Source organism: Phaseolus vulgaris, chromosome 4 (assembly GCF_051622355.1).
Source record: "Phaseolus vulgaris cultivar YP4 chromosome 4, ASM5162235v1, whole genome shotgun sequence".
NCBI classification, from domain to species: Eukaryota; Viridiplantae; Streptophyta; class Magnoliopsida; order Fabales; family Fabaceae; genus Phaseolus; species Phaseolus vulgaris.
This window is the reverse complement of record NC_143501.1, coordinates 5,653,747-5,725,835: the sequence shown is the minus strand read 5'-3', so window position 1 is coordinate 5,725,835 and position 72,089 is coordinate 5,653,747. Positions and strand designations below refer to the sequence as shown.

The following is a 72,089-nucleotide window of genomic DNA, read 5'->3' as shown; positions in this document are numbered from 1 at the left end:
TTTTATTATTTAAAAAATGTTTATGTAAAATTAGTATTATTATGATGAAATTTTACAAAGTAGTCAATAGATATATAATCTATCAAGTTTATATTTTTTGGAAAAAAAATTAAAATTAAAAAAATTAAAGTATTTGTGATCGATTTAGTGACGAAATCAAAATTTTAAAATCAATCATTAAATCAGTATTTGTTGGTAGTCATTATTTTAATCACTGATTTTGGTTATTCAGTCACTAAATTCAATTGCATATTCAATTACATATTTTAGTTATAGATTCAATTACAAATTCAATTCAAATTTTAGTCACATATTTAAGTTACAGATTTTAGTTACAAATTCAGTTATTATTTTTAGTAACTGATATTAATATTGACAAATTTGGTCACTAAATTCAATCAGTAAATCAATTACCATAAAAAAATATTGATTGATGCTATTTAGTTACTAAATCGGTTATTATTTTAATTAGTGAGGACTATTTTTTTATCACTATTCATAATTTTTGTTGTAATAAATCCAAATATTTTTTTTTAACGAGTAACTTATAACATTTTGGTTTATTAGTTCGTTTAGTTGTTTTCAAAAATACGTTCAGACAATTTTAATTAAATCAAGTTTTTTTTTAATTTAATCTGAGATAAGTAATTCATGTTTTTTAATTATCATTTATTAATAATCATTTTCTAAAATCACTTTACTTTTGAGGTTAAACAAATTCACTCTATATCATATGCTATTTTATACAAATTGAACTTAAAAACATATTTAAATATTATAAGTTTGAGTTTTAGGTTATGATAAATATATAGAGATTTTTCATTAAACATTCAATAAAAAAATTATTTATATATATATTTTGTTTGATCCACTATTAAACGCTAAACGACATTGTTTTTTATTGGTAGAAACCACAAATGAATACCAATTTTGTGTTTTTTTCCAAAATTTGGAACCAGATAGGAACCTAGGAGAGCATCAAATTTATATTATTTTCATTTTTTTTCTATCTCACACTTATATATTAAAAAATATACTAGCGTTGAAACTAATAATGTGTATAATAAAAATTACAACAATAATTAAATTTTATCTGAACAAAATAAAATAACATAATAAAATACAGAAACAAAGCAGTGTCTATGTTTAGTTCATATTAAAATAATCAGTTTTCTTAATGTTTTTCTGAATTTGGATAACTACCACCTTCATGTAATTTTTCCTAGTCTGTTTTTGCCTTTTATTTTGTGTACCAAATTGAATTATTCTATTATGCATGAAAGCGATTATTTGTTTAATGCAGAACAAAATTGTACTGCTAAACAATTTTTTATGAGATATGCAGTGATGATTATGTCTTATATATGATTAAATTAATTGAAATTTGAAAGCAACCCCATAAAATGGTCCCCTGTTTCCTCTTTCAAAGTTTTGCAACTAAGTTAAAAATTTGAATACTCCATGATTTATGTAGATGACAATTCTATATTAATTTGTTTTCCAGCTATGCAAAGTTTATAAATTTTTCTAATTTACTTATCTCAATAATTAGGAATGACAACAAACAGAACAGGTAGATAATAATTATAAAAAAAAATTCAGAAATAAAAAATAACTGATTACATTTTATATATATATATATATATATATATATATATTTATATTAAAAAATTAAATACCAACTAATTAATAGCTAATTTGATATTAATTTAAAAAATAATTTGTAATTTTTATTAATAAAAAAAAATATCAATATTTTTTTTCTCTAAATTAATATATGATTTAGTCCACATTTAATAATTAGTTATTTTTTGTTTTTAAGATTAATTTTTATTTAGTGATTTTTTTATACAGCATATAAAAAAATCATTGATATTTAGAATACTTTAAAAAAACTAATATAATCATTATCACATAATTCCTTTCCATATTTATTATAATTTAAAAAAATATATATTTTGAATACTTCCTAACACAAGTTAGCTTTAAACATACTTATAACAAGTGAACTTATAAATGTATATTCATTTTTTACCTAATAAATGTATATTAGTTAATTATTAATGTATCACATTAATAAATCTTTTATAGCACATGACTTTACCCAAACCCTTAATTATTGAAAAAGAAATAGATTCTCTTATCTATTAATTTGGCAGGAATGGTATTATTCAATATTAACATCTTTAAAACCCTTTATATTAATGTCCTAGCAATTTTTTAAAAACAGATAACATGCATAAATATATTTCTTAATTCACTGACATATCAAATTAAGTCTATTCAATGTAGATAAAATCATGCAACTTTGTCACTGTATCAAACATTTGTCTTAACTTTACTTTCATCTATGGAGGCAGCACATGTTCATGCAATGGGTTGGTTGGAATTGTAATTTGTTATGATAGTTTATTTTCATTTTCACTAATTTGTTGGTCAACACCCTTGGCTTTGAATAAATGGGTTTTGTTTATTTGAGGATGATAACTTCATGTAATAGACATATTTTGTCTTCATACTAGGCCACAAGAACATGCCATGATATATGAAGACAAGTAGTTGCAGAAAATGGTAGAATCAAATTCTTCTTCTTCTAAGGTTTTCAAAAATCTTGAGACAAACTTAAGTTTCACAGTAGTGTACAAGAACATAGAGAATCTGCATAGCAAGGAAGAACTATAAGGATGGCAAGGCCACATGTAATGGTTGTACCTTACCCAGAACAAGGGCATGTGATTCCTCTAATGGAGCTTTCACTGCTCTTGGTCAAACAAGGTATAAAAATAACATTTGTGAACACCAAAGAAAACCATGATAGGATCAAGAGTGCACTTCCATGTGGGGATGGTTTATTATCTCAAATGTCTCTAGTGTGGATTTCTGATGGATTGGAATCCTCAGAAGAGAGGAAAAAGCCAGGAAAATCATCTGGGGCAGTGTTGAAGGTTATGCCAGAGAAAGTTGAGGAGCTAATTGAATGCATCAATGGATCAGAGAGTGAGAGGATCACATGTGTGCTTGCTGATCAGAGCATTGGATGGGCACTTGATATTGCAGAGAAGAAGGGAATCAGAAGAGCAGCTTTCTGTCCTGCATCAGCAGCACAGTTGGTGTTGGGATTGAGCATACCAAAGTTGATTGATAATGGGATCATAGACAAAGATGGTGAGTTCATACTTCTCTGATTCTTTGCTTTATTGTTTATTTTTCTTCTTTCTGAATGATATTGATCACACAAATCAAGTTATTCAACATAAAGAGTTTCATGAGTAATCAAGTAGTATCATGTCATGCCATATTGAAAAGATATTATTCCTCACAGCTAATCTACTCACACCCATATAACTCACATGCATTAACAATGTTACTTAAATGTAACACTCCTTTATTTATGAAGAAATTTCCAAGATTTGTGAACTTCATAAATTGATGTTATATTAGCTACAATTAGCATGGTTTAGCAGAAAACTTTTCTCATAAAATGAAACCACAATCAAGATATGTTATATTCATTAGTATTCATGTCTTACTGAACAATTAAATCATTCAGGAACTCCATTGGAAAAACAGGTGATTCAACTATCCCCTGCAATGCCAAGTGTAAGTACAGAAAAGCTTGTATGGGTTTGTGTGGGGAATAAGACTACTCAGAGGCATATTTTCCAACTCTTGGTAAACAACATAAAGTCCACACAGAAAACTGAGTGGCTGCTTTGCAATTCAGCTCATGAACTTGAGTCTGCAGCATTTTCTATGGCTCCAGAGATCATACCTATAGGGCCACTTCTGTCATGCCATCAGCTTGGTCACTCTGTGGGCAATTTCTGGACACAAGACCTTACTTGTTTGAAATGGCTAGATCAACAATCACCAAACTCAGTCATATATGTTGCATTTGGAAGCTCTATAAAATTTAGTCCTTCCCAGTTCCAAGAACTGTGTTTGGCTCTTGAACTTTCCAATAGGCCTTTCCTTTGGGTTGTGCAACCAGAAGAGTCAAAAACTGAATACCCAGAAGGATTTGTAGAAAGGGTGGTGGACCGTGGAAGAATGGTGGGTTGGTCACCACAGAAGAAAATTCTGAGCCATCCTTCAGTTGCTTGCTTCATAAGCCACTGTGGTTGGAACTCCACACTGGAAAGTGTCAGCAATGGGATCCCAGTCTTGTGTTGGCCTTACTTTGCTGATCAGTTCCTGAACAAGAGCTATTTTTGTGATGTTTGGAAGGTAGGAGTGGGGCTTGAACCAAATGGGAGTGGCATGATCACACAAGGTGAAATCACAAGCAAAATTCAGCAAATTTTGAATGATGAACAATTGAAAGCAAGGGCTAGAGATTTCAAGGAGAAGGTTCAAATTTGCATTGGACAAGGTGGTATGTCAAACAAAAATCTAGATAGCTTCATCAGCTGGATAAAAACTTAAAACGAGTTAAAAGTAAAAAGCATTTTCCAAATTTAATTAACCATGGTTTCAGAATCCTTTTCTTTTCCCTTATGTGTGCTTCTGTCTGTGTTCAGTTGTGTTACAATAATAAAATCCCAGAAGACATGAATCATCATGTAGATGCCATAATTTGTAACCATGAACTCATCAACTATATGAGTAAGTCCACTATAGTCTACACCATCATATGTTATGGATACTGAAATTTATGCACCTACTGAAAAGTTGCCAAGTAGCATCGATTTGAACACCATAAGATTCTGATGTTTATTGTTCTGCCACTCTTGCAGCATTGGCTTGCATATAAATTTCAGTATTTGCTTGTTTAAGAAGGCAACTTTTTTCTCTTATAATTTCTAAAATGTGTTCAGGATCCAACCTTTTTTGTTCTGCAATATGCCTATTGATTTTCTTAAAGCTTTAACCACACTTAAGATTGAAATATGTTTTGTTCAAGATGGACCAATTTGATGGGTCTAAGATCAAGCCCTTGTGCTAATTTGTCCAAAATTGACTAAGGATCTATTTGATAAGATTCTCATAAGTATTTCTAGAAAAAAAGATGAAATAATTTTGTTCATAAATCAATACCCTGTTTGGTAGGAGCAGAAGGCCCATCAAAGACAATATCTCCCCTTGCTGATTTCATCTTGAAAATCTTATGGCAAATTCTTCCTGCATCATACCTAAACTCTATCATTTTTCAAAAAAATTAAAATTACCCTTTATTCTATATTTAAAAATCTGAAATTCAAAAAATACAATTTAAAAATCAAAATCTCATTCTGAAAAAGTAATTCTGAAATGCAAAAAATACATTTCGGAAAAGAAGATCTGAAACACAAAATTTGAAAGTGCATTATGAAAAAAAAAATTATGAAATTCATAAATGTGTTCTATAAATACCAATCCATAAATATATTATGGAAAAGGGATTCTAGAAGTTTTTTTTTTATCTGCACCTCCTTTTATTTAAGGTCATTTACCTCATTTAGAATTTCTTTAGAAGGGGTACTTCCATCATTCCACTGGCACATTGGGTGCATATTTAAATTGACATGGTGCAGGAAGAATTTTCAAAATCTTATTCTTGGATTGATCCAACATTTGGGCTCGGATGACTCCAAACACGGATGACTCTTTCTTCCTGCACCTCCATATCTTCTTCTACTACCTCCATACCCAACATGAAAATACATTTTTTTCCTTTTTTTGTCACCCCATAGAGTAGTTTCCAGATTATGTAGTCCGGAAACTCATTTAAAAAAAGATTTCCAAATTACATAATCCGGAAGCTAAATAAGACTTTTGGATTATGTAATCCAGAAAGTAATCATGTAATTGAAAAAAGGCTACCGGATTATGTAATCCAGAAGGTAATTACAAATTTAAAAAATGACTTCCGGATTACGTAATCCCGAATACTTATAGAGGAGCATTTTTGGAAATTTGAAAATTTATGGAGGTGAGAGAAGAAGGTATGGAAGTGCAGGAAAAAACAGTCAACACGGATAAGGTCTTGAGCCCATACTAAAACAGAATCCTCTCTGATTATTTGGCCACTGAGTCTGAGAGCCATACATGTTTCACAGGCTAAATAGAAATCTCTTAAAAAAGCATTATATGACCAAGCATCCAAACTTGGACAAACTAATATTTGGTCATTTTGGTTATGCAAAACTCTTAGTTTGCTTCTTAAATTGTCACAACCTTTGTGCTCTCCAAACATCTTTGTCTTGTTTTGCACAAATATCATTCTTCAAAGATGTTACACACAGAGTCTCACATACACCTGCCCAAATTCTTGGAATTTTGTTCATGTATCTGTTTGATAACTCCTTACCAAATAGTTTTGAGGTGAAATTTGAGAAAAGAGAATCCTATTTAACCCTCATTGGTGAGACTGTGTTTGACAGAGAGAGCAAAAGTTAAAACTGAGCAAAGACAACAACACAGCACAGAAAGAGAATTACGAGAAGTGATGCAGATTGAAAAGAAACATGAGTATATGAACTAAGCTATCACTCTGTGGTGTGTGTTTCACTTTTTGTTGTGAGGGATGGTGAGGTCCATTCCCCTTCCATGCTGTAGGTTCTGTTTCTAGAGTGGTACAGGTTTGAAGAGTTTTTGGTCTGGCAGGGACCACCAAGTGTTTGTTCCTTTGCTTCCTCAGTGTTTCAATCTCTTTCTTTTCTACCATTTTTTCACACTGCAATGTAGATGCAAAAGCATGGTTTGAGATGAGCAGTGACCACTGCTCTCTCACCACATCCCCACCCCTCATAATAACTTCTAACAACTTCTCTACATTCACTGCCCTTTCATAATCAATCAATGTCCCCTTTTGTCACATTCTGCTCAAAATCATTGCAATCAAACACAAATCAAATTTCTTAAATCAAGAAAAAGAATCAAGATAGATTATCATATGTGGCAGATAATTGTTTAGACATCAAGTTTATACTCAATTTGTCAAGTTTCATTCATGCTTAACATGATACTCTTTAATATAAAAAGTAAAAGAGAAAGCAGAAGAAAGAATTATCAAAACAAAACTGATTTTTCTTCTTAGAAAACTCCATTTTTATCCCTGAAAAATCAATTTTGTTTTTCAGATTAGAAAAGTAAGTATGGTGTTAAGAAATGACTAAGTTGTTCCACTTCTGATAAACCAGTATGGTCATTTTCATTTTGTAGAAATTAATGAGTGATTCTAAATCTCTAAAAGGATCAAAAGAATGATTTATTTAATTCTTTCCCTTCATTCTATCTGCTGTTCTTTTTCTTTGTTCATCCTAAAAGAACATCAGCATGTGACCTTACCTCATCTTCAACTGTTTCAACAATAATCTCTGTGACTGGTTTAAGATCCCAAGATTTTTGCATCAATGATAGCCTTCATGTTCTTCTGTGTTTTATTAATCCAATGGCACTAGTGTGGTGTGATTTAAATATTACTTGTTTGTCTAAATTCTTTGGTAGCAGTTTAGTCTACCACCTTATTCAATGTGTGAAGATTCATGAACAGTCATAGAATAAACATAAATGGAACAAGGTACAAGGCAAAAAAAAATATCAGTACAACACAAATTTATTGACATGATTTGATTTATGACATCTATTAATTGTTATTCACAATCTCCATCAATGCTAAGTTACTTATTTTTAGTTTTGGAGTTTGATTTTAGTATGATAAAGAAGAAGACATACAAAAATTGGATTAATTATTTGAGATTCCACATCGATTAAAGTTGATGAGAATTATTTTATTGTGTATAAGCGGATGCAAATTTCATCCCATGAACTGGTTTTATGTGGTTGAATAAGACTTAAAGTCCACTTTGTAATATTGTATCAGAGTCATTTCGAGCTTATCGTAGCGAGTATTTGTTGGACTTATCGTGTCAGCCGCTATCGGACCGTTATCGGACCACCCATATCTCGAGTGTGTTTTGGAGATCCAACATCGAGAAACTCATCCCATGAACCGGTTTTATGAGATTGAGTTAGGTTTAAACTTTATAATATTTAATTTGTAAAATTCTACACATTGAGAAATCTTCTTCATTAATTTTAGTTTTCTCTTTCTTTTTCAGAAGAAAACATGGACCATTACCACTCTCCATCTTCCAACAGAGGCAAGCTAGCATTGTCACCATTTTTTTCCAGTATGAACCATAACCGGACCACTTTCATTTGTAACATGTGAATGCCTTCAAAAACGAAACTTCTACAAATGCATAGTGACAAACTTTACAATTATATGAATACGTCAAAAGATTAGGGCCCTCAAAGGATAATAATATATGTATAGATCAAAATTTAATGCACTTTTACTGGAGTTTTGCTTAGAAAATTAATTTGTGTACAAATCAAAAATTCTATGGTTTTTGTTTTAAATTAACTTATGTATAAATTAATTTTATCTTCTCAATGAAGTTTTTCTTCTTCTTAATTTTAAATTCTTAGTAAGGAAGGAAATTGTCACACTTTCCATGATATTTTGTTACACACATGTATGATTTATTGGTGAAGTCAATTAAACTGATGGAAAGAAATAGAAAGTTAAAACTCGAAAACTTTCTTCCTATTAATGGACATAATTTTTTATCATATATATGATAAAAAATTATTGAGAAGAAAAATTCTCTATAAAAGTGACCAATTAAATTTTCTAACATCTAATGATCAACAAAATTATTACCAATATATAGTTAGAAGAAATTAAAACATAATAACACATACATCTATCAATCTTATCCTTCCAATCAAACATTAATTTCTTTTTTATTTATGAGTTAAATATATATTTTGTCTTAATACCTTCACGTGATATTGATTTTCATTCTTCGTCCATATATTTTATATCTCTGGTACACTTGTGATAAGGAAACATTGAAATGAATCCTTATCAGTTTATTTTCTACGTGACAAACAAATTAGTATGTTGTTAAAATATTTCATGTTAACTCGTCACTAATATAAATATTATAATACAATAAATTTTAAAAATTTGTTTATTTATATAAAAAAATAAAAAATAACATTGAGAAAAGATATATTTCAATAAATTTTTATTATAAGTATCAATAAATGCTTAAATTTGGACTAGAAAAAAAAAACAAATTTTATATATAAAAAAATATTTAATTTAACTCTTTATTTTATTTATTTAATAACGAGTGATCTTCCTACACTAATTAATTAGTAATAAGGTAACCTTAATTGATGAAAAAAAAAAATAAAGCAAAAGACATATTCCCTTGTGGTCTTACTCTCTTTAAGGCACTATGCCCTTCTTCTCCCATCTCTTTGGATCCCCACTGAGTTATCTCTAGTGTTTATCCTCCAAAAATACATTGATAAAGAGAACAAAATGTGCTCTTTTTTTGTCATTGTTCCAACACATAGGACAAAAGAAATTCCTTTGAGGGATAAACAATATTGGAGAAAGCAGCACCACATATTATTTAATAGCTTTCCTATACCAAACAGTGTGCATGTCAGTGAACCAAACAACAATGGCAACAAAATGAAGATGCACACACATATACATACAAAAGGGACAAAGTAGATTGTGAAAAATAGATAACCCACATGATGTTTTCAAACCATTTTTGGTTTAATTAGTTTTTGATTTTGAGCCAGATTTGTTAGTGAGCTGGGAAATTTTACACACACAGAAACAAGTAACCACCCTTCAATCTTGGCTTTTGCACATGGCTTCGTTCACTCCATCACTCAACATCTCAACCTCATCACAACCACACCATCTTCATATACATGCAAAACTTATTAATGTTTTTGGATTCACTCACACATATTCCTTTAAATACACTCTTAAATCTAATTATTTATGTTGGGTTTTTCAAGAAAAAAAATGTGAAAAATAAGTCATTAATAAATTCATAATAAATAGTTCATGGGCCTTTTCTAGTAATATTTGGATGATTAAAAACTTTCAAAAGAAAACCATAACTATTGTAATCTTTTTTTGTTCAGCATCCATATTTGTTATTTTCTTAATATAAACATTGATTCCCATTTTACAAAGATTGTAAATTATGTCAAGCATCATATTAGTTTATGTTTTTTATTTTTAATGTTTTAACACTACAACTAAATTTTTTATTTTTAAATTAATTTATATAACTGTTAGATAGTTTCTAAATTGTTATCTAAATCAGAATTTTTTACCAAATTTAGAATCTAAATAATTGTTAATTAAAATTTAGTAGTTAATTAAATATCAATTTAAAAATTATTTAATAATAATAGAAATTAATTTAAGAAAAAAATTCTAAAATAATTTTTAATTTAATTATTATTATAATTAATTATTTTGGTATAAAAATTAGTTTTTTTTATAGGGTAAGCAATGAAATGTTTTATACCATAAATAAACATTTTAGGTCTAGGATTTGTTTAAAACAAAACAAATGAAACATAAAGAAACTTGAAAATTACACTAAAATCACAATTTGTAGGTTTAAAAGAAGAAAGCAATTAATGAATTTGAATAAAACAAGAAAAAGTGGGGTGATGTAAGCACAGAAAAGTGTGTGAAACAACTGTCCCCACAAAGCTGTGAATGGTTTTATAGTGAAGTGCATCATAAATTAGAAAGAGTATAATGAAGATTATAGGTAGGTAACAGTGTGGAATGATGTAATAAAGTTTTGTTGATTACATGAAGTGATGAATAAGGGTGTGTGTGACAGTGTAGGTGTCAATGTCACTCAGATATTTATCTGAAAAAATGAAGAGTGAGAATGATGAGGGCATGCCACCCCATAATTCCTTGCAGAATGATGCAGCTACACATATAGCTCCCTGCAGTGACTGTCTCTGTGAGTGTGAATGTGTCTGTTTTGCTTGCTATCTGCCTTTTCTCTGAGAGAGACTCACATCACTGTGACTCTGTTGCTGCCATGCAATACCCCATCCTCTTAAATGAACATTACCACAGCTACACACTTAATAATAATAACAATACTCAAAAAAGTATATGCAAAAGAATAATATAAGTGCTCTCTTTTCTGTCACTTGCTTACCAACATAACAAAAATATATGTCAAAAACTATGGATTCTCTCACACTGAATTTTTGTAAGAGTTTGAATATAGTTTTACCCTAAACAGTTCAGAATTTTACATTTTATCTGCAATGAACTTTTTCTTCTGATTCCAATATTTTTTTCTGTTTTGTATTGTTTTACAAAACATATAAATTGGTGTGACATTTCATGAATCCCAGAAACATATTTTAACAATATTTTCAAATTCAAAACTTAAATATACTCATTTTAATAGTATTTTTCCAGTTAGAATTAATGTTTAACTTGATTTATAAGCAAACAATCCTGACTCTTAAACATGAGAAAGATCCTGGTGGTTTATTTTACCTTTCTATGCAAAATTATCAGAAAAAGTTAACCCTAATTAAAGAACAGCATTGAAAGTACTAGACAACTACATTTTAGTTTTATGGACTTTTTACAGTGTAATAACCACTGGCTACCAAGTTGAACTTTTGTAAGGATGAGTCATCTAAATCGAACAGTGTAAGCATCAAATTCAAGCTCCATGTGTTTCTGGCAAAAGAAAACAAAAAAAAAAAAACAGTATTATGAAGAGAAAAGAAGTTTACTTAAAAATGAGTACACTGTACTTAACTCTAATCAATGTTTTAATCAAAGAAAAAGTGCTTAAAATTCCCATTTGACACAAAACACTCCTTTCTTTAACTGCTTGTAAAATATGCAATAAACAGCTATTGGTGTTTATAGGTCAAAATGACTGAACCATGACTGTCATCAATCAAAAAAAAATCTATAATTTATAACTGCAACTATGCTGTTTACAATGAGGGAAGATTGAAGAAAACCATCCAATGTTACTGCTAGAGAAACAACAAAAAAATAGAATAAGAATGGTTACATTACATGCATTGGATTTCCTTTACAAAATCTGAAATTCCCAACCTTTTTCCTTCTCCATTTCCCCATTCAAATTTCCCTTCTACCATAGTCCCTACCCAAATCTAGTGAAAATAAAAAAAAATCATGAACCCCAGAACCCCAAAAGGCCAAAGATCCTTTCTTTTTCTTTTTCATCGATGAAAGGACAAAACAAAAACATTTAAAAGAACCCCAAAAGAATAAAGAGAGTGAAAGTGAAGCTACTATAGCAGCAGAGCATGTTCATCATTCTGGGTGCTGCTGCTGCTGCTCCCATAGAACTCAATGAGCTTCTGAAGGACCACCACGCGTGTCCGCAGCAAGACGATGTACTCTGCGGTCTCCTTGAAGAGCTGGTCGGGTTTCACAGCCTCTTCTTCAGTGTTGGTTGTTGCAGGAATGAGGTTCTTCAAAGCCTCAAGCTTTTGTGACAGTTTTTGAGACTTTTTGTGGCAGTTTTCATGGTTGGAGGAGGGTTTGAAGGGGTGAATTGTGGTGATGGGATTTTGGCCATGTGGGTGTCTTCTCCTTCTTGTTGTTCTTGTTCTCTTTGTGGCTCTTTTGAGAGAGAGTTTGTAACTGTGCCTTGTGGTTGTGGTCATGGCCACACAGAAGAAGAAAGAAAGTGTTTTTATTTTTTGTTACAGTTTGGGTGATGATCAGAGAAGAGGGGGTTCTGGGTTTAAGTACTGAGGCTTAAAGAGATTGCCACTTGATGGTGTTGGTTACTACAGAAATGCCACTGGTTTTTTTTTTTTTTTATAATAATCAAATTTGTTGAGAATAGGTCAAAAAAGAAACATCATGTGTCAATTGATCATGTGCCAATAAAGGATAGGATCCAAAAATATTAGGTGTCAAGTTTTTGTTGTCACACCATTTTTCTTTATTGTTCTTAAAGAAAATTACATGAAAATGTCACACAATTGAAGCATATGTTGGTGCAAAACCACCAATTTGGTGAAACATGCATTGCTAGCATGAAATTTAATTTGGAGAATTTTATTTTGCTTGCCCCAACCAACCAAATATAAGGTCCATGGCAATGAGTCCTCACTCCTTTGGTGAAACATGCATTGTTAGCATGAAAAAATGTGGGACCAAGGGACATAAAGAATGGGATATTTCCATGAAAGAAGGGTATTTTGGTAATTTCAGTTGTGACTCCAAATGAAAAAAGAGAAAGCGGGAAGAAGAGAGGCACAACTTGCGAGCCAGCCAGAGAGGCAGAAAAGCCTGCCCTTCTGTAACGGCACATGTGAAGGTCCCGGCAACTTCACATTATTTTTAATTACCCTTTTACCCTCCCATCATATCATCAAATTACACTACATTTTATCAAAATTAAATTAAATCAATTATATTATGTATAAATTAATCTTAATTATTTCTATTTAACAAAATCACTTATGTATCAACTACACCCTATTAGTCATATAATGATATTCGATATTTAATAAACTAAAAATACAATTAATTAACTCCAATGCATGTATATATATTATGTAGGATTTAAGATTTAGAATTTAATGTTTAGGGTTTATGATTTTTTTTCATTATTTTTAGATTAAATCTAGTATAGTTTATTAATTATTTAACCATCGATAAAAGAATAAAAATAACACATTAAAAAAAATCAATTTGTTCATATTAAAAAAAATAAAGAGTGTTAATATTTTGATTTTTTTTTTAATCAATCAAGAATAAAATATTATATTATATTTAAATATCACATCAATGTACACAAGAGTTTAAGCAAATTATTCTCAATCTCAAATGGTAGAATTAGACTCGCATACTTCTAGCACATTCTATTCTCAATTTGTTACAAATCACTCATTGTTTTGACACTTCAAACAGTAAATAAATTAATATTTTAATTATACTTATTTTATATTTTAATTTAAATATTAATATATTATTATGAGGAATTTTCAAATGAAAGTTTTTTACTCAAATAAATTTTTTTTTTCACAATTAAAATGTGTTTTTAGATTGAACATCACTTTTTGTATTTTAGTGGTAAACTTTGGTGGGCGTATGTTTTGTTTTCAAAATATTCATTGTGCCTATGAAAGTATCTTGTCATGTGGTGGTAGCTTTTTATTTGTGCTTTCCTTTTTCAATTTCTTTTACTAATGCTTTTGTGATTTTCCCTCCATTGTTTTCACCATGCAAGCTCTCAAATCTGAAACTCGAAATCAAAGTTGTTCTTTTTCTTCTTACGAGAATATACTATAAATTCTTCAATGATTAAAACCTAATTAATTACACCTAATTCCAATGTATCATATTTAGTTTCCATCCAACTTAGTTAAACACTCATTCATGATCCAAAGTATGAATTTGACATGTTTAGTAAATAACACACCATGACACCCACCTTCTCTATTTTAATTAAAAAAACACACATGTTTTAAAATTTGAATGAAAAATTAGAGAATGTAAAATGTGTAGATCTATTTAACATGATGTTATAAGAGATGTGAGGAAGAAAAAAAACTTGTGCACTTATGTTCAGAATCAACTCTATCCTTAAGTATAATATTGGGATTAGATTTGAAAAGGTTATAGACAACATCAATAGGTGTTGAATTAAGGTATGCTAAATCTACAAATTCAAGAGTACTACTTGAGACAATAAAATATTTGAAGAATTGTACCTTTTATGCTACTACTAGTTTGGCACTATCGATAGTGGACAAACCCATAAACAAATTGTGAGAAGGATCCTTATTAATAGAATGTTATGGGATCATTCACAAATTGCACTAGCACAAGAGAAACTTCTCTTCAATGAAAAATATGTTATTGAGAAAATAAGTCTAAAGTAGAACTTTATTCTTCCACACTTTTATAAAAAAAAAAAAAAACATTAAAATTGTTCTTAGACAAGCTGGGAAAGAGTTATCTTCTGAAATAATTACTGGTAGTTTCAAATTTTGATTGCGATCTTCGATCACTATAGAAGGTGGGAGTACATGTAAAAGAGACTGTAACGTTTAAGTTAGGGCTCAATGTACGATAATTGAAGTATTGATTGTTATTAATTACGTACATTTATCTTGTTTTTTATGTTTATTTATAGGGATAACAAGGTACATATGCAGGTGAGTTAAGGTTTAACACAACTTACCGAATTAATTTTGTTATTAAAGGAAGGTTCCATATATATATGTTATGCTTGATTGGTTGTCTTGAACAAAATTTATCTTTAGATAACCGACACGTATTTCAATCTTCAAAATATTTGATCATATATACCGATATCTCTTCAATCACATAATCACGATAGTTCAATGCAATGATGTGTGCTGACATCTCTTAAATCACTTACGTAACAAAAATATTTAATTTCAAAATTTCAAAATGTTTGTAATTGATTAAATTAGTCACTTTTCACTATTTTTTACATTGAGAATACAGTTAACCAAATCAATATTTGTTTGTATAATGTTGGAATCTCCTAATCAGATATAGAAAGTATGTTGGGCTAAAGAAACCCATATCTATCTTTTGCTTCAAAAATTATGATATGATGATGTACTAAAACTAACCAATCTGAACTAATAAAACCACTCAAAGGAATCAGTGTGAAACATTTCAAATTAAGGTACCAAACTAAAAGATAAATTAAAAAAACAAAAATTATATGAGTTTTATAACAATGAATTGATCAAATAATATTTTTTTACACTACCCAGTTAAAAAAAAAAAATTGATATGATTTTTAAAAATCAACAAACTTTATCATATAAATCAATTTGTAAATGTTTAAAATATTTATAGAAGACAAAACTAAAAAAAAAAATCATAAATCAAAATAAAATCATATGTAAAGTTATAGAAAAATTATTCTACAAATTACCTTATTCATTACATAATCATAGTCCATGAAAAATGTGATTTTTATTCTTTCTCTTGTAAAAATTATGAAGAAAAACCCCAAATAGAATTATTGTCTAAAATTGTTGTCCCTTTTGGATGAATATCCCATTTTTTTTTTTCATATTAAAAAAAATGAAAAAGGGCATTTGGGTTAGCAAAAGGCAAGAAAGATAAAAGGGGTTTTAGGACAGTTAAGTAGAGAGAAGAGGTAGTTGTGTTGTGTTGAAGGGTACCCCAAAGAGAGTGCATGTGAAGATGATATGGGCCAGCAAGGGTAGGTTAGAGAGAGAAAGAGAGCACATGGGTAGCACATGAGGAGAGAGAAAAGCATGTGACAAAGGGCGACAGTGAGGCAGCATCAAATGTACACCATGTTCTGCACATTCCCTGCATCAAACTCATCAAATGCCACCACCACCACCACCTATATCATCTTCTCTTTCTCTTTACCCACAACACACTTAATTAGGGTTTTTATATTTTCTTCACCACCATCTTTATATTATCTCACACTAATTTCAACCATCAATAACCACAATAATAATAATCTCTAAGTTTTCTTTTATGATTGTTATTATTTGAAATGTCAATGTAGTTGAGATGTCAAGTTTCATAGTAATACTTATCATATGAGAGTTTTTATATAAAAAAATCTTTTTTATTTGATTATGAGAAAGAAAATGATTGTAAATACATAAATACTTTAATTAAAATTAAAAATAAAAATAATTAATTGTTATATGAACTGAATTAGAAACTATTTTAAATACTAACAAAATTATTAGTATCTAAATTAATTTATATTATTAATAAATAATTTTTAAATTTATCTCTAATTAGTTACTAAAAATTTAGCTACCAATTTTATGATCTAATAATTGATAGCTAAAATTTTGTTAGCTAATTAGATATTAATTTAAAAATTATTTATCAATAATAAAAACTAATTTAAATATTTATAATTTTTTAATATTTAAAATAATATATAATTTAGTTCATATATCAATTACTTTTTTTTTCTCTAAGAATAATTTTTATTTAATGGTTTTTTAGTAATGTATTAATATTTTTTAATAAATATTTTACTTATTAATTTAAATATTACAAGCTTAATACACTGTTATTTACCAATATATTTTAAAGTAAAGTATTATAAAAGAAATTATACATAATTCATGGTTAGATACGTATCAATGTATTCTAATTAAATTTTATATGTATAGAGTATAATATTATAAAGCACATGTGTGTACTTGGTTTCGAAACTTTTTCTTTTGGGCATGTGTTGCTACATGTGACTCAAACGAAGTCTTTAGCCTTATCCAATTCAATTTGGATTTGGGTGGAAAAGTAAATTGTTATCATAGAGAAAAAAAAACTTTATATATTATCAACTTGATTTTTTTTTATTAACACCATAACCATTTGATTTATCACATATATTTAATGTGCGAAACATAAAATCTCACAGAGATAATGCACTTTCTGTTAAAAGAATGGACTTTAGATCTAACTCAACTCCATAAAATTGGTTTATAGGATTGAGGTTTGTACCCACTTATATATGATGAAAGGCTCTGATCTTTAGTCGATGTGGCATCTCCAACACTTTCAGTATTAATATGTGATAAATTAATCAATTTTAGTCTAAGAAAAGTAGTTTAAGAGTTTAACTATGTATGTATTGGCAGTGTAAAAATAATAATATCATGAATCAGTCACTAATTATAGAAGGATGACTTTTAAACTAGTTAGTGCAAATTATTATTATACATAATATGTTTTTTAGTTACTTTTATGTCCATCACACAATCTAATTATCCTTCCAAACTTAAATACAAGCAAAATGAACCACATAATTGAGAAAGTTAATTGGTATCATTTAATTATAATCACATTTTAAAATAAATTCTAAAATACCTTAATATAAAAAAAGAAAGAGACATTAGTAATAAAATTTTCAACGAATTGAAGTCTATTTTTAGGATGCTATGATTAATCAGAAAAAAAAAATAGTTAAAATTGCTTCATATTTATCTCCAACTTTTTTTCTCTCCTTAAAGAGAGCACCAATTTTTTTAACTAACATCATAAATATCTAATTAATTGGAAAAAGAAGACAAAAGCAAACCATCATAATGTTTTTATTTATGTTTTTTATGTGAAATTCAAGTTCACATGTTGCAACCATCTTTAAAAAAAATAATGAAAATCAATTTTAAATAATAAAATAAAATTAATTACTAAATTAACTAAATTAAATACTATCTTAATATTAAAAATTATTAATATTTAAAATAGTTTCTATTATAAATAAATAATTTCTGAATTGATACCTAATTAGTTATTAAGATTACAAACTTTAGGGTTTAAAGTAATTGATAGTTAAAACCTTAGTAATTAAGTAGATATCAATTTACAAACTAATTTATAAATTTTATTAACAAATAAAAACTATTTTAAATATTAATAATTTTTTAAAAAATAATATATAATTTAGTTAATATAATAACTTATTATATTTTATCTTTAAAATTAATTTTCTTGTATAATAGTGTATATGCATCTTTATTAACTGAAATAAGCTAACATGATGGAGATCCCACGTCGACTAGAGATGAGGACAATCTATTGTATATAAGTGGGTACAAACCTCACCTCCATGAACCGGTTTTATGGGATTGAATTAGGCTTAAAGTACACTTCTAATATAACATACCAATATATATATAATAGTACAGAAGTACCAAAGTAGTGAAACAAAATGTTGGTGTAATAAGCATGCATATATAAGATGTATGAATGGTGTATGTATATAACAGCAGTAGCTTTGCAGTGCATGAAGCTGAAGTCACCATCTAGCCTGAACAAAGAGAATGAGGGGTGTTGTGTGGATGGTAGGAACAAGATGATGAAGGGAATGGAAGGGCAAAGAAAGAGAAAGAGATGTGATGTAACATCTTTTTTTGGGTGAGCACCACCACTTTACCAGTTTTGCTTGCATCATGTGCAGCTTGGTTTCTCTGCTTGCTACATACCTTTATTCCTTTTGTTTTTTTAGAGGGACAAGTGCTAATTATATGTGTGTGTTTGTGTGATTCATGAGAAATGAGTGAGAGAGTCATTGGTGAGAAAGTACCTTCAATTGTGTTGTGTCTTTTGGTTTGTTTTGTAGGGCCATGTCCCACACATTTATGCCAACATGTTTTGTCTAACATGACACACCTTCACTTTTCCTGTTCTGCTTTACTACTTGTGACATGCTAGTCATAATCATACAACTCCATGCTCTTTCTCATACTATTACACACAACTTCTACTTTTCTTCTTCTTCTTCTTCTTCTTTTTCTTTTTTTTCCCACAATTTCTTTTGTTTAGAATGTCTCCCACCTAATAGAAATGAACTAGTTATGAAAGTGTAATGAGTTTTGTCTTTTTTTTTTGATGATTTTATATGTGTATATGATTCAAAGAATGAATCTTATAGTTATCAAACCAATTGGTTTGGATTTTTTTTTACCATGAATATCTTTCTTTATATTCACAACATTAAATAAAAATGTAGTTTTTAATAAAAATATTATCTTTTTAATTTAACTTATAAATGATTGGATCGGGTTGATTTAGACTAGTGGATAATTTTTTTATCAAATTTACCCAAATGGGTGAAATATAAATGTGTTTTTTAGTAAAAATATTATCTTTTTAATTTAACTTATTAATGATTGGATCGGGTTGATTTTGACGAGTGGATAATTTTTTTATCAAATTTACCCAAATGGGTGAAATATAAATCTTTTACGAAAAAATGAATAAATCATGTTTGAAAAGGCGATTTAAAAATGAAGAAATTGTTTTTCCAAACATGAGTTTATTTTTTTGACAAATTATGTGCATTGAAGTTGTGCTTTCAAACTTTCTTACATTTTTTTTTTCAATTCTACATTTTTTTTCTTAACTTTTTGTTTCTAGTTAAATCGTGTTTAGATATTCTTGGAGATCCAACATCGACTAGAGATAAAGACATTTCAGAGTATACAAGTGCGTGCAAATCGCATCTTATATGTCAGTTTTATGAGGTTGAGTTAGGCTTAAAACTCTTAAAGCTCACTTCTTAATATATGATATTAGAGTCATTTACAGTCTATCATAACCAGAGTTTGTTGGGCTTATCAAGTCACCGTCGGACTGTTATTAGACCATTCATAATATATAGTTCCACACACGAGTTGGTAGTCTCGATCTGAGGGGTGTGTTGAAGATCATACATCAACTAGCAATAAGTTCATAGTATATAAGTGTGCAAGCTTACCTAAGTTGATTTTATGAGGTTGAGTTAGACTTAAAATACACTTCTTAATAAATACATTAATTTAATTTTTGTTTGTTTTTTCCAGTCTTTATGGAAACAATTTTAGTGTAAAGTTTTTTTTATATATATTTTTTTTAAAATCATGGTATGAAACATGTTTTAAAGTTTAATTTTTTAGTCATTGTTTTATAGTTTTTTTTATAAGTTGCTGCTTGTTTTCTTTTGAACTTAAATATTTCATTATTTCTTTTGAAATATTTGAAATAAATTAATTAACTTTAATTTTAAAGTAGTATTTGTACTTAATGTAATTTGTAAAATTAGAAATAATAAGACTGTATGGAATAAATGAAAATATTTACTACCTAATAAAAAATAAATTTAATAAAGTGTTAATTAATTTTATACAATTACACTTAAGGAAGTCAAGTAAAGTATTTATTTTGAGAACTCGTGTTATAAATACTGCTAAACTCATATACCAATTTCAGTTTGGATATTTCATCACCATTATCATTGTCTTCACCATCTTAAATTCCATGTTGAAGACTTCAGTGAAAACAATAAAAAAAATCAACTATTACTATATCCATAATAAAATGAATGAATAAATTCAAAATAAAGTAAAAAATGTTTTTATTGTCAGAAGGAATATCACAACAGGAAAGAATATTGTAACAGTGAAAAACTTCTGTTTTTAACTTTTTAATTTAAATTATTCATCTCTTTAATTTTTTTATTCAAATTAGTGGTCAACCGTATTATTTTTTATCTTCTAAATTACATTAAATTACCATCATTAATTTAATCAATAAACTAGATTTACATAAAAAAATTATATGTGCTTATAAATTAAATACAAATGCTAGTTTAAAATTAAAATTAATGTATTTGGTTTAAATTTTTCCAAAAAATAATAAAACATTCCAGTTAAAAAGGAAACACACATTAAATAAAAAAAAGAGATTCGTAAAAAAATATAAAACAATTGCTAAAAAAGAAAATTTTAAAATGTGATTCACAACACAATTTTACAACAATTAAAAAAATAACCCTTTAGACTAAAATCGTTTTCACACCGACAGCTTTAAAAAATTAATAAAAATTAAATTCATGCATAGCATGATTTTCAGAAAAATTTAAAAATAAAAATAAAATAGTAGAAAACATGTTTCACATGTCTTTAGTGTTGACAAATTGATTAAGAGTAAAATTCGGTTATTTTTATATATTGAACAAATGACATTTTGATCTTTTGCGCACCTTATGAAAGAGCAAGAAAAAATTATCAGGTGCAAAAAGCAATTCTCCAATAAAGAAAGAGTTGTTACGTGAGTTAGGATTTTTTGTTTGCAATATCTTCAAAATTGGGCCATAATGGTGCTATAGTTTGCAAGTATAAGTGTGGCTGCTTCTTCCTGCACCTCCATATATTCTTCTGCCACCTCCATAAGTTTTTTGTATTAAAAAATACCCTTTTTAATATTCCGGATTACATAATCTGTAAGAATTTTTTTAGATCTAGAATTAGCTTTTGGATTATGTAATTCGGAAATCTTTTGTGATTAGCTTTCGGATTACATAATCCAAAAGTCTTTTCTATACATAAGATTAACTTTCGAATTATGTAATCTAGAAAGTTTTTTTCAGATGTGTGATTAGCTTTCGAATTACATAATCCAGAAGTTTTTTCTAAATTTGAAATTGACTTTCAGATTATGCAATCCAGGATATATCCGGATTACATAATCCATAGACTTATTTCAAAATCCAAGGGGGTGGCACAAAAAAAAGGACAAAACGGTATTTTCACATTTAGTATGAGATGGCGAAAAAAAGGACAAAACGGTATTTTCACATTTAGTATGGGGTTGAGGTGTAGGAAGAAAGAGTCTATAAGTGTTTATTATATTGTCTAATTTGAACATGCAATTTTGTTTTATGGTTCAATCACCTTTGTGTTATTTTTATTTGAATAAATTATAGTGATACTTTCAGATTATATCTTTCAAATTACACAATATTATTTTATTTTTAACATCTACAACAACTTCTTATAAAGTAACATGTGATATAATGTTTCTCAAAAAATTAAGAAACAATGTACTATTAGAAGGGTTGCTGTTGTATTCTTTTAATACAATTAAATAGGTTAATATATATTGACACAAAAAGGAAGAAGTTATGAGTGAAAAAATAAATCACTGGAATTTTTTTTTATTTTCATCCCCTTTTCGTCCCTTGCAATTGCAATATTGCATGTATACAAGAATAGTTTTTTTTTTAAGTACTTTTTTTATATTGATGAATCGTTTTGAAGAAAATGGAAATTACTCAAAGATTTATTCTAAAATTTCATCAAAATAATAGAGATTTTTTTAACTTTCGTTAAATTTCAAAGATTTATTGTAAAACCTCAATAAAATACTTCAGATTTTTCAAACTCCAATAAATAAATATAATTAAATATATTTATAAATAAATAATTAAAAATTACATAATTTTAATATACTTTATAACTAAATTCTCTAACATTTTGAAAGTGTAACTTTACATTACAAATAAGTTTTCTAAAGTTTCAAAATTTTATTTTAAAAACTTAGAAAAATAACTTTGGATAATAAGTATTTCAACAACTAATCTTGGATAATAAGTATTTCAATAGTATTTGCATATTTTTTTATGATTGATGGTAGTTGGTTTATATAATTCCTAGTTTTTTTATTACGAGTTCACACTAGTACAAACTAGTACATTAACGATGGTTAAAAATGACATGTAAAGACGGTTTCCAAACCATCGTTACTCGGAGTGTTGTTATAAATAAGTGATATATAACGATGGTTCTTAACCGTCTTTGTAAGTAAAGGGGATACAAAGACGGTTCCAACTTGGAACCGTCTTTATATATTGGTTTAAAAAAAAAATTGGGGTTCACAGAGGCGCGGAATGGTTTATGGAGGCGAAAATAGAAAGCTGGAGGTGCGACACAGTGACAAGCACCGACTCATGGAGAAGACGAAAGCTAGTCGCGATGGCAGCTGGTCATGTTGTTCTCCTTAGATATATTAGATATAAGTGTGGCTGAATTGTGATTCCTTGTTAGGACTGATGTTGACGACCATTGAGCCTGTATCGAAGAGCAGTGTGTCTACAGTGGAAAAGAGAAGTCAAGAGAATCATTAGAGATGGTGGAAAATGAGGTTGAAGATTATTTCAAAAGGGAAGTCATTTTATGAAAATTTTGAAACTCAAGGTATTTTATGAAGGTTCTTAAACCCATGGTATTTTACAGAGATTTTTAAACTCATGGTATTTAACAGGGGTTCTAAATTACTTTTCCTGAGATTTAAAAAAACCTCAGGAAACACGTTCCCCAGGGATGGTTTAGTGAGAGAGACTGCAATCCTGGGTAAATGACTTAATAGAGGTTTTAACCCTGTATAGTGTAAAAATAAACTCCCATTAAAACAATTTTTTCTTGTAGTGACTTGTATGAATTTGGGATGATGTGAACCATTATTTGGTTTGTGTATTAAGTAATGACATTTATGTTGTAACAAAGATGTCCTTGCTTCACTAATGGACTAAGTCTAAGAAATATCAGATGGTGAGAAGTTAAGGAAAGAGTTCTTACACACCATGTGTAGATGTGCAGTTTGAGTTGTAATGAACTTATCATGGTCCATTACTCTTGGGTTCACTTAATCTAAGCCTTGGATTATATCAAGTGTTAGTCTCTGATAGGACATACTTAATACGAGTCTTCCAGAAAACGACAATTAATATTTCATCTGTTGAATATCTTTAATATATAGATCCATGTGTGATGGTCTTTATGACTTTTCTATATTAATGTTTGATAGAATTGATTTTTTTTTTCTAATCACAAAAAACTTTAAATAGTTTATTATGATTTGTAATGAATGTAATCTTCACACAAACATATATAAGTACAAATACATGAGTAATATATGAAAAATATTAGAATTTTACTTATGATTTTTTTAAAGTTTGTATATATTTTTATATATGTTTAATTTATATTATGAAAGACTTACATATTTTACACATATCTTCTCTCTTCTTAGTATATGATAAAGTATATAATTTTGTGAGGTTGTTAAAGTAATTATTTGAAAATATGTTCTATCAATTACTATGTATAAGTAATCGTTGTCATTTGAAAGAAAGAAAAAGTTATAAAGTTATATTATGGATGAATTATTGGCAAGTCAAAAAGCCTTTTTAAAAGACACTATTATAGTAATTAATGATCACGAATCGTTAACTTTAAAGGGCTCATTTGTTATGAAGATTTTATATAGTCTGTGCTAAATTATTATCAAAAACTTTTTTTTTTTCAGCGATAAATTGTTGTCAAAATTATTTTTGTTCCTGTAAAAGATTAATAATTATTAATTACTAATCCTTATTTGAAACTTTCTGTAAAACATTAATTATTTTTTTACTTATAGTGGGGGAAAATGTGCTAAAGAAACTGGAAGGTTTCTCGTTACAATGTTACATTAGCCATTTGAAAATTTGTATTTTAATGGAAAAAAATAGAGTTAATGATTAACAAACAACTATACTCATTGAGAAAGATGACAATAAGTTATTATCAATTATTAATACACTAACGAAGTTTGGTTTTTGATTGATTAGAATGATTGTCATAGATTAATAATGATTACATTATATACTAACAATTATATATAAAAAATCACTCAAAAATATTGTAAAATATAATTACAATTACAAATCACAATAAAATTATAAATAAATCATTAAATAACAACTAATTTATAAATGAAATATAATTAATTATTAATCTTCGTGTCCTCCATCTCTAATTCACTTTCTTCTCTAATTCACTTTTTTTTATTATGGTTTAACATAGAAATGATTGATGGTTTTGAGTTCTAAAGAAGTTTTTAAAATTTTAATTAAACATAATAATATTGTTATTTAAAAAAAATAACTCAGTTAAAAATAATGCAGAAAAGTTGTATAACTAGTTGTACACATGAGTAGATATTTTGATTCCTTTGGAATTTTATGTCATGTTTTAATTTTAATTTTAGCCTTGTGTTTGATTGTTGAAATCCTAGTATAGTTTCACGCAAAGATTATAAATTTCTAGAACTTAATTATGACATGCAACTTATTTAGTTGATATAAAAGAGTTATGTTTAATATAATTGTTGAAACATAATATGTGACAAAGAAAACATTCATTAAAGTTAGTTGAGTAATAACTTTACCCTCTATTACTTAAAACTAAAAACAATCTTTGGTAATAGCGACTGAAAATAATTATAATTAACTTTAACATTAAATAAATACTTGTTTCCATTAATGCAAAAATCATATTAACTCAATAAGATGCCTATCTTAATTGAGTTGATGACGCTCATTGAATTTTAATAAATCAATATTGTCTTGATAAGGTTGTTGAGCCAAAAGTATAATATAAAGAAAAAAACACAAATTTAAGAGTAAAAAGTGTAAAAAAAAAACATTAAATTCTTACTTTGTACATGTGTGTGAAAAACAGGTAGAATAGAAAATAAGAGAATTGAATTGTGTATTAATTTTTTTTTTGCAATGTTTCGAAAGATCAATGTCGGATAAATAGTCGGACAAAATTTTAATTTGATAAACTCATTGTCAAGACATTTTCATAAATCCTGTTAGAAAACCTTCTTTCTTTAAAGTCAGATGCACTTTAATAATATACAATCTTAAAGAGATACGGGTAAAGAAAAAATCACTCTTTGTGTTTTTACATTGGTTCATCTATCAAAGAATGTGTCTAGTTCTTGACCAACATGATCTAGTTTCACTAAGTAGACTAATGTTACAGGTACGAAAGGAGTATTTTTTGTACCTTAACAACTTTTGGCTAAACAAGCAACTGTTGTTTAGAACTTAACCACTTATAATTAAAGAATTGAGTATTGTTTGAAATGCGATTACTCCTAACTAAACAACCAAGTATTGTTTTGGAATGCAACCACTATTGACTAAAACTCTTAATATATGTGATAAGACAATCATAAGGTTGCTCACTAAAAGAGATATAACATCCTAAGACGTATATAATTCTCTAAATTGCTAAAGAACACAACACTGTTCTATCGATGAGCTAGGTTTACAAGATTTAGCTTAAGCGCTCATGGGATTAAAGTTTTTTCTACAAAAGTTTTTCCTTCTTCAAATTTTACTCCTACATATAGAAAGGTTTGGAAAATAACCATTGTAAATCTTTTTCAAGTCATCGTGAGACTTTGAGACATTCTTTGTTCTTCATGTTGTGTTTGGCCTCATACATTTGTGACTACATTAAATATTCTTCATGCAACTTTTAATGTAAACTTTTATTTAAAGAAATATTATGATACTCAACATAACTTATCCGACCTTGATAAGATGTTTTTTTAACTCTTCCTGAGAAAAAGCTAGCACCATTAGAGGTGTTGGTGTAAAACAACTTTCACAAGCTATTTGATAGATTTTTTATGTTGATGGTTCTTGTGAGATCATCTTGGTGGTTAGATTAAGAAATGTTCTCTTTAAAATATAGTATAAGCATTTATGTATTAAGTTTGTTGTAACATTTCAAAATTGTAATAATGATTCATGTAACTCAACAATTAATTATTAAATGTTTCGTCTATTACCTTTCTTATGACAAAATCCAAGTGTCTAGATAAACTAAATCTTCGTTTCATGAAGTCAGGAATATAAAAACATGGAGTCTTCATCTAATGTATGCTAAAGAATGAACAAATTTGAAGTTTATACACTTATCATTTCACGAGATATTGATTGCCTAACTCTAGCACTACATTTGATGACCCTTAGTCAGACATAATCTACAATGAAGAGATATCGTTTGACATGTTCTAGAGAAATAATGGAAAGAAGACCAGCTGAAATATCTTTTACATGACAAATTCATGGCAGAGAGAGACAAACAATATATGAAAGAAACTTGCAAGAAACACATGTAAGGAATAATCGTCTAAACAAAGTAAGTTATTTCATTTATTCAAACTATTTAGAGTCTTAATGTATCATCTTATAAGAATTAATGATCATATAACTAATCAAATTCTTAACACATGAAGTCACAGGATTATAACTTAGAATCTTTCTTACAAGGTTATTACTTGGTTAAGAACAAAAGTATTTTTTTACCCTTAGTTACTATTCATGATATGATGAATATAATGCAATAGATAAGATTAAATTAAATTCTTTTCTTCTACTTCATTTAAAAAACTTCATGTGTAAATTATTGAATTACATTTTTGCAATTACTTGGAGAATTTATTTTTTTGTTATATCTAACAAACTAGGCATTAAAATCTTAATCCAATTGGAATCTAATTGCGGATTTGGAGTTCTAATTGAGAGAAGTGAAATCATTATGAATTACATCATAAATACGAAATATTATAGTAGTATGGAAACACATATACTATTGAAAGAAAATAACGACAAATTTAGAGAAAATGTTACATAATCAACAACTCAATCTTCAAAATATTTAAGTAAGAGAAGAAGACAATTATTATTATGTGTTTGTATTTCTCAAATGATATTTTTCTTTGTCAAGTGAGGTGTTTCTAACCTTATTATTCCATTATGAATTAATATTGTTGATCTGTATAAAGAGTTCTTGATTTCACTTTATATCTGACACTATTTTGACAAAAGTGGAAATTTATATTATAAGTAGTTGGAGGTTTGACCTTGGAGATTTAAATGACTGGTATTTGAATCATTTTAAAAGATCATTTATATTGAAGATTTATTCTAACTAGTTCGTATAGAAATAATTTAAATTATGCATGTGAATCAAATAGTCTACTATATATAAATATTGTATGATATTTGTTCTCACTTTTTTTTATTTTATTTGCATGTATATTTCTTTCTTCTTTTTAATGAAAATGATAAAGATAGTTTGCATATATATATATATGGAATCCCCATTTGTTGGAAATTTCTCAACAATGATAATAGACTTACAATTGTACTATAAAATTTTAAAAGCAATATCTTGTCATTAGTTTCAAGTAGAAGCTTCTAAGAGAGAGATATGTGAACAAGTTTTATGTATTTGTTTACATTAAATGAAAGATAAAATTATTCATATTTATATATTTTGTTCTAAATACTTATTCAAAATAACTTGGAAGTCCATTTATCTATTCTTTAATAAGGTGAAATTTGATATTACATATTTTTAAATAATCAAATTACTTTTATAAATTTTTAGAATTTTAATTTCTTTCAAAATTAATTATCCGAATAACATATTTTATAACAAAACAATTTAAATTCTCTATAAAAGTTAAATTAACTTCTAAATTTTTTCACCAAAATACAAGAATATTATATTATGTTTGAAAAAAATAGTTAGCTAGTTTTTAGCCTTTTTTATTAGATAAATTTTATTTTGTCTTTTAAATAACATTTGGTAAACAAATTTATTGTAATAACTTGTACTACAATTAATATTTTTTAAAACTCTGCCTTCTAACTTATTTTGTTCATTTTTTTTTCCTTAAAATGCTTGTCAAATTAGTTTTATGCACTTTGTATATAAGGTATTCATTATAATTTAATATACACAATTCAACATAGTATGACGTTTATCTATGTATTTAATTTTTCTTTTAAATATAAATAAAAATATTTTAAGAATTTGTATAATATTAATAACAAAATAATGCAGTATAAAAATGTAATTTAAACTAAATTATATAATTAAATTGTTGACTACAAGACAATCATGAAATAGAAATCAATTTTAGAGACCCAAAATAATTAGTTGCTATAGTGACTAAATTATAAATCATTTTAGAGACTAAAAATATTTTTGGTTTCTAAATTAGTTTATATTACTGTTAAATAGTTTCTAAATTGGTATCTAATTAGCTACCAAAATGTTAACTACCAATTATTTAGATTCTAAATTTGGGAGCAAAAACTTTGGTAGCTAATTAGATATCAAATTAGAAATCATTTAACAATAATAAAAACTAATTTAGAAATATAATAAAAATTTAGTCTCTAAAATGGTTTCTAATTTAGTTAATATAGTAATTAATTATTTTTTATCTCTAAAATTAGTTTTTATTTTAATGATTTTCTTGTAGTGGTTTATTTATGAATAAAAATTGAAAAAAAAATAAAATTAATTATAAACACTTCAAACTTTATTTTTATCAATTATTTTAAATTAAATTTATATTCAAATGTGTCCTTGTATATGTTTCCTATATTTATAAATTACTTCAATGTACAATTTTACTCAACATCTATAAATTAGTTTATCATTAAAGTAAAAAAAGAGAGGAGATTTTATGTCTCTAAAAGATTAAAAGATGTTAAGTGGTAAGAAAATAATGTAAAAATAAACATAGTGGTAGTTTCTTTTAAATAAGTTGACAATTATTATATCAGTTGTTACTAGAATTGATATGTTATATGTAGTATGTAAATTAGTCGTGCTTTTGAACCAAATTCTAATCTTAAACTCTAATCCAATTAATATTGTGAAAATAAATTAAAACACAAAAATAGAGGATAAAATTGTGATTAAAGATTTTCAATTTTTTTATTTTGCAAATCTTCATTTGAATAAACACCAAGAGACAAAGTTTAACAGTGTTTTCTCTTAAAAGATGTATTTGATAAAGTTTGTCAAGTGCAACTTTGTTAGGATAGAAGGACTGTTAAAACTTCCTTTTGAAAAAATGTTTTCACAAAACTCTTCTCTTTAAGTTACTTACAAATTAATAACATGCAATATAAAAACTAAAGGATAAATATATTTGTACAATCTATTTTTATACTAGTTTGTCTAAAACATACAATTTACGTCTAGTTCTTAATCAACCCAATCAAGTTTTACTAAGATAGACAATCCCTTCAAGATACAAGTATTATTTGGACCTAGCTACTTTTTACTAAATTACAAGTATATTTTTTGGACACACATACTCTTGGATAAGCTACAAGTATTTTTGGGATACAACTACTTGTAACTAAGTTACAAGTATTGTTTGGACACAACTATTTCTGACTAAGAACGAGTATTCTTTAGACTTAGTCACTCTTGGATAAACATATTGATTACAAAGGAAGTGATCTTTAATATAACAAGTTTCACTCACTAAAATAGATTAACGAGATTAGACATATACAAGATTATGAACAACCTTCTAGTTGGCCACAAGCACAAACAATGTTCTTCCTCACACAAAAAGCTTAAGATTACTTTGAGAGCTTGAAGACTTTTTTGCATAGAATTTGTAATTGTTGTTGTCAACACCTCAATCCTTTCTTCCTCTTGAAATCTTTTATATATAGAATTGACATTAAAATAGGTTTTTCAAAACATCTTTGTGAGGTTTACGAGCCTTCTATCACCATTGTCTATTGTATGACCATGTTCAAGCACGTAGATGCATTAAATGCTCTTCATTAAGTGTTAAATGCATGTGGCTTCTTTGTACAACTTCTCTGGTTGACTTCACTACACTAACATTTCACCTTTTCAGAAAAATTGTTTGTGTGGATCATCTTTAAACATGCTCTTCAAGAGAGACATATCTATGTGAGATCATCTTGAGATAAATAAAGAATTAAACATTTTCGCACAAAGAGAATAAGCGATTATAAGTCTTTGTGGTGTACCATAAATGTTTAAGGCTTATCGTTTGTTACATGGAGTATGCTTATCGTTTGTCCAAGCAAAAACCTATTTGACGAATAACATATGCAAACCACTTATGTATGTTCAACCATACTTTGCGTTTGTTAGACTAAAAAGGCACCTATGTCTAACAAGATCTGATGCTCAAAAGTATATGTTTTACAGTTTGTTACTCAAGCATAAAATCAAAACTAAGCAAAAAGGTTTGTTAAACTTTGATCTAACAAACATTCATTGCTACTAAAATTGATGTGGTATGTACATATTACATAGTTTAAAAAATCAACCGATATAATACGTATATACTACATTAGTTCTAATAATCGATGTAGTGTGTATTAACAATTCATGAGGTCGCATTACCTCTCACTATCCATTTTTCCTCCTCCTCCTCCTCCTCCTAAAGGGGTTATGATAGGTTGACTCGGATAACACTTGTAGTTTAATAGTTATGACTCACTCCACGTAATTGCATGTTTGCGAGCTTACAAAAGGGCATGCATAAACTTTTAAAAAATTGAAAAAAATCTAGAAAGTTCTTTATAGCTTTTTAATCTCAAATTTGAGTATCTTGTAAAAACAAGGTTTTAGTGCAAGTATAACAATTATAAAAAAAAAATATTAAAGACTAATAATTTACTATTTACTACAAGTAAATAAGGAAACATATTATGAAAAAATATATATTAAAGAGGACCATGAAATAAAATATTGATTTGTACTTTTAAATATATGATATTCATCAAATAATGAATAAAATGTTTAGTCATATTTAAGATACAAATCATATTGCACAACAATAATAAAAAAATAATAAATAATAACACGAGTTGCAAGATAAGCCACCACTTCAGCTTCAATTCATCCATCAGAAGGTTAAATTTCTCACTCCTGAATTATTTTCATTTATAGGGATTATGGTTCACTCTTAATCTCTTACATGTATAAATATTGGATGTGCATTCTGATTTGTAGCACTGTATTCTTTTAAAAAAATTGTTTTTTTATTTTTTAGAATTTAAAATTTGAGTTATTTACATGTGTTTTTCTTACATAAGAGAGTTTATTTCTTGTTAACAAATTTTTTGTAAATCTAAATACTAGTTTTCATGACGTTTTCATAGAGAATTTAAAAGATATTTTTTTTAAAATAATTACATTTTACATCAATCAGTTGTACTTCTAACTAATGTAAAATATCACATTTACATAAGTTAGAATCACGGAATTGAAGAGAGAACAAACAAATCATCGACAAACACTTGTCTTTCCACCTTGATAGTTTATCCTACACTCTCTTTAACACCCCCATTCCAAAAATCACCACGCTTGTGACACCCTCCTACCAGCAACCCCAAGTAAACAAAAGGAGTTACCATCACTTTGCAATTAAGAATAGCCGCAAAACGCAAAAGCGAGCTCTGATCCAACCCCGTCCCGCCGATTCTACTTTTCAAGAAATTCACCTTAAGCCCAGAAGCAAACTCGGAGCAAAGCAAAATCGCCTTAATATTAAAAATGCTTTTGGTGTTAGCTTCACAAAAGAATAAAGTATCATCAACATATTGTAACATATTTACCTTCACTTTAGCCCTTCCAACCTTCAAACTGCCTATCAACTTCTTCTCTTATGTCATCCTAGACACCACGACCAACCCTTCCGCTATTATAAGAAAAAGAAACGAAGCTAGCGGATCACCTTAATGGAGTCCCTTCCTAGGAATAAACTCCCTAGTAGAACTACTGTTCACAAGCACATAGACAAAAACATATTCTAAGCAACACTTTATTCAATGTATCCATTGAGCACAAAAACTCAACCTTTCTAACATATAATAAATAAACTCCCAACTTACCGAGTCATACGCCTTCTCATAGTCAACTTTGAAGAAAACACAACCCTTCCTTTTTCTTTTGTATTCTTCCAACACCTCATCAGCTACTAGCACGTTGTCCAGCAAACTCCTTCCTTCAAGGAAAGCCGACTGTTTAATATCGATAACTCTGTAAATCACCTTTTTCAAGCGTAGAGACAACGCTTTTGAGATAATTTTATATAAGCATCTGACTAACGAAATAGGTCTAAACTCGCCGAGTTGCTGAGAATTTTCTACTTTGGAACAAGACATAAGAATGATGCATTTGAAACTCTAGGCCAATGACTCTTAGACGCAAAATCCTTCATCGCTGACAACACATCCAACTTTATAATATCCCAACAGTACTTTAAGAAACCAAAATTTAAACCATCGAGACCAAGACTCTTTGAACTATCACAATTCCATACTGCTGCCCTAATTTCTTCTTCAGAAAAATCACCAACCAACAACTCATTATCTTCTGCCGAAATAGAATTGAACCTAACGTTATCCAGCCTAACCTGACATGCTTCTTTCCTAGCAAACCTGTCCTCAAAGAAAACACGAACCTTGTCCTTGATCACATCCTTATCCTCACACCACCTACCGTCAACAAACACCCCATGCAACTCATTCCTCGCCCTTCTCCACTTAACTAACGAGTGAAAGAACTTTGTATTAAGATCTCCCTGTTTCAGCCACTTATGTCTTGCTTTTTTATACATGATCGCCTTTTGTGTAAACATAGCATTATTAAGATCAGCTAAGAGAGACCTTCTTTCCTTCCTTCCTAACTCTTCTAAGCCTTTTTCATCATCTCGTGCATCTAACTCGTTAATCCTCTTTTGCAACTCCTCACTAGCAAGGTTGACATCCCGAATACATCTTTGTTCCAAACTTTTAAATCTGCTTTAAGCTTTTTCAAATTTTCTTTGAAAATGTAAATCCCTCCTTCTTAAACATCATAGCTAGCCCATTTCAACCTCACAAAATCTTTAAATCTACTATCTCTTTGTCAAACATTCAAACTCCTAAAAGGTCTCGAGCCCCAATCGACAAACACTTCTTTAAGTACAACTGCACAATGTCAGAGATTGAAGAAGTGGTTCCCATTTATTTATTTTTTATTGCTGATAAAAAAAAACATAAGTTAGAATCACAATCAGTACAAAATCATACACTCTACATTGAAGGCAAAAGGTTTTAGAAACTGATTGGACGTAATTACAAAATTGTTGAACGAATTCATTTTGATTTACTTCAATAATATATATAATAAAATTACAATTACTGTAAGTTATAAAATAGGGATACTAACAACCCTGTCCATTAATGGAATAATAACGGTAAATAATTTAAGGGTAATAAAATATGAATTAATAACCAATAATATTGATTATGAGAAAATATTCAAAATCATGAATTAAAAAATTTGAATTCGTGTTAGTATAAATTAAAAGAAAAAACTAGAGAAACTATATGAAAATCGTTTTCTGAAAATTGATTTCATTTTCTTTTCCCTGAAATTTGTTCACTATATATACCAAATGTTGAATAACTAGTGAATGATGATGAGATTCGCTCTAAAGTTGTATTATGAGAAGTTGCATGCCTAGTCATGTCAGAATAATGAATCAATAGTTTTTTTTTCTTTCTTTCTCACCAATGATTGAATAGTGACGTATCAATGTAAGTTTTGCTTTATGTTTTTTCTTATTCAACTCAAAAGAAAAATACACTGTTTTTGTTCGTCTGTATTTATCACAATTTGTTTTTATATTTGTGCACCTTTTTTACTTTTTCATTTTTAATTAAAATACATAGCATTAATGTAAGCAACATTAATAGTTTAAAATCACCCACATGCCACTTAAGTAAATTTAATATCTGATCATCAATAAATGACATTTTAATTCCAAAATTATATTTTTTTTTTTTAAAATGGGAGGGATATCAAATGTGAATGAAGTGAAAATAACCAAATAGATATTACATTAAGTTTTTTTTAAATTGTTTTTTTTTGTGTGACTAACCTTTAATACCCAAGAATTTATAGTTTAATATGGAGAGAATTAATTCAAAAACCCAATCCGAGATGTAATATATTGAAGCACAAATAAGAAAACAAACAAGCAAATAGTAAGTGTAAAGATAGGAATAGTGCACCAATATTTGGTCCTCTTAGGTATACTTGAGCTACATTCAATCATTAAACACACTTGAAACTTTCTTCCAAATCAATAAATTATAAAACAATTTAACTATGTAACCATTATATTAATGTATGAAACCCTATTCGAAACCTAGACTATAGTCATGTCACTTTAAAGAATATACAAAATATAAAATATACTAAAATTGGTAACTCGTTTCATTATAGATAAGTTAGTAGATTGACCTGTCACTTTTTTTTAATTCTTTTTATCTATTTATTTATTACACTAATTGATATCACTTTTTATAAGAAAAATGTAAGAAAAAAAATAACAATAAAATTAAATCAAATTTTAATATTCTACTGAAAGAATGTTTAATGTTTAATAAAATAAAAATAAATATCAATCATACACCAATAAATAAAACAATGTGTAAATAAATTAATGAAAATAATGTTCTATATAAAATATTGACAATCACCAATTTTGATTTCAAAAGCATGACATTCCTATCTAAAAGTACAAAAAATAAAAAAAGGACATGTTGGCATACTTGTCCCCTTGCCTAACATGTGATCTGGTGGGTTGGCGAGTTATGCAAATCGGATCAATATAAACTGATAGGTTGAAAAAATTGTTTCACCCGCTTAAATGATAGCAAGTTCAAGCATCGACCCATTATACCTAACTACTTTGTCACCCATTTGACATATTCTCAAGACATATAATTTTTATAAAAACTCCGCGAACAACCTTCACGACACCCTCTTTGAACCTTTATCTAGATCGAAACCTCAAAGTAATTCCTATTCAATCAAATCAAGTAGCTAAACAAAACTTCTAAAAAACAAGATGTGACACATTAAGTTATAGCATTCTCTCTTAATAAATCAAACAATGCACACATGATCCAAATTCTAATGATGTTAATTCACTTTAATTTTTTCTTGGTTTATTAGATTGTAGTTGAATCGTTTTCTTAATAGAGAAAAACTTTCTTAAATAGGGATATTAATTTTGAAAAGATAATCCAAGCCAATTTTTTTAAAATGTCAATATAAAATTTCATTATATGATTAGAAGATAATAACAGAGATTACAGATTATAGGTGTTTTAATTTGACTTAGAAAATATTAGTTAAAATCCAAATTGATGCAATATGATTAACATAGTTCATTTCTAAATCTCAAATGAACAAAATTGATTTTAAAAAGACCTAAATTTTATCTATAGAGGCATGGAAAAAAATTGAGTTTTAAATATGATAAAAAAAGTTTAATTCTTTAACATTAAAGATGTATAAGCAATTAAGAAAACTCGTGTCTTAGCAAGATTTTTATATATAAAAAATCTAGACTTGAGATTGGATTGCTAGATTTGAGTTTCTCGTCTTTATTATTTCAAAATGAGTTTTATTTAATAATTTTTGCACCATATATAAATACTATATATGCTTTTCTAAGTCCAAATGTTATTTTTTTATAACTTTTTATATTTTTATTTGTATATAAATATAAATATAAATACATATATGGATATGTTAAGTTATATGAGATGTTAAAAATAAATAAATAAAATAAAATAAAATAAAATATATATATATATATATATATATATCTTAAATTTTACTTTCAATACACCATCAATTTTTCTTTAAATAGATTTTACTAACTGAAGCTTTTTTATAGTCACCTTAAATGAAATAATAGGCTTCCGTCTTTAGACTTAACTACAAGACAAAACCTAGTATATTGGCCTATAAGGCTTACATCTTCAAAATAATTTAACATTTAGTTTTTTTATTAAGTATTTTTTCAAAAGAACTTTGAACAACATAATAAACAAACTTAAGTTATAGACAATTTCACAAAAGTTATTCATAAGCCTTGCAAAGAGTTAAACTTACTCTTATTCTCATATTCTAAAATGATAATTCAGTGTAATAATTTAGATTTCAAAATACATTACTAATATATATATATATATATATATATATATATATATTACAGTATTTAAAGAATGACATAATTTTTTTTATCAGCAAGAAAAAATAAATAAATATGAATTACTTCAGGGGTGGTCCAACTCTATTACAACTCAAATCGGAAACAATAAGCAACTCTACTCAACCAAACTTAAGTTATCAAATAGATACAGAAAAATAGCACACAAACGTCATACTTAAACTAAAAGCTTGCAAGTCAGTGACTTTTAATCATAAACAAACAAGTCAATGGATCCAGACACCAATCGGACAAGGAAAAACAAGCATGCAGATCTTTAGATGTAATCCAATACCATACTTTTAGTTCGGTCAAAGAATTTTTTTTAAAATGATCTATCTCTCCACCTTTAAGGATGTATTTATTCATATGCCTCGAGATCTCACCAATAACTACAATTCAAACACTTCCCTAAACAAAAATAATTTATTAATTTATTATTTGTCCCACGTTATTATCCTATTAGTCTACAAATAATTTGTCACACGTTAATTTAGACTTTTCTTCTATGTAAGTCCTAGAAAATAGTTAAATTTATTAGGTTTTCCTTTACATTAATTTCCTTTCCTGTTTTTTTTATTTATTTTTTGTATTAGTTTCATGATGACAATGTACTAATATTAAATTTTCATGCACACATAGGGTTTCATTACATTATATTATTTCTATTTCTATAACCCTAAATTAGAGGGGTTTTATTGGGTTAGATTCTTGGGATCCATTGTATTAGATTTTCTTACTTTGTATTTGTTTAGATACTAGTGTCACTATCACCTAACTCCTCTTTTATTTCTATGAGTTTTGCCTCATGCAAATCTCCACAAAACCCTACACATTGAACAAATAAGGCAACAACTTTTCATGCTTCAATGTCATTTAGCAACATCAATCACCATTACTTAAATAATAAGTGGTCAAATTAAACAAATGAACACAATTTTTTTACCCTAATTCCAAATTTAAATTTATAAGGTATTATTGATTTATTATATTACATAATTACATTGTCCATCATACTTAATCATTAAAAAGTATAACTATACCTCAATTAAAAATCTGCAAAGTTTATCCAAAATTATTATTTTTACCCCAATTCCAATTTTTGAATTTATAAGGTATTATATATTTATTAAAATAATTTCAATCAATCGTTGCATAATCTTTTATATAAACTTTTTTTTATCCATGTATTAGTAACACATGCATTAGGTTTTTTTATTTTTTATGAGCAATAAACAATAAATAAATGAGAATCACTTCAGGGGTGGATTTACTCTTATACAAAGTTATATATAAACCCGACTTCTAACTAAGACTGTGTACCTAACAACAAAAGCATAACCTAATAACACAATCCTGAAAACATCAAGAGAACATCCTCAAGCACGCCAAATACCCCCGACCTTCCAAACTCAATTGTACTCCTCCCCTGGAACCAACCTAACATCTTGCAGAGCCTGCCAAAATTGATCCACCAAAAGTTTCTTCCATTCGAAACAAGGTCTTCGCCAGACTAAATTCCATACCCACTCCCCATTACACCAAGATTCCAGCTCTGCCACCTTTGCATTTTTGGCCAAACACAAAGAGAACAGTCTCGGAAAGACTCTCTTCAACACGTCACAACCCAACCAGCCATCCTCCCAGAAGGAAATATCCCTACCATCACCAACTTTCCATTCAATCCCATCTTCAAAACTTTTTCCCCAACCCTCGAAGGCCCACACCTCTTTCAAGTCTTTCCACCAAAGAGAGCTCCTACGACTTTTTCCTTCCTCTCTCAAGCTTCTCCAAACCTCCATATTTAGAGACAAGAATCTCCTTCCAATGACCACCCTTATCTGAACCCAACCTCCAGATCCACTTACCTAACAAAGCCAAGTTAAAAATCTTTAAATCAATAATACCAAGCCCCCCAAATTCGCGAGGCTTACATACCTTTTGCCAAGAAGTCCAAACAATCTTCCTTCCATCTCATCCCCACCCTAAAGAAAATTCCTTTGGATCCTAACTATTTTATCTGCCACCCAGAATACATTTTGAATAAGGACATAAAAAATAGTGTAATCGAGGAGAGAACAAACTTGATTAAACAAATCCTCCCAGCCATATACAAACATCTGCCTTTCCACCTGCTCAGCCTAGCCTGAACTTTCTCTATCACCCCATTCCAAAAGGTACCATGCTTGTGATTCCTCCAACAGGCAACCCCAAATAAACAAAAGGAGAAATCATCACGTCACAATTAAGAATAACAGCATAACACTGAAGCGAAAGTTGATCTAGCCCCGTCCCACTAATTCTGCTTTTCAAAAAGTTCACCCTAAGCCTAGAAGAGAGCTCAAAGCATTGCAAAATCGCCTTAATATTAAGGATGCTTTTAGTGTTAGCTTCACAGAAGAACAAAATTCTTTTCCTCCAAACTCCAAACTGCCAACCTCCAAACTGTCAATCAAATTCTTTTCCTCTGCCATCCTTGATACCCAACCAACTCTTATAGTGGATCCCCTTGACGAAATCTCTTCCTGTATAACTTGAATAACCTAACTTGAATAAGATTTATTCAAATTTTTATTCTCAATAGACAATAACTATAACGGCTGTCAAATTGATTAGACTGAGTATGAATTTAGTTGGAGGTTTCAATTTAAAAATATAAAAAATAACAAGAAAATTATTTAGAAAATTGTGACATTATTTAGGAATTGCATTCAATTCCTTTTCTAAGATATTAGTAGATTTAATTATCTGATTTTTCTCTAATTCTTTATTTCAGTCTCCTATCCATAAGCAATTTAATTAAAAATAAAAATATAAAATTAACATAAATAGTAATTAAAAGAATATTAATTAAAACAATATATTTATGTGTTATTACATTCAAATAACGTTCGTGAAAGAACGATTTTGCACGTTAATTTTTTCACTTCTATTTAAAGTTAAATAAAAAATAATTATTAATCCTATGATTTAAGGAAAAATGAATAATATGTCTACTATAAATAATTATTTGTTTATGCATTTATCTTTGGAACCTCCTTCTTTCAGTGGTTGTGTAATAGCTTCCGTGACAATCTTGACAAAGAGGGTAGGGTATTCAGGTAATTTTGTGTCTGAACTCGGTTTCTTTCTTGCATCATAAAAACCAAATCTACTTTGGAGTCCACTCTCACGATAATAATTTCCAACACACTTTTTGCAAACCCACTCTTTTCCCCGCCATTCACTTCGCAATTTCTCTTCCAAATCTGTCCCTCTAGGGCTCGCACTCCGTTCCTCTTTCTCCCCCAATAATCCCTTCCACCTAAACCCTAATTCCCTCAGTTTCCGTCCAGATTTGACCGTTCTCCACGCTTTCATGCCCTTCACGTGACCAATCCAATGAGTTTCCCAGCCACTTCCGGCGCCGGCGCGCCGTTCTCCGGCTCCTCTGGCATCGGCCTCTCCAACACCGTCCACTCCGAGCTTGCCGCCTGCCTCCCGCTGCCGTCGCTTCCGGTTTTCTGCGGCGCTTCCGACCAGGACCTCCGTCTCGTTGACTCTCCGGCGCGTCTCAGCCGCGTCGACGTGCTCGCGCAGTCCGGCAAGATCGCCGAGCTGCTTCGCCACACCGATGTGTCGTACTTGTAAGCTTTCTCTCCCTTCCGTTCTCGTTCGACATTTTGCGCAAGCTGAGGTTTTAGTCGCCAACATGTTGAATAGTCGGATCAGTGAATTTCGTTAGCATGTGTTGAATTAGGCTCGAAGTTTAGACTGAATGGTTGTTAATTTTTACTTGCAACTGAAGCTCGCACTTGCGAGCTGAGGTTACTTGCATTCGAATTTTCATGTGATTTAGTGTAGCACATATGATGAGAATTGACTTTTGGTTCTCATTTCTAAATTTGCGTCTTAGGTACTTGTTTACTATGTGTTTGATATATGTGTTGGTAAGTAGGAGAGAAATATGTGAGAATAGAGGGAATACTACAGAAAATATACAAATAGAGCAAATGGAAGTAGGTGAGACATCAGTGGGAGTAAAAGTTTTTGGCTCTGAAGAAAAAAGAGTGAAATAAAAAAAATTAACACACACACACATATATATATATATGTATATTCAAATCAATTTTTAAGTTAAATAATTGGTGACGGACCATTAGTAATTGATAATGAAAAATTGAAAATCAATTGTTGTAGACTGATAATCTATTATGAACAATTCATTATTGATTGTTTTTGGAAAACTAATGATTTCACATATAAAAGATATTGATAATCCATTATGAACCACTGAGGTGACTGGAAGTGCTGTTACAGTAGAATTTGCACACTGATTCTTGGAGAAAAAAAACTTGTGAGAATCAGTAAACTCGTTCTGCTTCCTTTCCTTTTTCTAACACATTATGAAACAGTGTGTTGACGTTTAGGAGCAAAGTTGCTGTTAGGATCCTAGCCAAAGGTTAATGAGAAATGAAGGAAAAATAGGTCTTTTTGGAGAGATTTTGTACCTAGGACTAATAAAGATCCAGAAGAATGGGTCTAGGCTTTCGAAAAAGATGAAGATGCAAAGGGTAAAGAGAAAATAAATGTCTTATTTTTGTGATTATAAGATACTTTTGATTGGTAATTTTTCCCAATAAGGCTATAAAATACACAACAAAACGTGCAGATCCAAACATATACTACTTCCTATCTCCTCTTTATTTATTCTCTCTATTTTCCCTCCATTTTTCTCACATATCAAACCTACCTCTAGTTATAGTTCTCTCTCTAAAGAAAATTAAAGTAATTAATTTATTTATATTTAATGTTTTTGCCTTTTCACATGAAGTTTGCATGTTTAGGTCTAGGGTAGATTAGTATTGGACTTGTAAATAAACACTGGATGCTATTATAATAAGCGCATATGCAAGGGGTTGCAGTTTGATTACGTTTTGTCAAATTGTGGGATAATGCAGACAATGTGGCCACAATTGTGGTTGTGGACACCTTGACATTGTGGCTGAAATTGCGGTCACCGACTTCTTTTTAAACCTTGTGCATAAGGTTTAATTCTTTAGTTTGTGAGAATCTCACTTGAATTTTTTATATCTTATAAAACTAATGGGAGAGGTTTTAGATGAGAATAGGTCACCACACTTTACTAGTACATTTTCTCCAACCAGTTTGGAGTTTTATTTCCCATGTTGGTTGACTATAAAGGAAACGACTTTCATTCAAGCTGTTTCCACATGTCCAATTTGTCTTGTTTTGTTAAAATTCGATGTGTCAGTGAAGCTATACATATTGTTGCCATCATTATCAATGTTGCTTGTGTCGTTACTATTGGATTTATTATTGAATTTAATACAACTTTGTTTATTTTTGTCTTGTATAGGAATTTAAGAGATGAAGCCAAAGGTGTTCCTTATATATATGTTGAGCCTTTAGAACTCCATGATGAAGTTCTCAGGTGCAATCCTGAAGCATTTGAATACAGCACTGCAGGTAAAAGAGTGCTTGGTTTCTGCCCTGAATATCACTAATGTGGATTTTGTTTCAAATCTAATAGAGTTGTTGTTGCTCATTGTTCTGTAACGGTCTGACATAGATTGAGGATGTGATTTCTTTGCACTTGGGAAAGTTTAGTCATACTGAGATTTATTATGAAGAGAAACTGCCATAATAGAATGAAGTTTGATTTCATGTTGACAAATTACTGTCATTTGTACCTTTCAAGATGTCTAGTGTGATTTGTGTGTTTGATTAAACTAGAACTTTGGTGATGTCAAACTTATAAAGTTGTTTACCTTTTCCGCCTAAAACTTATGTTTTACTTTGCTCTTTTGGCTTTCCATTAAATAATTTAATGGTGCTCTGCTTATTGTTTATTGTATTGGTCAAGTTTCTCAGGTCCTGTTAAGGAGCAGATCTCTGGTAGTGCATTACCTGAAAAGAGGCAATCTGAATCAAGTTTTTCTATCCCAAGTCAGACTCAGAAAGACTATAATGCAACGCATAGTCGCCAACTTGATAATTTTTCCACAAATGTATTAATATATTATATTTTATATTTTTAGTTGATATTTGATTCTTTTCAATTGTTAACTTTTCAAAATTACTTGGCAGGATATTTCTACACTGTCTTTTAAAAAATCAAAAGTTAAAAAGAAAGGTGGCGATGGAATATCTATAGCACCTGATTCTGCTGAGCTTCAAGGTTGGTGCATGCTTATTTCCTAAAATCTTTCTTTTTAATGTTGTCTGTTCTCTATCTATGTATGTAATCACATGTCTGGAGGCAAACATGCTGTTTTTACATGCGTAATCAACTGGTATTTTTAATTTTTTGTAGGTGCCCACATTCAAAGGTTTTGTGACTTTTTGGAGGATTTATGCAACAAATCTGAATTAAATAGTGATGACAGAGATGAAGCAGAATGGTTGTCACTGCCTCTTTCTGATCTTAGATTACTTGTCAATGAAATAACATCTATTCGTGAAAAGAAACTTCTGCATTTGGTGCCCATAGAAGTCCTTGTTAGACTATTAAAAGTTCTAAATCATCAAATACATAGAGCAGAGGGCCTGTCAATTGAGGAATGTGATAATAGTGTAAGTTCATGGTTCACTTCTTTTGTATTTTGTATTGAATTTCTTTGGCTTGCTTGGATTTAGTTGACATTGAATATGACCTCAAAATTTTCCAAAAATTTATTAAAATCTAACTTCTACATACAATTGAGTAGTAAGAAAAAGCTTAATATCAAAATAGCTATATGTCAGTTCTTTGTGCTTCCAACAATATCATCATAGAATTGAGTTTGGTAGCTGAAGCTTAGTCTTAGAAAGTGGATTTTAAGTCTAACTTAATCTCACAAAATAGGTTTGAAAGGTGGGATTTGCATCCACTCATGTATTATAATTTAGCCATATTTCTAGTTGATGTGAGATCTCTTAACCGTTAGCATACATTGAGGACTGCATATCTCAATTGTGAGAATAAATATTTATAGGTCCAATAGTGGGTTGATAGCAAGTACATGATAGGCTTAACAAACCTCTCTAAGATAGACTTGGATGTTGACTTAAACTTTAAAAAACAAATAATTATTTTGTTGATAAAAATCTCACTAATTACATTCTTATCGCCTCTATTTGTAATAATCAAACTCTCTAAAATAAGGAAATAAAAATGTGCTGAAATGAATAAGAAGATTCTAAATATTAAACAGGCCAATCCTCTAAGTTTCTTCTCCCCTTACCACTAAAAAGTACTTCCGACAATGGAGACAATTTTTCTTTTCGAAATATTTGTACCCTAATTGGGTCATATTCATGGTTTAGGCCATGTAAGAATTTAAAGACTGTTCCTCTTTAAATTTTGGTACTAATCTAGTTTTTGATCCACGACCTATTTAACAATGTGATATTTTGATATAGAGAGAATCCCGTTTCAACTTATCTTAGAAACCATGCAATGCCACATCTAGGTCATGATTAGTGAATCTTCATCATCCCAAATCACAAAGTTAGGTAGGGGTGTTCATTGGGTTGGTTACCCAATGACCTAACTCGATCCAATCCAACCCAATTAAATTGGGTTGGGTTTCATTTATGATTGGATCAAATCCGATCCAACCCAAACTAAATCACTCTTATTTGGGTTGGGTGATGGATTTCGAATGGGTGACTTGGGACTCAACCCCAAGACCCTTTCTTATACTTGTGTTATGGATAAATTGTGTTATGTTTTTCTTTTCATGTATTGAACTAGTTTGGACAAACTTGTTATGACTTGAATTTATATTAATAACTTTTTTTGCTATTGATATTTTTTTCAGTCAGATTCAGAATTAGTTTCATCTGTTTTTATCGCGTTGGAGTCCATTCATGCTGCATTAGCAGTGATGGCCCATACTGATATGCCAAAGCAACTTTATAATGAAGAGGTACTTTCTTTGTTGATGCTAGTTTCAAGCAAATATTATTACTATGAATAACAGGAAGTTTATTAGGACTGGAAAAACAAGTATATACAAAGAAAAAGCTCCTTCAGCAGGAGAAAGTATTTGTATATGAGTGAAATCAATGATTTAATTTATTTAGGTTTCATGACTTGTGTAGGCTGTTACCTATTTTGTTTTAAATTTTAATCTATAATGTCTGAAAGCAATTTGTCCATGCCAGATAATTGAGAGAATTCTGGAGTTTTCCAGGCGTCAGATAATGGATGTTATGTGTGCATGCGACCCATCATATCGTGCCTTACATAGACCTAGTGAAAACACAGCATTTGAAGGTTAGCCTTGCCAGTTTTGGTTCTGAATAGAACATATGTCTTAACTTTATGTTTTGGAGGATGAAGATGCTACTGGAAGTGCAATACTTTTCTTTTAAATGGTATCTGACTATAATTGTTTGTACTTAATGATGTATTACAATTTCTCTGAGTTCCAACATGGGATGACAGAGTTCACAAAGTGTATAACGGGCCTGTTGGGGGACCTTGAAATGGAGGGAGATAATTCCTCGGTGGTTTTCAAACACTTAATCTCTATATTTTTTTTCTAGTAGATGATTATGAAGAAAATGATGCTGAATTTGGTTCAGCCAGCAAGAAACGACGCACTAACAAGACTTTGAAGTTGAAGAAATCAGCATCAAACAGGTCTGGTTATTTTTGTCCACATTATATATCCTTTATGTTGGTTTTCTTATGCATCTATTGTTAGTTTTGTTAATATTATTCTTGTCCACATTCTTGTTTTCGTATTGGTCCTTGCTTTATTAGGCTCTCTACTGCTGTGAATACTATTCTTCAGAAGTTGTGCACTGTTCTTGGGCTACTCAAAGATTTATTGTTAATAGAGAGGTTATCAGATAGTTGCATTCTACAACTTGTAAAAACAAGTATTACAACATTTTTGGTTGATAATATCCAGCTTTTGCAATTGAAGGCAATCAGTTTACTCAGTGCGGTATTGATACTTCTCTTTTACATCTCTGATTGTTATCTTTCGTGCTCATATGGTGGTTCTAATGTTCTTTCATAATTTTGAGCATATGCTCGTGTAATTTGTTTTTCCAATATGGTGGTACAGATATTCTATTTATATACACAACATCGCATTTATGTGATAGATGAAATGGTTCAGCTTCTATGGAAATTACCTTATTCAAAACGAGCTTTAAGGTCTTATCATGTACGTGAGGAAGAGCCAAGGCAGATCCAAATGGTAACTGCTTTGCTGATTCAGTTGATTCATTGTAGTGCTAACCTACCTGATGCTTTAAGAAAAGCATCGAATGGTAATTCTGTATTAGAAGCCTCTGTTGATGCTAGTTCTCCAACTAAATCCTACGAGGCAGTTACAGAAGCTTGCTGTCTGTTTTGGAGTCGTGTACTTCAACGCTTAGCAAGTGTGAAGACTCAGGATGCTTCTGAGCTGAAATCCATAATAGAGAATCTTGTTACAGATTTGCTAACGACTCTAAATTTACCTGAATATCCTGCTTCAGTTTCTATTCTTGAGGTAGATCATGTGTGGGTGTGTTCTTGCTGGGATCTGCATATTATTTGTATACGAATTATTTTGGTAGTTGCATCAAATTAGTTAACCCCTGAGAGTTGTTTCAGGTTCTCTGTGTCCTACTACTTCAGAATGCTGGGCCAAAATCTAAGGATGTCTCTACACGTACCATGGCGATTGATATTCTTGGTACAATTGCTGCAAGGTTGAAGCGTGATGCTTTGGTTTGTAGCCAAGAAAAGTTCTGGATCCTTCAGGATTTCCTTAGTCCTGATGCTCATGCTGAGCATCAAGAAAAAGATATGTGTTGTGTCTGTCTGGGGGGAAGGGTTGAAAACCTGTTTACGTGTCATGGTTGCCAGAGGCTTTTTCATGCTGATTGCCTGGGCATTAAAGAACATGAAATTTCCAGCCGAAACTGGTCCTGCCAGACATGCATCTGTCATAAGCAACTACTGGTATTACAATCATGTTGCAATTCTGAGCACAAGAATAATGGGAAAAAAAATTCCAAAGCATCAAAGGATTCCGAAGTTTCTAAGCACGACATCAATCAACAGTTACTTTTGAATTACCTTCAAGATGTCACCTCTCCTGATGATCTGCATCTTTTCATTTGCTGGTTAGTACTTGTGACAGATCTTCTAATTGACATTTTAGTTACATATATGCAAAGGTAATGCTTGTGTAAATGTGCAGGTTTTATCTCTGCTTGTGGTACAAAGATGATTCAAATTGTCAGCAGAACTCCATTTATCACATTGCAAGGATGAAATCAAAAATCATAGTACGGGATTCTGGCACTGTATCTTCTATGCTGACAAGGGATTCAATCAAGAAGATTACTTTAGCTTTGGGCCAAAACAGTTCATTTTGCCGAGGGTTTGATAAAATTCTTAGCATACTTCTGGTCTGTTGATATTCATCCTTTCTTTCCCCAATTCGATAAAAAATTGTACTTTGCTAATTTTTCTTATGCGTTCAGGTAAGCTTGATGGAGAACTCTCCAGTTATTCGGGCGAAGGCTTTAAAAGCAGTAAGTTTAAAATATATTTTTTAAGCCTTCTTTCCAGTGAAAATGGGATGCTTATAATAGTTTCTTGGTACCAAAGTAATCTCTTCTGTTTTTCATTTAATACAATTAATATAATGAGCAGGTTAGTATCATTGTAGAGGCTGATCCAGAGGTATTGGGAGATAAGCGTGTGCAGATAGCTGTTGAAGGAAGGTTTTGTGATTCTGCAATATCTGTTAGAGAAGCAGCATTGGAACTTGTTGGTAGGCATATTGCTTCACATCCAGATGTGGGTTTTAAGGTATGGGGGTCGCAGGATCTTTCCTTTGTGGTCAATAGCAAAACTGGTCCTTTCTTTTATAAATGTCATAGGTACGGAGAGGAGACACTTCATGATGAATTGTTAAAACATTTATCTCAATTGGGTTTTGTAGTATTTTGAGAAGATTGCAGAGAGAATAAAAGATACTGGTGTAAGCGTTCGAAAACGAGCTATAAAACTCATTCGAGATATGTGCACTTCAGATGCTAACTTCTCTGGATTTACAAGAGCTTGCACAGAGATAATTACACGTGTTAGTGACGATGAAGCTAGCATCCAGGTATATTAAAATTATTGCTTGATCCACTAAGATATGACTGTGTGTTTAAATACTTCCTACCTAGTTGTCAAGAATTATACTTTTTTCCTCTAAGTGTAAATTATAATTGTGTTTGAAGATTAACATTCTTTCTTCCCAACATGGTCATGTTTTATAGCATTGGTGATGATATGTAATATTTATGTGTTTCATTTGTAGTCTTTAAAGAAATTACTAGTCACTGGTTGTGAGCGTGTACTTATTTGATAGGAACTGTTTGTTAATTCTTTTGTTAGTGTTCTCACTCGGCATTAGTAAAGATGTTCTCCTTGTTATGCTTTGGTTTTGCAGGACCTTGTTTGCAAAACTTTCAGTGAATTCTGGTTTGAGGAGCCTCATGGTTCACAAACTCAGGTCTTTGGGGATGGCAGTACTGTTCCACTTGAGATAGTTAAGAAAACAGAGCAAATTGTTCAAATGTTGAGAGGAATACCCAATAATCAACTTCTTGTAACTGTAATAAAGCGCAATTTGTCACTTGATTTTTTGCCTCAGTCTGCAAAAGCCACAGGGATCAATCCAGTATCTCTTGCAACAGTACGTAAGCGGTGTGAGTTAATGTGCAAATGCTTGCTGGAGAAGATGTTGCAGGTATGGTAGTATTTGGTTGCCACTACTATGCCTGGCTACATTGATATTAACATGACAGTTTTGGTTCATTATCAGGTTGAGGAAATGAACAGTGATGAAGTTGAAGTGCGTGCACTTCCATATGTGTTGCTCCTGCATGCATTTTGTCTTGTGGACCCAACTCTCTGTGCACCAGCTTCAAACCCCTCCCAATTTGTTGTTACTTTGCAGCCATATCTGAAGACTCAGGTTATATATTGACCTGCTCTTGTTATTGTGAATTGTGCAATGTTCCCCTTTTGTTGGTTTAATTAGTTTCATTCATGTACTGAAGGTAATATTCAGCAATGCTGTCATATCCATGTTGGGGTGGTTGTTTTGAACTTTGGGTGAGCTATGGGGCTTAAATTTATATTTGATAAAATTGTACCATTAGACTGGAAGAGAAAATAATTGATGCTTGTATGTCCAGCAGCACCAACTAAGAAATCCACCAATCCACAGAAGTAAACCATGATAGCTGTGTATCATAGTATATCTAGGTTGTATGGATAAGGAGGCATGCAATATGTATGGTGAGCTACCACTATGGTGAAAGAGCTTAAAATAGCTAGGTTAGTTGATAATTGAGCATGCCATGACGATGTAAGGATCTCATGTACCTTGGCCTGTAGATGAACCTTTATGTGCCTCTAAAATGTCTTTTATACTTTGACCAATGCCCTAGTTAGTCGTATATATGTGACTTGTTTCAAGAAAAGAATTGGAATATGTTGGAGATTCCTCATCAGTTAGAGAAATGACCAGATCATGATATACAAGTGGGTGCAAACCTTATTTTACAAGATGATTTTGTGAGGTTGAGTTACGCTAAGGTTGCCCTTTTATAAGCAAAATTCTATTTGGCACTTTGTTTTGGCTTTGGTCTTGATCTTTTTATTACTCCTGTAGTTTTTTTTGTCAATGCTATTTCATTATATTTCTCTAGTAGTTTTAATTTTTTAGCCTTCGAGAAAGTATAATCTGAAAATGACAAAAATGAACCATGTCTTTTTTTCAGGTTGACAATCGCATGGTTGCACAGCTGCTTGAGAGTATTCTATTCATAATTGATGCTGTGCTGCCCATGCTTGGGAAGTTACCTCCAATTATTGTTGGGGAACTTGAGCAAGATTTAAAACAAATGATTGTCCGGCATTCTTTCTTGTCGGTTGTCTATGCCTGTATCAAGTACATCTACAGTTTCTTACCATTATTTTCTTCTGTTATTTTTACTTGTTTTCTCCCTTATTCTGTAATTGACCAGCTGATAGATTTATGTGATGTGGAGTTCTCTATTTTTTCTTGATGGGTAATAGTTTATAGTTGCTAAATGAAGCTTGATGTGAGAATATCTAAATATTTTTCTTATGTAATACCATAAATACCATTGTAAAACATGTGACATTGAACATTTTTTGACTTTATTTTGTGAAATGTTTCTGAAATCCTTGAACTGCACGTAATGTTCAGGTGCCTCTGCTCTGTAAGTAAGATGGCTGGAAAGGGGGCTGCTGTAGTTGAACAACTTGTTCAGTTCTTCTTCAAATGTTTGGATACTCAGGCTGTTGATAACAACCAGGTTTATTTCAAGATTCATGTTAAAATTTGTCTGTTGATATAGTGTATCTATTATTGGAGCTTACCTCCAATTCATAGCAATGTTTTTCAACTTCCGCAAAACATGAAATTGTATTTGGAAATCATTCTGTGGCATTGTTTTCATTTTTTCTTATTTATGTGTTTGGCGGTTAGGTAGGGCTAATGATCTCCTGACAAGACTTGGGAGGGGACACGCTGACACCTATAGTGGCTCTGTTATATGTAGTGCAGTCACGCTCTTCTCTCACTCTCACGTCACGTCCCAATTTTAATTATAGGGTTTCTCATATGCACAATTTTAATTTTAGGGTTTTTATGGGCTGCTGGGATGGAGGCAGCGCATGGCCCAATTAGAAAAGGGGTGTGTTACAATTAAATTGCCTAATTGGATTTGGATGTAGGCAATCAATTACTCATGCCACGGCTATATTTTTTTAAACCATATGACTCATTTTTTTTAACAAGTACAAACTCCTAAAATCTAATGACTCCCGCTCTCCCTTATCCTCCCTTCATCTATTTAACTTCAATGCGCATGCACTGCATTCCAAAGTGCAGTTTTATGTGTATATAAGTTTTCATAAAATTTGTAGGATCTTACAATCCGTGTTACGATCTCTCGATTTACGATTCATACTTATCTTTCCGATCTTGAATAAGATCTTGATTTTGACTACCATGAGTAAAAGTACTGGTGCATCCATCATAACTCCTAAGGACCTATCCTCTCACCTCGAGCTAACTTTTGGTACTTCATTACTAACATTTCTTTTTCATGGAAGGTGGCATTTTTATGGGGGTGAGGTTGGTACTTTTTCTTATGTTACACAAAATGGATTTGATTTCAGCATTTAGTTATTTTTTTTTTTAAAAGTTGTAGGATCATGCTAAATGATGCATGAGGTAGTTTATATATTGTGAACTCTTCCTGTTATGTGGACCATTCATAATTAGTGTCAAGGTAAGCTGTTATTTCTTGTAGATTATAGCTCGTGTAGAGAATTGTGGTTATGAACATGAAACTTGCAATTATTTTTTTGTTATGGAGTGTTTAATATTTAACTTGATGATGAATGCTTTATTTTAAAATGGGATTTAAAATAATAATTTATTGTTCCATCCTATTTACAGAAAGTTGGACGATCTCTCTTCTGTCTTGGGTCACTTATCCGTTATGGTAATCAATTGTTAGCAAATTCCAGTAATAAAATTGTTGATTTTGGAAGCAGTGTCAGATTGTTTATCAGGCATCTCTCTGCGGAGGATTTTGTTGTCAGAGTTAGATCTTTGCAGGTATGATATTTTTGTTCAGTTTGCTCTTATCTCAGTTTAATCTTGAAGTGTGTATTGATGTTTTATTGTAACTCTTGTAGGCACTAGGGTTTGTTTTAATTGCTAGGCCCGAATATATGTTGGAAAATTCTGTTGGCAAAATACTGGAGGAAACATTATCCTCTGCTACTGATACACGCCTTAAGGTAAAATATTTTTGCCTTGATATATGTGTACTTCTATAAACTACTTCCGTATATACTAAACTTTTCGCTGTAAATCAGATTCAAGGATTACAAAACATGTACGAGTATCTTCTAGATGCTGAAAGCCAAATGGGAATTGATAAAGATGATCATAACGTTGCTGGTTACACAGTAGGAGCTCGGCAGAGTGTACCCGTCGCTGCTGGTGCGGGTGATACAAACATATGTGGGGGTATAGTTCAGTTGTATTGGGATAATATTTTGGGTAGATGTTTGGATTTCAATGAACAAGTTCGTCAATCAGCCCTGAAGGTCAGAATCTAGCTTCTATGTTGGATCAGATTCAATACTCTTAAGCTAAATGTTATAGAACAATTAAAATCTCTTCTTTGGAAACAGTTAATAAACAGAAAAGTGCATGTGTGTGTATTGTATTTACGACTGTTTAAATTCTTCCAATTATTTTGGATTATTGGGGTGAGGTAAAGGAGATGAGTAATTAGGTAGATGCTTTTCAGAGTAGTTTATAGGTGAATCTTGCAATTGCTAGTTATCAGTCTCTTGGAATGCAGTTTAAATTTCTATCTTTTTGAAGCTTATTTTCTTTGGAAGATTGAGTGCCTCTTTGTTTTACATTGTCTAGCTTTGAGAACGGAGAGCTGTGACTTCCAATAGACTTTTTCTGAAAGCAAAAAAAATTATTGCTGTGGTCCAAGTTTAATTTGAATATGTTGCAATGCTAACACAATCAGGACCAGCTTATTCCAGTTAAAATGGTCTAGTTTTCTTTTGCTCTTACATATAAAATAAGAGATTTGTTAATAATGCAGATTGTTGAAGTTGTGCTGCGTCAAGGTCTTGTTCATCCAATCACCTGTGTTCCGTACCTAATAGCACTTGAAACAGATCCTCTGGAGTCAAATTCAAAGTTGGCTCATTATCTTCTGATGAACATGAATGAAAAGTATATCTCTTATGTACTGTTGTGGTGATGTAGTACATGTTACCTTGGGTTGTATTAGCTAAAGCTAATTAGAGAATCTTTTCAGGTATCCTGCATTTTTTGAAAGCCGCTTGGGTGATGGACTTCAAATGTCATTTATGTTTATGCAATCTATTTGTGGTGGTTCTGAAAATGTTGACACTAAGATCCAATCTAAGATGCCTAATTCTGGAAAAGGGAAGCCTGAGGCTGGGCCACTTGCTCAAGCTAAACTTGGGGTTTCTCGAATATACAAGCTCATCCGAGGGAACCGGGTATCAAGGAACAAATTTTTGTCCTCAATTGTGCGGAAATTTGATAATCCAAGATGGAATAAATTAGTAATCGCTTTCTTAACGTAAGTACTGTCTGTTGCTATTTTTTGTTTCTTTATATGGGTTCTTAAATGACCTTTTACTTTGTTTTTCCTCAGTTACTGCACGGAAGTCCTAGCATTACTGCCATTCATTTCACCCGATGAGCCCCTTTATTTAATCTATGCTATCAATCGAATAGTTCAAGTAAGGGTCGGACCACTAGAAGCGAATTTTAAAGCCTGGAGTTCAAGCATTTCAAATCACAGTACACCTTATGGAAATGGAATGTATCAACAGGCGCCAGAAGAGTCTACTGTTGCCACCCATGTAATGTCAGTGGATTTGAATGGCTCAATTCAACAAAATGTAGATGCTCATCTAAATTCCAACGACATGAGATCCCTAGATTTAAATGGATCATATCACCAACCGCTAGATTATTCATATAAGGGTAGCCCAGAAGCAAAGCTGCATGCTGCGGGTTACACAAATTTTTCCTTCTCAAATGATGATCTAGAGAAAGTTCAGGTATTTTGGAACCCATTGTCATTAATTTGTTCATTAATGATTTGTTTGAGGAAAAATGTTTTAAAGTTTTGCTAATGGGAACTCCTGCTCAAAGTAAGAATATCTAATGTTTTCAGAAAACTGCCTAACCATTAGAATATGCATATGTGCATTTATCATTAATTGTATTCCTATGCATGTGCTCATTTTTTTACCTGTGCTTGTGCAGGCCGACTGTTTATCAGCAATTGCATTGCAGCTTCTTTTAAAGCTTAAGAGACACCTAAAAATCATGTATAGTCTCGACGATGCCTGTTGTCAGGTAAAATTTTACAGTGCATCTCATAATCACTTTACGCAACAGTTAAATGTTGTTCATCCTTGACTTGGATATTATGGGTACAAAACAAACTTCTCCCTTTGAAATGTGCTCCCTCTTGTTCAGGCATATACTCCTACTGAACTTCCAAAACCTGGAGAGGTTATCTCCAGACAGAATATAGCCTTTAATATAGGTGAATCTCAATTCAGTTTGCCTACGAATCCGCAAGAATTGCTACAAAGATATCAGGTATATAGCTTGTGAGAATGTATTTCTGTTTCATACGCTTGTGAGCTATAGTGCTCTAGATTGGATTGAGGGTTTCTTTAGCCATTGTTTCTCATTTGTTGCTCCAGGAATTTAAGCATGCTTTGAGGGAAGACACTGTTGATTATTCACACTACAGTGCAAATATAAAACGCAAGAGACCTACAACCACTCCAAGGAAAGTTCAAGCTCGGAAAGCTGTACATGTGTCAGGTGGGAACTACAACGAGGAAGATGACGATGAGGATTATAGCGGTGGAAGTACGATGCGCAAGATAAGTTTTAGCGGCAGCCGCAGGAGTAGCCTTAGAAGCTCTAGGCAATATTGATTTGATGTAATTACATGATAGATAGGCTAACTTGTACATTAAATAGGAAGAAAAAAAGTACAGAATAGGATGAGAGCCTACAACATAGGGTTTAAGGAAACAGAATTTAGGGTATGTATGGGCATGGACACCATACCCTGTCCTCTCACTATGATTTTTGTCTGTTTCCTTCTGTAATTTCCATTATCATATAGTGGTTGCATTCTTTTGTTGATTCATTTCTTATTCCTTTTTCTTTTCTGCTTTTCCTCTGCAGTCATTGCTTTTTTTCCCTACAATAAAGCTTGGTTTCCTATCTTCTTCTCCTAACACAATAAATTTTCATATTTTCAAAATTGTTCCTATCTGTATTATCCAAAATGTTCTTATCTGGATTATCCAAAGTCATTTTTCACATTCGTAATTAGTTTTCAAATTATATAATACGAAAGTCTTTTTTCATATCTGAAAGTCTTTTTTAAATGTGTGTTCGGATTGCATAATCTGAAAATTATTATTAAATTTAGATTTTTGGATTATATAATTCATAAGGGTTTGGTTGTTCTTTTATTTTAGTTTTTTTAATGTATTATGGTAAGTGTAAAAGGGTTGGGATACTTTTGTATCTCCATAATTTTATTTTATTTTTTGCTGATTAAAAAAAAAAATTTAGAATATCATTGTTCCAAATACGGAGACACAAAAATGATAAAAAATATTTTTATGTTTTGTATGGAGGTGTAACAGTTCATTTTCTTCATTTTTTAGAGGACGAAGTTTAAACAAACAATTTTAACAAATGACTCTACCGTTTGGGAAAAAGATAACTGTATATGAAATACTATGTTCAAATTTGATAAAACATGCATTAGAAAAGGCGTGCGATGTAATAAAAGACAAAAATATTAAAAATTATTGCAATTATTTCATCTTGCTTGCTGGTAGGGAATTGGTGGTATGGATTAAAATATAATGAAATAAAGTAAGCCTACAACAGATTAAAAAAAAGACAAGTAAATTATAATTTTTTTAATTCTCATTCTAACCTTAATTTAAATATATTATGAGGAGATTGATGACTAGGTGAAATTTGTTAAAATAAGTCATTCTATATATTAGAAGTTGTTTTATTTAGTGCACTCTAAATGTGGGAAAGAGAAAAAAATTAGGATAAAGCATATTCTAATTAATCTTTTTTATTATGCTTCATTCTTTGTTATTAAAAATTAATGGAACAACCTTCTTTTTACACAATTTTTTATTCTATTCCATTATTTATTATCTTATAAGTAAATACTCAACTGATTTAGGATCTATATTTGTATTCGACAGAAATAAAAAAGAGATCAAATGAATTAAAATAAATGAATAAAAAGATCATATTTATTAAAAAAAAATAAAAAATAACATAAAAAACATAAATAAATAAAAAATAAAAAAATAGAATGAAGAAACTAGAAAAATTTACTTACCTTTTTGTGAAATTTTCTACTAAATAATCTCTATTAATTTGTCTCCTCCCTTTTTAGTCTCATTGCTCTAGTCAAACAAACTAATGATGAGAATAGTGGAAAATCATTCTCGGGTGTTACAGCTATTTTTAGAGTTTTCATTTTAGATGGATACACTTTCTTTCAACGCGCATACTTTTTTCTACCATTCATAACATAAAAAATATCAAAGTATTTTTGTATTAAAATCTTATAAATCAATTTAATATTATTCAATAGAAAACATCCAAAATATAATTTCGGACTGCGTAATTTGATTATATAATTAAGAAATATTTCAGTTTACAGAATTAAAATTTGGAATATAACTTTTGCTTACATAATTTAAAAATCTTTTAAACTATTTATCTAGATTAACTAATTTGATGAACTACTATAAAAATAATAGTGAGAAATTTATGAATACAATAAATCTAAAATATATTTTTAAATGGACTATGTAAAACACATAATCTAGAAGGTGCATGTGTGCAACTATATGTAAATACTCAAGCGACAATGTGTCTTGCTGTTGAATCAACGTGTTTAGTGTTTCTAGAATTTTTTGTACTATACTAATGAGTATCATTCAAGCGTTGGAATAATGCTCAAGTGGTGGACACTCAAGTATTGAGCATGCCACTTAAATGAATGAGATGTCAGATCTATTCTTTCTTCTCGAGAGTTGTATTGTTCAAGCGAACAAGTCTTCCTTTGTGTGAAAAATTAAGATCAGTCAAGTGAGATGAACTTGCTCAAGAGACATATATCTAATTAGGAAATATTAATGATAAGCATGTGGTGTGTATACGTAAACATATACAATAACGCATAATCTTGTATGATATACTCATGATGTTATATTGTATATCAGAACTTGATATCTAGAAAATAAAGAAAAGCTTTAACAAATAAGAGTTGAATATAATACACTAACAAAAAAAAGTACAAAAACATAGTCTATAGATTCAAAAAAAAGTTACACAACCATAACAAAAAACAAAAATAGTAAAAACACTAACACCTAAGTTGAATAACTAAATGTGTAGAATCCTAATACCCCTCAAACTCAAGGTGAGGGATTTTTATGAACAAAATCTAATCAAATTTATCACCTTCATTTATATGTGTTGATCTCAATCAAATTCTACAATCTTATTAGTTTTCTATTATTATTATTATTATATATCTATAAAAGTTCAGGCAAGTTGAATTTTAAGGACTCATTAGAGAATTGATTAATGAGTTGAGTTTTTGGGATTCATTAAAATAATCTCAGCATTAGAAAGGCATAAAAAAAATACTTACATATTATCACCAATAAGGTTTTCACATTTACAATAAAAATTGAATTCATATTGTTATAGATATGAACTTGTTGCTTATCATTTAAATCAATCTTTATTGGCTTTTCTACTTATTAATTAAGCTTTATTTATCCTTTTTATGGAAATAATTTTCAAGAAGATAAAAGCTCCATTTTTAATGGTGCCCCTAGAAATGAGGTACACTATTTTGTTTACTGATTAATAGGTGTTAGATGGATTAACCACCTTTGAAATAATTTGATTATTCTCAAATAAAAGACGAAAGGAAGGGCCAAAATCTATAAAAGTTTGCCATATTACAAATATTGAAGCTTAAAGAATATCTACTTTTGTTCATGAAATATTCTGAACATAAAGGTGACCAAGAATTTAATTCAGAAGTTGGATGTCACAAGACAAAAGAAAAAGAAGTTTAAATTTCATTACACGAAGAAGATTATTAAGAGGACAACACAAAAAAGACCATAATTTTCATTAGAGGCAGAATGTTGTTGGCAAATTCTCCCAGCACCTCTATACTTTCTTCTGCATCTTCATACTTTTTTTTTTTAATTCCAACAATACTTTTTTAGATAAGATGGAGAATGTGATGTCTTCTTTTCCATTTTCAAGTGGTGGTGATTGTTTGTGATAGTTGGCGGTGAACATTAGTGGTTGAGGTAAGAGTTTTGTGATGTTTTTATAGAGTTGTGTTTTTGTTCGCTTATTTATTTTTTATTTTTTTGGAAACCACAAAACCTATAAAGAAAAAGTCAGCGAGATACAAAAATGAAGTACAAAACTAAAAAAAAAAATTATCCTTGCACTAGATAACGTCGGATACAATGAATTTTCTCATCAACCCTTTCACACGCTCAAATGATAAGACTGTTATCTCGAACGTTGCGACTAGAGAAGAATGAAAGTGTTGTGGTTGAAAGGAGTATGAAAGTGTGGGTGCAACTAAGGTTATTTAAAATGGTCAGGTTATGTTTTATCTAAAATTATTTAAAATTTAAAAAAAAGATTAAAACCTTCTTTTTCACATACATGGGGAAGGTATGAAGGTGGATAGAGAATTTGACAAGGTTGTTTTGAGGCTTAGACTTCAAAGTTTTCTTCCTTCATAAAAAAATAAAGTGTTAATTTTCTATATTACCCTAGGGTTCTTCCCGCACTCTCATATCTCACAAAAATATATCTAAATTACCTTTTAAAAATTTTCATTGAATATTTTTTTTTTTAATTTCGGGATGTGAAATCTGAATACCTCTCGAATTATAGAATCCGAAAGTTAAATTTTTTGATTTAATAATACAAAATTGTATTAAAAAATATGCAATTCATAACACAAAATTTATATTTTGGATTATACAATCCGAAATACAAATTTTGTATTCTAGATTGCATCGAGATATAAATTTGTAGTTTGGATTGCACATTTAAAAATACAAATTTTATATTCTAAATTTTACAATTTTAAATATAAATTCAAAATACAAAGTTTGTGTTTTAGGGTTCAGATTATATAATTCATTGTATAATCCAAAATTTGTGTTTTACTTGGTAGAATCCAAAATGAACATTTTTTTAAAGTTTTGAAAGAACTCGTTACCCTGTGATGTAACTCCTTACTAAATTCAGAATGCAACTTAAACATATTTTGGAAAATGTAATCCGAACAGTATTACCTTGCTGAAAAAATGATAGATAAACTCCTCAAATACTAAATGAATATTCAAATGACACTAGTGGGAGAGAAAAGAAAATATGAGTATTATAAATGATATAATATAATATGATAGAAAAGAGATAGAAAGAAATCAAAAACATTATTTAAATGTTTAAGAAAGATGTTTTTATATCATTGTTCAAACTTGCTTTTGAAGTAGAAATTATTCACATAGAATTTTATCTGTTTTAAAAGAAATCCCACGTTGAAGTATGTTGATATGATAGTGAGAAAGAGAATCTTATATTTAAAACATGAATAGTATATAAACCTTGAGTGTTTAGAATAAGAAGTATTTAATCATATAATTAGATTATTTTTTGAAGTTATAAAAAGTTGATACACAAAAGAAATATATAAAAAGGTATCTCTGATAAAATCTTTCTATTGCAGCAAAACTTGCAAACTGGTAGAATCCAATTGAAGTAAAATAAAATTTCATAAGAAAATGTTATAAGATCATGCTCTAAAAACACTTTTATGGTGGTGTAGGAAGAAGGAGTCTTTGAATATAAATCATGTTTGTGGCCAACATAAAATGTACTACAAACTACTTGAATAACCCAACATCCAGCAACAGGTTCATACAACAAGAGGGTGTCATCAGAAAACAGAAAACAGAAAACATAAATACTACTAAAAATGGAATGTTCAATACTCATACTGATATTATGGAGCTTTTATGCCTAAAATATCTTAATAAACTGAGAGAACAGGTGGGGGATAAAGAAGGTAATAATAAGGATTTCTCAGAAGACAAACATTATCACTCAAGAAATCTCTGAACAGAAAATCTAATTCATCCAATATCATGCTATCCAACAAGGACATTTCACATCTGGTGCTCATGGAACTATCACAAAAAGAGGCTGCAGAGAAACCAGAGTATATATATCAGTTATGCAATGAAGTATCACGGTAAGAAAATCATTAAATAGAAACCAATTTTAGAGACAAAAAATAGTTAGTTACCATATTGACAAAATTAGATACTGTTTTAGAGACTAAAATAATTATTGGCATCTAAATTAGTTTCTATTATTGATAAATAATTTCTAAATTGGTATGTAGTTAGATACCAAGGTTTTAGATACCAACTTTAGAATATAAATAATTGGTAGTTAAAACTTAGATAGCTAATTAGATACCAATTAGAAACTATTTATCAATAATAGAAACTAATTTAGATATCAATACTTTTTTTAGTCTCTAAAATAGTATCTAATTTAGTCACTATAGAAACTAATAACTTTTTGTCTCTAAAGTTAATTTCTATTTAATGATTTTCTAGTAGTGGATGTGGTTTCTAGACAAACATACAGGTGTGCACACACACAAAGGTAGAGAGAGAATACCGTGTCTAAACTGACTTGTTTGCCATTCTCAATCAATATCTCAGTTACTGTTCCTGACTCTTCAGCCTGCCACAAAGTAATGAAGATAACCAATAGATTAGAGGATTTGGTTTCTGGCTAATAGAATCTGTTTCTGAAGGATATTACAGTGACAAAGTGTGAATCCAATAGCCTCTCAGAGGGTCATGTTGAGAAGATGTTCATAAAAAAACACTTTGAATCACTCTTTTTTTCATTTTATTCATCTCCTAAAACTAACTACCACCACCACATAGTTTAGTTATATCATAATCCCTTCACACCACTCCTACTGTAATGTATGCAGGGTGTATTGCATTAGGATTTTAAAGGTTTTAAAAACACTATTTACTGTTAAGAAGAGTCTTCAATGAATCTTAATACAGTTAAAATAAAAACCAACTAACTAACCTACTAAACCATGCATGTTTTCCATTCTTTTTTTCATAGTTTTAGTTGGTTTTGATTTTGATGATAGATTGAGTAATAAATGTTTAGGATTTATTAAATAGGACCTCTCCAGTTTAAAGCAAAGAGAAGAGTATCTAAAACCATAAAAAGTCTTGTGATGTTCAATAAAGACTTCTAGTGATATAAATAATTTTTGTGGTATGAAATTAGGATAATTACGATTTTTTCAAATGATTAATGAGTTAAGTGTTCATGGAGCTAACACTAAGGAAATTATTAAATAGAAACTAAGTTTAGAGACAAAAAATAATTAACCACTAGGTTAACTAAATTAGATACTATTTTATAGATTAAAAAAATTATTGATATCTAAACTAGTTTCTATTATTAATAAAAATTTATAAACTAGTTTCTAAATTGGTATCGAATTAGCTACCAAAAGTTTAGAAACTAGTTTATAAATTTGTATTAATAATAGAAACTACTTTAGATATCAATAATTTTTTAGTTTATAAAATAGTATTAACTTAGTTAATAAAGTAACTAATTACTTTTTGTCTTTAAAATTAGTTTTTACTCAATGATTTTCTTGTAGTGTAAGACAGGTGGACAACACATAAGCATATTTAACTGCAAGATTTTTGAATCACAGATTTCTGTATAGTACTACAGGAAAACATAAAGTAAACAACATAGTAAAAAGAAAAAAAAATGTAATAATATACTAGAACAAATAGGAAAGTAAATACACATACCTCAATTTCATTCATCATTTTCATAGCCTCAAGAATGCAAAGAACCTGGCCTTTCTTCACTTTATCACCCACCTGAAGCAACAGCATAATAATTAGTCTCTTCACCGATTAACTTAGTAAACAAAGTAATAATTAGTTTCATAAATTACCCTTTGCAAATTGGCACCTCAACAGAAAAAAGAGAGTGCTATTTAAACTGTGTATGTCTACAAACCTTGACAAATTCAGGTTGACCAGGTCCTGGACTCCTGTAGAAAGTTCCTGCAATTGGACTCTTCATTGGTGGGTGAGAAGGTGAGCTTGCTTTTGCAGGGGAAGGCAAGGCAGGCGGTGCTTTTGGGGAGGAAGAGCTAGCAGGAGCAGCAGCTGGAGCTGCCGGCGGCGGTGCAAATGCTGCATAGTGCATAGGTGGTGGTGATGCTGGGGCCATAACTGGTGGAGGCTGCAGTGCTTCCTTTTTTCTTATCACAATCTCACAGTCTAATTGCTTAAGTTGAAGTTCCACAACATCTCTTGAATCAACAACTCTAGCCATGGAAATGGTATTAAATGAAATCGATGGAAATAATGCATATAAACACAAAAGAATAGGTGATTGCATGCAAAATGAAGCTGCTTAATCTTACTTTACAAGGTCTACAACTTGAGAAATGAATGCAGTAACTGAAGCTTCATCTGCAATAGTGCCACCAGATTGTTTTCCATCAAGCACTTCTTTTTCTTTTGATGAAGCAACATTAGGCTCCTTGACCGTTACGGGGGCAGAATTAGAATTCGAATTTTCAACTTTAGCAGCCTACAATATACAAAGCAGGGTAGCATATGGTAAAACTTTCTGAATCTAATCAAGAACACGTTTGAACAGGGGGATAAAATTTCATTCAGAATAAAACTCAATGTGAACTTAAAAAACAGAAAGCAAAAGACTCAGTGTAAACTGACCTTCAAAACAGAAAATTGCTTTCTGTTGTTAGGACACTGCAAGAGACAACAAATACCAATAGAATAATTAATTAATCAACAAAAAGGAAAATATATCTGTGAAGCCTTTGACATATTTGCTATTTATTCACTGAATCATCCACAAACTGAAAGTGTTTCAATTGACAAGTTGTAATTTCTCCAATTTTAATCACAATGAAAACAAATGGCAAATCGGCTAACATAACAAGCACAACAATTTGAATGCATTTTAGTTGCAGTTGTGCTTCATTCAGAGCCATCAGTAACAGTGAAAATGTTTCTATAAGTGATAACATGCGGAAAAACTTCAGTTGTAGTTCCCTTCCCACGTAGGAAAATCAAATATGAAAGGAGTAATGTTTATAATAAAAAATTAATAGGCATCATAGACTATTAATATTACCATGCTTCAAGATATAAAAGATTGTATATTACTGCAAAGACTGTTCACAAAACATTGATCACCTACAACAAGATTGTATCTAACAAAGTGTTGTTACATTTTTCTGATTATTGTCTTAACTTAAACCATTTATGCTCAACACTAGATTCAATATACATATACTCATTTTTCATGAACATTCAGAAAACTTAAGAAAAATATTGATGAAGGTACCATTCCATCGCTATCACTAAGATAAATTAATTCAGCAAAATAATCACAGAATAAATACTTCTCTTGTGATTACATAATCTGTCATCCTTAAATCATTGATAAAGGTATCATTTCTTCATTTACAACTAAAATCAATTGAACAAAACATTATCTCAATCAGAGAAGATATACTATTTCTTTTTTGTAAATTGCATAATGTGACATCCTTAAAACATTAGATGTTCAACAAACAGAAATTCACAGACAAAAGAATTCTCTCTCTCCATCTCTCTCTCTCTCTCGTTCTTTTATGGATAGATACAGATACAGATACATAGATAGATAGATGGAAGTGAAAACTCATACCTGAATTCTGGATGATGCAGATTCAGCAGACAGAGAACTGAATGATAGAAAAGGCTTGAAGCTCAACCCACTTTGAAAGGGAGCCTGTGGGGATTTCAACCCCAGAGAGGGAGAAGAAATAGAAGGGCATTTGGGGCATGGGACGGAGAATGAGGCCATTTTGAAACCACCCCACGAGCTAAAAACCAGACTTTCGTTCTTGTGTTCCCAAAGGGGTGCGTGATCTGCGAAGAATGGTGAGAATGGTTATGTGGGTCGGTGAGAATATAAGCCAAGAGCCGTTGAGACCGAAGAGGGTGTGCGTTTGATGAATCTGAGAAGACACGAAAAGGGTAAAAATATGAAACGAGGGTGGATGGAGAATACAAAGGAGATTTGAAAGACTTTTGGTTTGGTTGAGATTTTAGAAATGTGGGTTCGATGATTCCGATGCAAGTGCAGTAACCATCAAAGTGTCACAGTTTTACCTAAGTTGGAGGAACTAACAATGAACTATCTACTGGCTCCTCGTACTCACTGCTTTTACTTGTTTCATGAAGTTGCTTCGGACAACGTTGGTGTTTTCGTCTACAAGATCAACGCTCCTAAAAGCTTCCATGTGTACTCATCAATGGCCACTGCTTTTGCTATTATTATGGCCGATTTTGTAGGTATTGACTTTAGCAATTTTATCCCATTTAACAACTTAAAATAATAATATTTTAATTATATTTATTTTACATTTTAATTTCAAATTTTAATATATATATATATATATATCATATATTATTAAAGTGGGTGTATTTTTTTTAAGGATGTAGAAGAATTATTTTCCTTTATTATTATTATCATTTATCTACAACAATATATAAAATATATATAAAAAGGGATTTTTTGGGGTTGGAGTCATAGACTACACTAGTTTTATTCTTGGGCTAGGAAAGAGCTTTTGAAAGAAACATATGTGTATACATTTGGTAAAAATTTAAAAGCGTTGAGAGAATCCCAAGCTTTCAGCAAGACTTGTGAAAACAAGTGAGGATTCAAGTGTGCGAGTTTGATGAGTCGGTATGCAAGAACGAAGGTGAGGACATCGAGGGTCCATTTTGTTTCATTTATTATACTATTTTCATTAAGTTAGGGTTATGTTTATCTTTGGATTCTTTGAAAAAGAGGCATTGGTCGTGGTGAACATTTTCTTTGTCCAAGTACATCTCAATAGTTAGACGTTTGTTAAGTTTGGTATACATTTCGTCATAGTTTTAATGCTGAGCGTGTTTTTTATATTTTTACGAGTTTAAAGGTTCAACTCACTAAGAATCTGTTTGGATTGAGGAAGAGATTTGTGAGGATGGGAGGAAGTGGATTTGTGAAGATTAGAGAGGATGTCTGAGAATGTGCGAGGTTGTTTGGATTGAGGGATGATAAAGTGGATTTGTGAGGATGATTTATTGAGATTTGTGAGTAATGTGATAGTTAGAAGATAATTTATACATTTTTTTAAAGGTGTAAAATGTAAGTTTACAAATTTACTCTTTCTATTAAAAATATTTAAATAATGAGTTATGATATATTTTTTTTTAGGTTTGAAGTACTATCAAATATTTTTTTTAGGTTTCAACTACACAACTCCAACCACTCAAGATATAACCTGAAAAACAAGAGAAATATAAATATAAATTTTTTAAAATTAAAAAAACCAACAAAAAAAGAAACACAGTAAGAGAATGATTCTCTGTGTAGTTCAAATACAAGGAGAATCGATTCTCTATGCAGTTCAAATTGAAGAAGAATCGATTCTCATAGCACCAAAGAAAGCAAAATCGATTTTGGGTGTTTTATAAAGACATGAGAATGGATTCTCTCATGAGTACAAAGTCTCTAAAATCGATTTTCATGACTAAAAAATAAACAAGAATCGATTTTTCTTTCCATACAAAATCTCCAAAATCGATTTTCCTGTATGACAAAATCGATTTTCGTTCTCTACACATTACATGCAAAATCGATTTTACCTTTTCCAAAATTCTTTGATTCCTTGCACAGTGCCCAATTTGAGAAAATTGTGATGCTTGCAAGGGTATGAGCGTAAAAACGTATGCTCCTACGTATAATCATCTCAAATCCGCGCATTTGTGTGAAGATGACAATTTGCTAGCTACCCGCTCCTCCATCCGCACATGCACCTGCAAAACAGTGGAAACAAACAAGATAGTCACCCGCTCGTTAATCCTCGCTCCAACCTCATCCGTAGAAGCATACAGGGCATAAGTGTGAATTTCTCTAAGTAGTATCAATGAGAGGAATTTGGTTATCCTTTTTCAATCTTCTTATAAAGGTTTTAATGGTCGATTCATCAAAATCTAATCATAACTAGGAAGCCTAATATATTGGAAGGATTTCTTTGTACTGAACTTCAAACCCCAATCCTCAAGTCGTTCGTTAGTTGGAGGATTTAGATACAAAGAGAGAAAAATTTGTGAGGAATTAAAGAAATTCGAAATAGTTTTTGACATCGCAATTATATTGACATGCGAGTAGTAGTACGTTTTACAATTCCAGCATTTTAAATTATGTGCTGCTAGTTTTATAATTGTGTTTACTTTAAGAATTTACGGATGTTTTTACAATACTTTAGGCAATGCTGTGATAATAGAAAACTTTAATTTTTTATTTTGCAGTACTAGAAAACTTGTAATGTTATAAATAATATTTGAAGTTTACAAGCTCGGTTGGCGTTATAAGTAATACTTATAACATTATAAATTTTATTGCAGTGCGGTTTCATTAAAAACCATTGAGAAAAAACATGAAAAACTCAAGAAAAAAAGAGTGGTTCAAATGCAAGATGTTGTTCAAATGAAAAAGAAAGGGGAAGCATGCTAACTAAAATAAAAACGCTAATTAGTAGTATTCCAAACCCGATGTACCAAGTCCGACACTTTGAACGTCTTAGGTATAACCTTTGATTTTGTATCTTATCTCTATGGGATGTTTTAAAGCTTCTCCGGGTGGAATCTTGCGACTCGGAAGGATGGCTCAGAAATTTCAATCGAGATCATCACGTCTGTCCCATACACCAAACTGAATGACATTTCTCTAGTTGTCGATTGAGGAGTGGTATGGTAGGACCATAGTACCCTAAGGACTTCATCTAGCCACGTGTCCTTGGCTGCTTGCAGTCTTCTCTTTATACCTCCTAGGATGACTGATTAGTAGCTTTTGCTTGCCCATTGGTTTAAGGGTGCTCGAATGACGTGAAGATTTGCCTAATTTTGAGATTAAGGCACATTTTTCTTACTTGGTTGCTTACAAACTGTGTCCCATTATCTAATATTAAAATAGTTGGCATGCCAAACTTGCATATGATGTTTTTCCATAGAAAACTTCCCACCCTCAATGCGAATATGACTTCCATTGGCTAAGCTTCTATGTGAGAAGCGGGTCGGGCACGAATTTTCGCCAAGCATTCAACCTTGCACCGAATGAGGGACTCACTGAAGGAATTGACATGGAGTCCCTTAACAAAGGTGGCAACGAACACCTCATCGTTCAACTGTTGAATTTGTATTGAACTTTGCAAAAATGGTTCAAGTATGTCTTTAGCGACTCATCTTCCTTATGCTTAAGGTCGAAGAGGTCAGCAATCAATAGAGGCTTACTTTTGTTGGCAACGATTGCTCAATAAACATTTGGAGAAGGTGTGAAAGGACATCATAGTCCCATTGAAAATCTAGTTGAACCATTATAAGGCAGTCCGATGATGGTCCTTACAAACATGTTGCATCAAATTGAGTTTGATTCCCCTTATATGAGCATCTGGGTGCGAAAGGCCTTCAAATGCGCCTCAAGATCACCTGATCCTACAAAAGGAGTAATCTTCGGGACCATGTAATGGGGGGAGGGGGATTGAACCAGTTCATCCATCGCCTTTGTGAATGGTTGTGTGTCCAAGTACATGTTGACCAAGCATATCCTTACTTGTTCTCTTCTGTGTATCGGGTCGTTCATGGCTCGCTTGGTTTGTTATTAACTTTACTTGTTCTTTGTACACCTGCATTGTTTTTCCATTTGTTGGTGAGATTCCTCGGCCTTTTCAAGAAGTTGTTCACATTCCAGTCTCGCCTCCTCTCTTAATAGATCGCTTTTTGCCTAAGCCTTTTCTGCTCATCGTTTAAAATCAACATTTTCTTGTTGTAACTCCTTCATAGTTCCTATGATCTGTTACAGGGTTGTGTTTGGGTTGGCATTCGATGATGGTAGGGTTTGTGGTTGTTGGTTACTCATGTTGATAGTAATCGATGAAAATTTGTTGTGAGATCAGGGGAAAATCTACCTGTCCCACGATGGGTACCAATTTGTTCTGGCTCGTGACGTTCTTTTGAGTACTCACTTAAAAAGAAAGTATCAACGTACTTGTATAGCCAGTCACAAATAAGGGTTTTTAAGTTTTGAAAGAAAAAAAATCCCCATTTCATTCTTTTTCCTCCATATTTATACAAAAAAATCACCCCTTTAACTGAAGTAACCATAAACACCCTTCATGGGTTTTAGCTCCATTGTGGAAATCTCGCCAAAAATATAGGTTGGTTAAGGTTAGTTGTTGGTAACAGGTGGTTTGGGTGATCACCTTGCAATTGACTTAGTGTTATCGCTAGATTTTTTGGATAAGCCCTACGAAAATTATCCGAGTAGCTTATTCCATCAGAGACCTCGCCACAAGGTCGAGAAGGACTAGGATGACTTACAACCCCCAACCTCGAGCCGAGTAAGCGGAAAAACTTATATTTGTCATTGGATAACCCCTACAAAATTACTTGATTGTACCGTTAGAGACCTCGCCACAGGACCAAGGCCAAACAAGACTAAGATGACTCAATAATAAATTTAATAATTATTTATTTTAAATTAAAAATTGAGAAAAAATTGAATTTTATAAAAATACAAAGAATCCAATTTCTTACAATTTTATCCTTTAAATAACTGTTTTTTAAAATTTAAATAATTCTTCTCAATAAAAACATTACATACACAATAAATAAATTATATACAACAAAATTAGAAAAGTTATTTATTTTTATAATTACTTTCAATAAAATATTTTTATAATTTAATAATATGTTTTTATTTCAATAATTACTATAATAATAGTTATTTTTTGTCAAAAGAAAAGCGTACCATATTTAGATTATTTATCTTTAATAATCTATAATAATATATAAGGAATTTTTTTGCGGTACACATTTTGTTTTCCAATTTTATTCTTTAAAAATTAAAATATAACAAAAAATAGAATCATATTTCTTACAATTTTACCCTTTAAATATTTTTTTTTAAATTCAAATAATTCTTCTCAATAAAAGACCACCTACACAATAAAAAAATTATATACAACAAAATTAAAACAATTATTTATCTATAACAATATATAAATAAGATTTCCTATTTTTTACACATCCCATTTCCAATTTTGTCTCTAATTATATTAAAATATAACAAATTTAATAATTATTTATTTTAAATTGAGAATTTGAATTTAAAAAAAAAAAAAGAATCCAATTTTTTACAATTTTACCCTTTAGATAACTACTTTTTTAAAAAAATTTGAATAATTCTTCTCAATAAAAAACCATCTACACAATAAAAAAATTATATAAAAAAAAATTTAAAAAAAATTTATTTTTATAATTACTTTTAATAAAATCTTTTTACCGTTTTTAGATTATTAATATTTTAATAAAAATATTATTTATTTAATAAAATAAAAAATTGTATAATTATTTTTATTTTAAAATAATTAAATAAATTCTCTTTTAGAAATATCAGTTACATATATATAAAATATTTTTTACCATTTAATATATATAAATTACCATTTTAAAAAAATATAATCAAATTTTATTATAATTTAATAAATAAATTCATTAACAAAAATTTAATAAACTTTAATATCATTTCTAAATGTTCTTTCCTTTCGTTATAAGTTATTTTTCTTATAAATATTTCATTTGTCCTTTTGTTCAATGATTATTCTTCGTCTTCTATTTGTAGCATATAACCTTTGTTTGGTTCGTTGTTCTAATGTTCATACAGATGGAAAGGTGCGTGAACTTCGTGTTTGTTTTCGGTGAATATCGTTGATTTGCAAGCGTAAAATGACGAGTTTATGTTATTTCTTTTCTTTCTCTCTCAAGTGCACAAAAAGCATGAGAAAACGTTTGAACAAACCAAAATCGATGCTTGAATTTCCAATTTATAATCGATGTTCCATTTCCCCTGAATACTCGCGATATCAATTATACATGTTTTTTTAACTAAACATCGATGTTGGTTTTTTTCACTCAAATAATCGATGTTATGGTGCCTCTATAGAGATAGGTAATCGATTATGCATGTTTTTTTCAATTAACATTGATAATCTAGTCCATAATTCATGTTGTGGTGCCTTTGTAGAAGTAGATAATAAATTATCCATGTTTTTTTAAGTGAACATTGAATAATTTAAAAATTTTATTTATTTCAGATTTTTATTAAAATAAGATATTAAATAATTTACAATTTGTATTTATTTAAGATTTTGAATAATTTAATAACTTTATGTATTTTATTTATTTATTTAAATATGACATTAAATAATTTATATTTGTATTTATTTAAAATTTAGGACTTTGAATAGTTTACAAATTTTATATATTTTAGATTTTTATTTAAATAAGATATTAAATAATTTAAGAATTGTATATAATTAAGATTTTGAATAATTTAATAATTTTAATTATTTCAGATTTTAATTCAAATAGTACATTAAATAATTTTTGGATTTGTATTTATTTAGAATTTTGAATATAAATTTTAGATTTCTATTTAAATAAGACATTAAATAATAATTTAGGATTTTTTATTATTTTTTATTTTGACAAATTTAAAATTTTTATTTAATGATGTTTTTTTTAAATTTAAATAGGACATTGAATAATTTAGAGTTTATGTTTATTTATAATTTTCAATAATTTAGGAATTTTTTTTATTTCATACTTTTATTTAAATAGAACATTAAATAATTTAGAATTTATATTTATTTAGGTTTTTAAATAATTTATGAATTTTTTTAAATAGGACATTAAATAATTTTAATTTGAATTTATTTACGATTTTGAATAATTTAAGAATGGTACTTAATTACGATTTTAAATAATTTAGAAATTTTATTTATTGCAGATTTTTATTTAAATAAAATATTAAATAACTTAGGATTAGTATTTATTTATGATTTTCAATAGTTTAGGAATTTTATTTATTTCAGTTTTTTTTAAATAGGACATTTGAATAATTTAAATTTGTATTTATTGAGGTTTTCGAATAGTTTAAATTTTTTATTTAAATAGGATATTAAATAATTTAGGAATTGTATTTATTTAGGATTTTAAATAATTTGTGAGTTTATTTATTTCAGATTTTTTTAAATAGGATATTAAATAATTTAGGATTTATATTTATGTGAGATTTTGAATATTTTATGAAATTTATATATTTTATATTTTTATTTAAATAAAATATTAAATAATTTAGAATTTATATTTATTTTATATTTAATTAATGTAGGAAATTTATTTATTAATGAATTTAAGTAGGACATTAAACAATTAAGGATTTGTATTTATTTAAAATTAAATAGTTTACGAATTTTATTTATTTCAAGTTTTTATTCAAATAAGACATTAAATAATTTAGAATTTTGAATATTTTAGAAATTTTATTTATTTCATATTTTTATATAAATAGGAAAATAAATAATTTATATTATATTTATTTAGGATTTGTTAAATAATTATTTAGTTAAAAATAATTATAATCCACAAATAAATAAATAAAATTAATTTTTCTACAATTTGTAAATACAGAAAAAAATTTGCCAACTTACACTTTTATTACTAACTTTCGTATTCTCTTATCCACTTCCTCAAATTCACTATTTGATCTAAACAAAACATTAATCTCTAAGTTTTTCTTTGTCGTTCGAGCATTGATCTTTTATCATTTATATTTTTCATTTTAGTATCTAATCTATTAAAATTTAAAAAAAATAGAAAAAATTAAGAAATTATATAAATAAATTAATGTAATGTATTTATGATATTTTACTAGTATATAATCTATAATAAAAAATTTGAATAAATAATAAGAAATTCATAAATACAAATATTTTGTTATGCAAAATAAGGTTATTACAACGACTATGAGTTGATATGAAATTATAGTCTATGGTGTTAATGGAAAAAAATGAATTAGAATAAATGCAATATTACATACAAATTTGAGTAATTAAAAAAAAATTATAACGTCCATATATATATATATTAATTATATGTTCATTGAGAGAATAATTTTTTTTAGGAACCGTTATTACTTAATTAAAAGCATTAATACTTATTTAAAATCATTAATACTTGTGTAAAATCATTTGACCTTATCTTTAAGATAAAAAAAGTAAAAATAACATACAAAACATGAACTAATAATGAGGTCACTATATATATGAGAATGGTATGGGTTAAACCATGAACCCTAGATCCAAATGATGAGAAAAATGGGAAATTCAATGTATGCAAGAGTGTTGGTGGTTGTTGCAGTGTTGTGGTTGAATCCTTCTTCTTCATCTTCTGCTTCTGAAATTGAGTCATCAAGTTCTCATCTTGGCATTAATATACTGTTCT

General features: G+C 29.8%; 4 protein-coding genes across 10 annotated transcripts; 2 read left to right on the top strand and 2 right to left on the bottom strand.

Moving 5' to 3' along the window:
* Positions 1–2,372: 2,372 nt before the first annotated feature.
* LOC137836959 (UDP-glycosyltransferase 83A1) lies at positions 2,373–4,781 on the top strand. Its single transcript, XM_068645770.2, has 2 exons — positions 2,373–3,165; positions 3,551–4,781. Exons 1-2 carry the CDS (start codon positions 2,685–2,687, stop codon positions 4,423–4,425), a joined length of 1,356 nt encoding a protein of 451 aa, XP_068501871.1. The 5' UTR covers positions 2,373–2,684; the 3' UTR covers positions 4,426–4,781.
* A 6,541-nt stretch (positions 4,782–11,322) lies between these two features.
* LOC137836617 (uncharacterized) lies at positions 11,323–12,572 on the bottom strand. 2 transcript variants are annotated; one of them, XM_090300921.1, is made up of 2 exons: positions 12,131–12,572; positions 11,323–11,539 (listed from the first exon to the last, which is right to left on the bottom strand). In XM_090300921.1, coding segments are annotated over exons 1-2 (378 nt in total). In that variant the 5' UTR covers positions 12,508–12,572; the 3' UTR covers positions 11,323–11,538. The 2 variants fall into 2 exon arrangements, with proteins under 2 accessions (XP_090157047.1, XP_068501381.1); XM_068645280.2 differs by lacking the exon at positions 11,323–11,539 and having other exon boundaries at positions 11,959–12,572.
* A 27,345-nt stretch (positions 12,573–39,917) lies between these two features.
* EMB2773 (PHD finger family protein) lies at positions 39,918–54,643 on the top strand. Of its 5 annotated transcripts, none has more exons than XM_068645769.1 (28): positions 39,918–40,488; positions 42,222–42,331; positions 42,737–42,873; positions 42,953–43,043; positions 43,179–43,438; positions 44,668–44,775; positions 45,014–45,125; positions 45,401–45,494; positions 45,618–45,804; positions 45,928–46,359; positions 46,464–46,978; positions 47,056–47,266; positions 47,342–47,392; positions 47,514–47,672; positions 47,806–47,973; positions 48,304–48,603; positions 48,679–48,831; positions 49,643–49,812; positions 50,095–50,203; positions 51,355–51,516; positions 51,597–51,701; positions 51,780–52,013; positions 52,532–52,665; positions 52,751–53,041; positions 53,117–53,528; positions 53,737–53,829; positions 53,953–54,078; positions 54,186–54,643. In XM_068645769.1, exons 1-28 carry the CDS (start codon positions 40,244–40,246, stop codon positions 54,423–54,425), a joined length of 5,409 nt encoding a protein of 1,802 aa, XP_068501870.1. In that variant the 5' UTR covers positions 39,918–40,243; the 3' UTR covers positions 54,426–54,643. The 5 variants fall into 5 exon arrangements, with proteins under 5 accessions (XP_068501870.1, XP_090157515.1, XP_068501869.1 ...); XM_090301389.1 differs by having other exon boundaries at positions 39,949–40,488; positions 45,928–46,062; XM_068645768.1 differs by having other exon boundaries at positions 40,021–40,488; positions 45,398–45,494.
* A 4,774-nt stretch (positions 54,644–59,417) lies between these two features.
* On the bottom strand, positions 59,418–64,036 carry LOC137836957 (biotin carboxyl carrier protein of acetyl-CoA carboxylase 2, chloroplastic). Of its 2 annotated transcripts, XM_068645766.2 has the most exons (7): positions 63,397–64,036; positions 62,415–62,450; positions 62,099–62,268; positions 61,687–61,999; positions 61,473–61,544; positions 60,289–60,354; positions 59,418–59,802 (listed from the first exon to the last, which is right to left on the bottom strand). In XM_068645766.2, exons 1-7 carry the CDS (start codon positions 63,553–63,555, stop codon positions 59,779–59,781), a joined length of 840 nt encoding a protein of 279 aa, XP_068501867.1. In that variant the 5' UTR covers positions 63,556–64,036; the 3' UTR covers positions 59,418–59,778. The 2 variants fall into 2 exon arrangements, with proteins under 2 accessions (XP_068501867.1, XP_068501868.1); XM_068645767.2 differs by lacking the exon at positions 62,415–62,450 and having other exon boundaries at positions 63,397–64,002.
* Between the last annotated feature and the right edge of the window lie 8,053 nt (positions 64,037–72,089).

Excerpts from the sequence above, each read along its gene's own strand:
- LOC137836959 (XM_068645770.2), top strand. The coding sequence starts at position 2,685 with ATGGCAAGGCCACATGTAATGGTTGTACCTTACCCAGAACAAGGGCAT. Across the intron at positions 3,166-3,550 it reads TGGGATCATAGACAAAGATG|GAACTCCATTGGAAAAACAG; the intron begins GTGAGTTCATAC and ends TAAATCATTCAG.
- LOC137836617 (XM_090300921.1), bottom strand. The coding sequence starts at position 12,507 with ATGACCACAACCACAAGGCACAGTTACAAACTCTCTCTCAAAAGAGCC.
- EMB2773 (XM_068645768.1), top strand. The coding sequence starts at position 40,244 with ATGAGTTTCCCAGCCACTTCCGGCGCCGGCGCGCCGTTCTCCGGCTCC. Across the intron at positions 46,360-46,463 it reads CTTCAGTTTCTATTCTTGAG|GTTCTCTGTGTCCTACTACT; the intron begins GTAGATCATGTG and ends GAGTTGTTTCAG. Across the intron at positions 47,673-47,805 it reads ATCCAGATGTGGGTTTTAAG|TATTTTGAGAAGATTGCAGA; the intron begins GTATGGGGGTCG and ends TGGGTTTTGTAG.
- LOC137836957 (XM_068645766.2), bottom strand. The coding sequence starts at position 63,555 with ATGGCCTCATTCTCCGTCCCATGCCCCAAATGCCCTTCTATTTCTTCT. Across the intron at positions 62,269-62,414 it reads AGCAATTTTCTGTTTTGAAG|GCTGCTAAAGTTGAAAATTC; the intron begins GTCAGTTTACAC and ends TGTATATTGTAG. Across the intron at positions 59,803-60,288 it reads AACAAGTCAGTTTAGACACG|CCTCTTTTTGTGATAGTTCC; the intron begins GTATTCTCTCTC and ends GTTTCTCTGCAG.